General features: G+C 53.7%; 3 protein-coding genes and 2 long non-coding RNA genes across 6 annotated transcripts in view; 3 read left to right on the forward strand and 2 right to left on the reverse strand.

Annotated features, from left to right (window-relative positions):
* Positions 1-2,292: 2,292 nt before the first annotated feature.
* On the forward strand, positions 2,293-6,449 carry LOC135461006 (BOS complex subunit TMEM147-like). 2 transcript variants are annotated; one of them, XM_064737988.1, is made up of 4 exons: positions 2,293-2,375; positions 3,434-3,555; positions 5,384-5,528; positions 5,623-6,449. In XM_064737988.1, exons 1-3 carry the CDS (start codon positions 2,349-2,351, stop codon positions 5,502-5,504), a joined length of 270 nt encoding a protein of 89 aa, XP_064594058.1. In that variant the 5' UTR covers positions 2,293-2,348; the 3' UTR covers positions 5,505-5,528; positions 5,623-6,449. The 2 variants fall into 2 exon arrangements, with proteins under 2 accessions (XP_064594058.1, XP_064594057.1); XM_064737987.1 differs by having other exon boundaries at positions 5,384-6,449.
* Positions 5,513-17,866, reverse strand: LOC135461008 (uncharacterized). Its single transcript, XR_010443317.1, has 2 exons — positions 17,783-17,866; positions 5,513-5,622 (listed from the first exon to the last, which is right to left on the reverse strand). It is a non-coding gene; the product is annotated as an uncharacterized LOC135461008 (long non-coding RNA).
* On the forward strand, positions 9,346-48,785 carry ATP4A (ATPase H+/K+ transporting subunit alpha). The gene is made up of 23 exons (XM_064737989.1): positions 9,346-9,592; positions 11,012-11,098; positions 13,503-13,562; positions 16,672-16,875; positions 17,323-17,436; positions 19,178-19,312; positions 20,494-20,611; positions 22,441-22,709; positions 23,787-23,985; positions 24,940-25,049; positions 26,036-26,170; positions 28,463-28,643; positions 30,709-30,878; positions 33,029-33,165; positions 36,422-36,572; positions 38,676-38,844; positions 40,517-40,671; positions 41,579-41,702; positions 43,993-44,138; positions 46,062-46,195; positions 47,263-47,364; positions 48,522-48,613; positions 48,714-48,785. Exons 1-23 carry the CDS (start codon positions 9,581-9,583, stop codon positions 48,740-48,742), a joined length of 3,033 nt encoding a protein of 1,010 aa, XP_064594059.1. The 5' UTR covers positions 9,346-9,580; the 3' UTR covers positions 48,743-48,785.
* A 6,845-nt stretch (positions 48,786-55,630) lies between these two features.
* Positions 55,631-70,006, reverse strand: part of LOC135461003 (serine/threonine-protein phosphatase 2A 65 kDa regulatory subunit A alpha isoform-like) — a 25,043-nt gene continuing 10,667 nt past the window's right edge. The window contains exons 9-15 of the mRNA XM_064737985.1: positions 68,851-68,985; positions 67,195-67,533; positions 65,496-65,537; positions 62,849-63,043; positions 58,815-58,957; positions 57,301-57,392; positions 55,631-55,823 (exon numbers count right to left, since the gene is read on the reverse strand). Coding sequence (XP_064594055.1) covers positions 55,807-55,823; positions 57,301-57,392; positions 58,815-58,957; positions 62,849-63,043; positions 65,496-65,537; positions 67,195-67,533; positions 68,851-68,985 — 963 coding nt within the window. The 3' untranslated portion in view covers positions 55,631-55,806. The remainder of the gene's footprint in view (positions 55,824-57,300; positions 57,393-58,814; positions 58,958-62,848; positions 63,044-65,495; positions 65,538-67,194; positions 67,534-68,850; positions 68,986-70,006) is intronic.
* LOC135461009 (uncharacterized) lies at positions 59,336-59,676 on the forward strand. The gene is made up of 3 exons (XR_010443318.1): positions 59,336-59,372; positions 59,468-59,587; positions 59,626-59,676. It is a non-coding gene; the product is annotated as an uncharacterized LOC135461009 (long non-coding RNA).

Below are 70,006 nucleotides of genomic sequence, written 5' to 3' on the forward strand. Positions count from 1 at the left end.
GATTTTTTCAGGGAATGTTTTGGGAATTTTCAGGGATTTTTTGGGGTTTTTTTCTGGGAATTTTTGGGGATTTTTTTTGGAATTTATTTGGGATTTTTCTGGGATTTTTGGGGGGGTTTCGGGGCAAAAAAAATCGCAAAAAAATCGGATTTTTCTTGATTTTTTGGGGATTTTTTGAGGGAATTTTTTGGGATTTTTCAGGGATTTTTTGGGATTTTTTTCTGGGAATTTTGGGGAATTTTTTGAGAATTTTTTGGGATTTTTTTGGGGAATTATCAGGGATTTTTTTGGGAATTTTGGGGGGGTTTCGGGAAAAAAAATTGCAAAAAAATCGGATTTTTCTTGAATTTTTGGGGATTTTTTGGGGATTTTTCAGGGATTTTTTGGGATTTTTTTCTGGGAATTTTGGGGAATTTTTTGAGAATTTTTTGGGATTTTTTTTGGGAATTTTGGGGAATTTTTTGGGATTTTTTTGGGGAATAATCAGGGATTTTTCTTGAATTTTTGGGGATTTTTTCAGGGAATTTTTGGGGATTTTTCAGGGATTTTTTGGGGTTTTTTTCTGGGAATTTTAGGGAATTTTTTGGGAATTTTTTGGGGAATTTTGGGGAATTTTTTGGGATTTTTTTTGGGAGTTATCAGGGATTTTTCTTGATTTTTTGGGAATTTTTTGAGGGAATTTTTGGGGATTTTTCAGGGATTTTTTGGGATTTTTTTCTGGGAATTTTGGGGAATTTTTTGAGAATTTTTTGGGATTTTTTTTGGGAATTATCAGGGATTTTTTGGGGGTTTTGGGGCAAAAAATCGCGAAAAAATCGGATTTTTCTTGATTTTTTGGGGAATTTTTGGGGATTTTTCAGGGATTTTTTGAGATTTTTTTTCTGGGAATTTTAGGGAATTTTTTGAGAATTTTTTGGGATTTTTTTCTGGGAATAATCAGGAATTTTTTGGGGGGTTTTGGGGCAAAAAATCGCGAAAAAATCGGATTTTTCTTGAATTTTTGGGGATTTTTTGGGGATTTTTGGAGGGAATTTTTGGGGATTTTTCAGGGATTTTTTGAGGTTTTTTTCTGGGAATTTTAGGGAATTTTTTGAGAATTTTTTGGGATTTTTTTTGGGGAATTATCAGGGATTTTTTGTGGATTTTTGGGGGGTTTTTGGGGATTTTTCTTGATTTTTTGGGGATTTTTTGAGGGAATTTTTGGGGATTTTTCAGGGATTTTTTGGGATTTTTTTCTGGGAATTTTGGGGAATTTTTTGAGATTTTTTTGGGAATTATCAGGGATTTTTTGTGGATTTTTGGGGGGGTTTTGGGGCAAAAAATCGCGAAAAAATCGGATTTTTCTTGATTTTTTGGGGATTTTTTGAGGGATTTTTTGGGATTTTTTTCTGGGAATTTTTTGAGAATTTTTTGGGATTTTTTTGGGGGAATTATCAGGGATTTTTTGTGGATTTTTGGGGGTTTTTGGGGCAAAAAATCGCGAAAAAATCGGATTTTCTTGATTTTTTGGGGATTTTTTGTGGGAATTTTTGGGGATTTTTTGGGGTTTTTTTCTGGGAATTTTGGGGAAATTTTGAGAATTTTTTGGGATTTTTTTGGGGAATAATCAGGGATTTTTCTTGAATTTTTGGGGATTTTTTTCAGGGAATTTTTGGGGATTTTTCAGGATTTTTGAGATTTTTTTCTGGAATTTTTGGGAATTTTTTGAGAATTTTTTGAGGTTTTTTTCTGGGAATTTTGGGGAATTTTTTGGGATTTTTTTTGGGGAATTATCAGGGATTTTTTGTGGATTTTTGGGGGGGTTTTGGGGCAAAAAATCATTTAAAAAATCATTAAAAAATCGGATTTTTCTTGATTTTTGGGGGATTTTTTGGGATAAATTTTTGGGAATTTGGGGATAAATTGAATGTAAAATTTTGGGATTTTTTTTGGGGCAAATTTTTGAAATTTTGGGATAAATTTGGGGCGAATTTTTGGGAATTTGGGGATAAATGGAATGTAAAATTTTGGGATTTTTTTGGGGCAGATTTTTGAAATTTTGGGATAAATTTGGGGCGAATTTTTGGGAATTTGGGGATAAATTGAATGTAAAATTTTGGGATTTTTTTGGGGGCAAATTTTTGAAATTTTGGGATAAATTTGGGGCGAATTTTTGGGAATTTGGGGATAAATTGAATGTAAAATTTTGGGATTTTTTTGGGGCAGATTTTTGAAATTTTGGGATAAATTTGGGTGGAATTTTTGGGAATTTTTGGGGTAAATTTTTGGAATTTTGGGATTTCTGGCCCAGGTGTGTCCCCCTCTGGGTGGGGGCCCGGGGGGTGGAGTTTGACTGGAGGCACCTCCAGATGGGGCTGGACTCCAACATCAGCCTGGTGAGTTATACTGGTTTATACTGGTTTATACTGGGAATGGACTGGGAAGGGGTTTGGAGTTACTGGTTTATACTGGGATGGAGTTTGGGGTCACTGGTTTATACTGGGAGGGGATTTGGGGTTACTGGTTTATACTGGGAGGGACTGGGAAGGGGTTTGGAGTTACTGGTTTGTACTGGGAGGGGATTTGGGGTCACTGGTTTGTACTGGGAGGGGATTTGGAGTTACTGGTTTATACTGGGATGGAGTTTGGGGTCACTGGTTTATACTGGGAATGGACTGGGAAGGGGTTTGGGGTTACTGGTTTATACTGGGATGGAGTTTGGGGTCACTGGTTTATACTGGTTTATACTGGTTTATACTGGGAGGGACTGGGAAGGGGTTTGGGGTTACTGGTTTATACTGGGATGGAGTTTGGGGTCACTGGTTTGTACTGGGAGGGACTGGGAAGGGGTTTGGGGTTACTGGTTTATACTGGGATGGAGTTTGGGGTCACTGGTTTGTACTGGTTTGTACTGGGAGGGCGCTGCAGTTCCCAAAGCCGCCACCAGGGGGAGCTGCGAGTGCATTGAGGGGAACTGGGAATGGAACTGGGTTATACTGGTTTGTACTGGGAGGGACTGGGAAAGGGTTAAAGGGGGATTTGGGGTCACTGGTTTGTACTGGGAGGGACTGGGAATGGACTGGGAGGGGATTTGGGGTTACTGGTTTGTACTGGGATGGAGTTTGGGGTCACTGGTTTATACTGGGAGGGACTGGGATGAACTGGGAGGGCGCTGCAGTTCCCAAAGCCGCCACCAGGGGGAGCTGTGAGTGCATTGCTCTGTATTGGTTTATACTGGGTTCTATTGATTTCTATGGGTTTCTATGGGTCCATACTGGTTTATACTGGTCCATACTGGTTTATACTGGTCCATACTGGTTTATACTGGTTTATACTGGTCCATACTGGTTTATACTGGTCCATACTGGTCCATACTGGTTTATACTGGTCCATACTGGTTTATACTGGTCCATACTGGTCCATACTGGTTTATACTGGTCCATACTGGTTCCAGGTCCGCCATGTTGCCGCGGCCGCTCTCCTTTGGGCCTCGGGGCGCCACGACCTCCCCTCCCCCCTGCGGCTGCCCCTGGGGGGGCTCCTGGCGGCCGCCGCCTACGAGGGCTTCTTAATTGGGTAATTAATTAATTAGCAATTATTAGTTATTGGTTATTGGTTGTTAATTATTAATGGTTATTGGTTATTGGTTATTGGTTGTTAACTGTTAATTATTAATGGTTATTGGTTATTGGTTGTTAACTGTTAATTGTTAATGGTGGGGAAGGAGCTGTGGGAATGGGAGAAAGAATTTGGGGCTTCTTAATTGGGTAATTAATTATTAATTATTAGTTATTAGTTATTGGTTATTGGTTATTGATTGTTAACTGTTAATTATTAATGGTTATTGGTTATTGATTGTTAACTGTTAATTGTTAATGGTGGGGAAGGGGTTTGTGGGAATGGGGGAGGGAATTTGGGGCCTCTTAATTGGGAAATTAATTAGTTATTGGTTATTGATTATTGATTAATAAGTATTAATGGTGGGGAAGGGGCTGCGGGAATGGGAGAAAGAATTTGGGGCCTCTTAATTGGGAAATTAATTATTTATTGGTTATTGATTATTGATTATTAATTATTAATGGTGGGGAAGGGGCTGCGGGAATGGGGGAGGGAATTTGGGGCTTGTTAATTGGGTAATTGATTGTTAATTGTTAATTATTAATGGTGGGGAAGGGGCTGCGGGAATGGGGGAGGGAATTTGGGGCCTCTTAACTGGGAAATTAATTAATTATTGGTTATTGGTTATTGATTAATAATTATTAATGGTGGGGAAGGGGCTGCGGGAATGGGGGAGGGAATTTGGGGCTTGTTAATTGGGTAATTGATTATTAATTGTTAATTGTTAATTATTAATTGTGGGGAAGGGGTTGTGGGAATGGGAGAAAGAATTTGGGGCTTCTTAATTGGGAAATTAATTATTAATTATTAATTATTAGTTATTGGTTATTGGTTATTGGTTGTTAGCTGTTAATTATTAATGGTTATTGGTTATTGGTTATTGGTTGTTAACTGTTAATTGTTAATGGTGGGGAAGGGGCTGCGGGAATGGGGGAGGGAATTTGGGGTCTCTTAATTGGGTAATTAATTATTAATTATTGGTTATTGATTTTTGATTAATAATTATTAATGGTGGGGAAGGGGCTGCGGGAATGGGGGAGGGAATTTGGGGCTTCTTAATTGCACAATTAATTAGTTATTCGTTAATTAATTGGTTGGTTAATGGTGGGGAGGGTCTATGAGGGGTTCCTGATCAGGTAATTAACTAATTATTAATTATCTACTACTATTATTAATAATAATAATTATTACTATTACTGTTATTATTGCTATTACTATTATTTAGTTAATCAATTGGATAATTAACACTAATTACTTAACAGTTATTATTATTACTTGTTTGTTGGCACTTATAATTGCTATTACTATTATTTAGCTAATCAATTAAATAATTAACACTAATTATTTTATAGTTACTATTATTACTTGTTTATTGGCTTATATAAGTAAATTATGTATTGCTTATATAATGAATTAGTTATTTTTTAATTAATAATCGGTAATAATAATAATTTTTTATAGTTGTGGTTACTATTGTTACTTTATTTTCTATTTTAAAATTACTATTATATTTAATTAGCTAATTACCTGAGAGGGAGGGGCCTATAGGGGATTCCTGATCACATAGCTAATTAATACTTAATTAATTAATGGGAGTGGTCTATGAGGGGTTCATGAGGCAATTGGTTTTAATGGGAGGGGTCTATGAAGGTAATTGGTTAATAAGTAACTAATTAATTAATTAAGGAATGACAGGAGGGGTGTATAGCGGGTTATTAACAGGGTAATCAATAGGTTATTAATTAATTAACGATTATTAATTAATTTTTTTTTTATTTTTTTGCAGGTGGGCGGGGCAAGCGCTGGGCCTGGGGCCCTGGGGGGCTCTGGGGCTGCGGGCGCTGGGGGCGGCGGCGCTGGGGCTGGGGGCAATGAGGCTGCTGGTGCCCCTTCTGCCACCCCCGTGACACGCCTGGCACACCTGGGCACACCTGGGCACACCTGGGGGCAGAAAAACAGCGAAAATTTGGGGAAAATCGGTGAAAATTTGGCGAAAATAGGAGGAAATTTGGGGATTTTGCACACCTGGGCACACCTGGGGGCAATGAGGCTGCTGGTGCCCCTGCTGCCACCCCCCTGAGGGCACCTGGCACACCTGGGCACACCTGGGCACACCTGGGCACACCTGGGGGCAGAAAAACAGCGAAAATTTGGGGAAAATCGGTGAAAATTTGGCGAAAATCGGTGAAAATTTGAGGAAAATTGGAGGATTTGGGTGGGAAAGGGGCGTGGCCCAGGTATGCAAATGATCCCCATGTGTGCAATGGGCGTGGCCAAAATATGCAAAGGGTGTGGCCCAGGTATGTAAATGAGCCCCGGGTGTGAAATGGGCGTGGCCCAGGTATGCAAATGAGCCCCAGGCGTGCAATGGGCGTGGCCGAAATGTGAAGTGGGCGTGGCCCTGGTATGGAAATGAGCCCCGGTTATGAAGTGGGCGTGGCCCGGTGTGTGCGGTGGGCGTGGTCTGGGTATGTAAATGATCTCCAGGTGTGCGATTGGCTCCCAGGTGTGAAGTGGGCGTGGCCATGGTATGCAAATGACCCCCAGGTGTGTGAATGGGGCCCAAGTGTGAAGTGGGCGTGGCTCAGGAGTGAAGTGGGCGTGGCCTGTGTATGCAAATGGCCCCCAAGTGTGCAGTGGGCGTGACCCAGGTATGCAAATGATCCTCAGATGTGAGTGGGCGTGGCCTAGGTATGCAAATTGTTCCCCGGCATCTGATTGGCTCCCAGGTGTGAAATGGGCGTGGCCCAGGTATGCAAATGAGCCCCAGGCGGGGGAGTGGGCGTGGCCCGGGTATGCAAATGTGGCCCCTCCCACTGCCCCGCCCCCAGCAATAAACGCACCTGGACACACCCGCGCCTTCGTTTCCTGTTTTAATTAAATTTTTAATTTTAAATTCCCCAATTTTCTCCCCAAAATTTCCCCAGAATTCTCGAAAATTTCCCAACAAAATTCTCAATTTTTTCCCCCAAAATTTTCTCTCCAAAATTCCCAATTTTTCCCCCCCAAAATTCCGAATTTTTCCCCAAAAATTCCCAATTTCCCCCCAAAATTCCCAATTTTTCCCTCCAAAAATTCCCAATTTCCCGCCCCAAAATTCCCAAGTTTTCCCGCCAAAATTTCCCAAATTTTTTCCCCCAAAATTCCCAGAATTTTTCCCCAAAATTCCCAAATTTTATCTCCCAAAATTTCCAATTTTTCCCCCCATTAATCTCCCATTACTTGCTCATTAATCATTAATTAATGCTGTCATTAGTATCCCATTAGTCACTCATTAATCAGTCATTAAGGCTGTAATTAACCGCTAATTATTCCTTAATTAACACAGTTATTAATCTCCCTCTAATCGCTAATTAACAATTCAATAACGATGTCATGAACTGCTAATTAATCAGTAATTAACGCTGCCATTAACCTCTCATTAACCTCTAATGAATCGTTAATTAACGCTGTCATTAATCACTAAATAATCGTTAATTAACGCCGCCATTAATCACTAATTAATCACCAATTAAGCCACCATTAATCTCTAATTAATCACCAATTAACGCCGTCATTAACCGCTTATTAATCCTTAATTAACGCTCTATTATTCTCATAAGCGCTAATAATTGTAATAACGCTACCATTAATCATTAATTAATCACCATTTAACCCGCCTTAATCTAATAGCGCGCATTAACTTATTATCGTAATTATCGCTCTCATTAATCTCCCATTAATCGCTAATAAATCGTTAATAACGCCGTCATTAATCACTAATTAATCACCAATTAATCCCGCCATTAATCGCTAATTAACCACCAATTACCGCCGCCATTAATGGCTAATAAATCCCGCATTAACCCCGCCATTAATCGCTAATTAATCATTAATTATCGCTCCCATTAAACATTAACCAGCGGCACAAAAGGAGCGGGGGCCGCCCCTCCCCCACCCCGATAAGCCCAAACTGATAAGGGGGAGGGGGGGGAAGGGGGGGGAGGGGCGGCAGCAAGGACGGGAGGCCCCGCCCATTTCCCCCCCCCCCAGGTGTGACCCCCCAAGGTGTCCAGTCCCCCCCATCCAGGTGTCCTCCCCCTACCTGTCCCAGGTCTCCAGGTGTCCCTGCACTTCAGGTGTCCCCAAGGTGTCCCCCAGGTTTCCAGGTGTCCCCACCCCCTCCTGGTGTCCCCTCTCCCCAACCTGTCCCAGTGTCCCAAGGTGTCCCCACCCCCCTCTCAGGTGTGCCCAGGTGTCACCTCCACACTCAGGTGTCCCCCAGGTGTCGCCAACCCCCATCCAGGTGTCCCCTCACCTGTCCCAGGTGTCCCCAGGTGTTCCCAAGGTGTCCCCTCCACACTCAGGTGTCCCCTCACCTGTCCCAGGTGTGTCCCAGGTGTCCCTCAGGTGTCCCCAAACCCCATCCAGGTGTCCCCCAGGTATCTCCAGGTGTCCCCTCACCTGTCCCAGGTGTCCCCAATTGTCCGCAGGTGTTCCCAAGGTGTCCCCTCCCCCCACTCAGGTGTCCCAAAGGTGTCCCCTCACCTGTCCCAGGTGTCCCCTCCCCCCTCACCTGTCCCAGGTGTGTCCCAAGGTGTCCCAGGTACCTCCAGGTGTCCCCCAAGGTGTGTCCAGGTGTCCCCAGCCCCCGTCCAGGTGTCCCTGCACCCCTTCAGGTGTCCCCTCACCTGTCCCAGGTGCCCCTCCAGTGTCCCCCAAGTGTGTCCAGGTGTCCCCACCCCCACTCAGGTGTCCCCCAGGTGTCCCCTCCCCCCTCACCTGTCCCAGGTGTCCCCCAAGTGTCCCCTTCCCCCTCTCAGGTGTCTCCTCCCCCCAGGTGTCCCCTCACCTGTCCCAGGTGTCCCTCAGGTGTCCCCAGCCCCCGTCCAGGTGTCCTCTCCACACTCACCTGTCCCAAGTATCTCCAGGTGTCCCCAACCCCCATCCAGGTGTCCCCTCACCTGTCCCAGGTGTCCCCAAGTGTCCCCCAAGTGTGTCCAGGTGTCCCCAACCCCCATCCAGGTGTCCCCCAGGTATCTCCAGGTGTCCCCTCCACACTCAGGTGTCCCCCAGGTGTCCCCCTGCCCCCCTCAGGTGTCCCCCAGGTATCTCCAGGTGTCCCCTCACCTGTCCCAGGTGTCTCCAGGTGTCCCTTCCCCATCCAGGTGTCCCTGCACCCCCTCAGGTGTCCCCTCACCTGTCCCCCGAGTGTGTCCAGGTGTCCCCAAGCCCCTCTCAGGTGTCCCCAATTGTCCCCAGGTGTCTCCCAAGGTGTCCCCTCCACACTCAGGTGTCCCCTCACCTGTCCCAGGTGTCCCCAAGGTGTCCCCGCCCCTCCCCCTCCCCAGGTGTGCCCAGGTGGGGTCACCTTGGGGCGTTTCCCCGGAGGGTTTAAAAGGGGAGAGAAACCGGGACAGAAACCGGAACGGAACCGGGAGAGAAACCGGGAGAGAACCGGAACGGAACCGGGACAGAACCGGGACAGAACCGGGACAGAACCGGGACAGAACCGGGATAGAAACCGGGACAGAACCGGGAGAGAACCGGGACAGAACCGGGACAGAACCGGGAGAGAACCGGGACAGAAACCGGGACAGAACCGGGACAGAACCGGGAGAGAACCGGGAGAGAAACCGGGACAGAACCGGGACAGAACCGGGAGAGAACCGGGAGAGAACCGGGACAGAACCGGGACAGAACCGGGAGAGAACCGGGACAGAAACCGGGACAGAACCGGGAGAGAACCGGGAGAGGAACCGGGACAGAACCGGGACAGAACCGGGACAGAACCGGGACAGAACCGGGACAGAACCGGGAGAGAACCGGGAGAGAACCGGGACAGAAACCGGGACAGAACCGGGACAGAACCGGGAGAGAACCGGGACAGAACCGGGAGAGAAACCGGGACAGAACCGGGACAGAACCGGGACAGAACCGGGACAGAAACCGGGACAGAACCGGGACAGAACCGGGACGGAACCGGGACAGAACCGGGAGAGCCATGGGCAAGGAGGTGAGAGGGATTGGGGGAGGAAGATGAAGGAGAGATGGGGAGGAAGGAGGGAGAGAGGGAGGAAGATGAAGGGAAGAGGAGATGGAGGAAGGAATGGAGGGAGAGAGGGGAGGAGGAGGAAGATGAAGGAGAGATGGGGAGGAAGGAGAGAGGGAGGAAGATGAAGGAGAGATGGAGGAGGATGAGGATGAAGGGAGGAAGGAGGGAGGGGAGAGGGAGGAAGATGAGGGGAAGATGGGAGGATGGAAGGAGGGAGATGAAGGTGGGATGGGAGGAAGATGAAGGGAAGAGGAGAGATGGAGGAGGATGAGGATGAAGGGACGAAGGCAGGACACAGAGAGATGGGGAGGATGAGGATGAAGGGAGGAAGGAGGAGGAAGGAGAGATGGAGGAAGATGAAGGGAAGGGGAGATGGAGGAAGGAGAGAGGGACAGGAGAGAGGGAAGAATGGAGGGAGAGAGGGAGGAAGATGAAGGAGAGATGGAGGAGGATGAGGATAAAGGGATGAAGGAAGGCACAGAGAGACAGAGGAGGATGAGGATGAAGGGACGAAGATGAAGGAGAGATGGAGGAGGATGAGGATGAAGGGAGGAAGGAGGAGGAGGGAGGGATGGAGGAAGATGAGGGGAAGAGGAGATGGAGGAAGGAATGGAGGGAGAGAGGGGAGGAGGAGGAAGATGAAGGAGAGATGGGGAGGATGAGGATGAAGGGACGAAGGAAGGACACGGATGGAGGAGGATGAGGATGAAGGGAGGAAGGAGGGAGGGAGGGAGGAAGATGAAGGGAAGAGATGGAGGAAGGAGAGAGGGAGGGATGGAGGGAGAGAGGGGAGAAGGAGGAAGATGAAGGAGAGATGGGGAGGATGAGGATGAAGGGAGGAAGGCAGGACACAGAGAGATGGAGGAGGATGAAGGGCAGAGATGGGGAGGAAGATGAGGGGAGAGGGAGGAATGAAAGGAGAGAGGAAGATGAAGGGGAGAGGGAGGAAGACGAAGGGAAGAGGAGAGATGGAGGAAGATGAAGGGGAGATGGAAGGAGGGAGGAAGAAGAGGGATGGGAAGGAAGGAGGGAGAGAGGGATGGAGGAGGATGAAGGAGAGATGGAGAGAGGGAGGAAGATGAAGGGGAGATGGGATGAGGAGGAAGAGGAGAGAGGGAGGAAGAGGAGGGAGGGAGGAAGATGAAGGAGAGATGGAGGAGGAGGAGGAGGAGGAGGGATGGGAGGAAGGCGAGAGGACGAGGAGATGGCGGAGAGAGGGAGGAGGATGAAGGAGAGATGAAGGAAAGATGGCGGACGGACAGGGAGGAAGAGGAGGAGGAGGAGGACGGGGGGGGGGGGAAGATTGACGGCCCCCTCCCCCTTTCTGACCCCGCCCCCCTTTCTGACCCCGCCCCCCTTTCTGACCCCGCCCCCCCGCAGAAGTTGGAGCTCCGCCCCCCGCGTTTGGGGCGGGGCCGGCGCAAGGAGCGGGAGCGGCTGGAGGAGATGAAACGGGAGCTGGAAATGGTGCGGAACTGGGGATACTGGGATATACTGGGAGGGACTGGGAATGGACTGGGAGGGACTGGGAGGGACTGGGAGGGACTGGGAGGGGGTTTGGGGTCACTGGTTTATACTGGGAGGGACTGGGAAGGGGTTAAAGGGGGATTTGGGGGTCACTGGTTTATACTGGGAGGGACTGGGAGGGAATTTGGGGTCACTGGTTTATACTGGTTTGTACTGGGAAGGGGTTAAAGGGGGATTTGGGGGTCACTGGTTTGTACTGGTTTGTACTGGGAGGGCGCTGCAGTTCCCAAAGCCGCCACCAGGGGGAGCTGTGAGTGCATGGAGGGAACTGGGATGGAACTGGGTTATACTGGGAGGGACTGGGATGGACTGGGAGGGACTGGGAGGGACTGGGAGGGGGTTTGTGGGTCACTGGTTTATACTGGGAGGGACTGGGATATACTGGGATGGACTGGGAGGGGGTTTGGGGTCACTGGTTTATACTGGGAGGGACTGGGAGTGGATTGGAGGTTACTGGTTTATACTGGGAGGGACTGGGAGGGGATTGGAGGTTACTGGTTTATACTGGGAGGGACTGGGAAGGGGTTAAAGGGGGATTTGGGGGTCACTGGTTTATACTGGGAGGGACTGGGAGGAGGTTTGGGGTTACTGGTTTATACTGGGAGGGACTGGGATATACTGGTTTGGACTGGGATGGAGTTTGGGGTCACTGGTTTGTACTGGGAGGGCGCTGCAGTTCCCAAAGCCGCCACCAGGGGGAGCTGTGAGTGCATTGAGGGAACTGGGATGGAACTGGGTTATACTGGTTTGCACTGGGAGGGACTGGGAATGGACTGGGAGGGTCACTGGTTATACTGGGAGGGGGTTTGGGATTACTGGTTTATACTGGGAGGGACTGGGAGGGGGTTTGGGGTCACTGGTTTATACTGGGAGGGACTGGGATGGACTGGGATGGACTGGGAGGGGGATTTGGGGTCACTGGTTTGTACTGGTTTGTACTGGGAAGGGGTTAAAGGGGATTTGGGGGTCACTGGTTTGTACTGGTTTGTATTGGGAGGGCGCTGCAGTTCCCAAAGCCGCCACCAGGGGAGCTGCGAGTGCATGGAAGGAACTGGGATGGAACTGGGTTATACTGGGAGGGACTGGGAGGGGGTTTGGGGTTACTGGTTTATACTGGGAGGGACTGGGAAGGGGTTAAAGGGGGATTTGGGGTCACTGGTTTATACTGGGATGGACTGGGAGGGACTGGGATATACTGGGATATACTGGGAGGGGGTTTGGGGTCACTGGTTTATACTGGGAGGGACTGGGAAGGGGTTAAAGGGGATTTGGGTCACTGGTTTGTACTGGGAGGGCGCTGCAGTTCCCAAAGCCGCCACCAGGGGAGCTGTGAGTGCATTGAGGGAGACTGGGATGGAACTGGGTTATACTGGTTTGTATTGGGAGGGACTGGGATGGACTGGGAGGGTCACTGGTTATACTGGGAGGGGTTTGGGATTACTGGTTTATACTGGGAGGGACTGGGAGGGGGTTTGGGGTCACTGGTTTATACTGGTTTATACTGGGAAGGGGTTAAAGGGGATTTGGGGGTCACTGGTTTGTACTGGGAGGGACTGGGATATACTGGGATGGACTGGGAGGGGGTTTGGGGGTTACTGGTTTGTACTGGTTTGTACTGGGAGGGACTGGGAGGGACTGGGAGGCGGTTTGGGGTCACTGGTTTATACTGGTTTATACTGGGAAGGGGTTAAAGGGGGATTTAGGGGTCACTGGTTTGTACTGGAGGGACTGGGAAGGGATTTGGGGTCACTGGTTTATACTGGTTTATACTGGGAAGGGGTTAAAGGGGATTAGGGGGTCACTGGTTTATACTGGTTTATACTGGGAAGGGGTTAAAGGGGGATTAGGGGGTCACTGGTTTATACTGGGAGGGACTGGGAGGGACTGGGAGGGTGTTTGGGGTCACTGGTTTGGACTGGGAGGGACTGGGATGGGGTTAAAGGGGGATTTGGGGGGCACTGGTTTGTACTGGGAGGGACTGGGAGGGGGTTTGGGGTTACTGGTTTGTACTGGTTTATATTGGGAGGGCGCTGCAGTTCCCAAAGTCGCCACCAGGGGAGCTGTGAGTGCATGGAGGGAACTGGGAATGGACTGGGTTGTACTGGTTTGTACTGGGAGGGACTGGTCCATACTGGTCTGTACTGGTTTATACTGGTCCATACTGGTTTGTACTGGTTTGTACTGGTTTATACTGGTTTATACTGGTTTATACTGGTTTATACTGGTCCATACTGGTTTATACTGGTTTATACTGGTTTATACTGGTCCATACTGGTTTATACTGGTTTATACTGGTTTATACTGGTCCATACTGGTTTACACTGGTCCATACTGGTGCCCACAGGACGATCACAAACTGGACGTGAAGGAGCTCGAGCTGAAATACAACACGAGCGTCACCAAGGTGAGAGTGACCAATGAGTGACCACTGAGTGACCAATGAGTGACCACTGAGTGACCACTGAGTGACCAATGAGTGACCACTGAGTGACCAATGAGTGACCAATGAGTGACCCCTGAGTGACCAATGAGTGACCAATGAGTGACCCCTGAGTGACCACTGAGTGACCACTGAGTGACCAATGAATGATCAATGACCCCTGAGTGACCTCTGAGTGACCCCTGAGTGACCCCTGAGTGACCACTGAGTGACCCCTGACCACTGACTGACCACTGAATAACCACTGATCCAATGACCACTGCTCCACTCAGTGACACTGACTGACCAGTGAGTGACCAATACTGACCATTGACCACTGAGTGACCACTGACCAACCATTGACTGATCCCATTGCTCTCACTGACCACTGAGTGACCACGGACCACTGAGTGACCATTGAGTGACCACTACCCCAATGACCACTGAGTGACCACTGCCCACTGACTGACCACTGACCCAATGACCACTGAGTGACCATTCCCTGTCCCCTCAGGGTCTGTCCGAGGCCCCAACGCCCTCACTGACCATTGAGTGACCACTGACCAATCACTGAGTGACAATTGAGTGATCACTGACCATTGAGTGACCACTGACCAACCATTGACTGATCCCATTGCTCTCACTGACCACTGACTGACCACTGCCCACTGTCCACTGACTGACCACTGTCCATGCTGACTGACCACTGACCACTGCTCCCACTGAATAACCACTGACCCAATGACCACTGCTCCCACTCAGTGACACTGACCAGTGAGTGACCAATACCATTGACCACTGAGTGACCACTGACCAACCATTGACTGATCCCATTGCTGTCACTGACCACTGAGTGGCCATTGCCCACTGCCCAACAACTGACCACTGACTGACCACTGCCCTCACTGAATAACCACTGACCCAATGACCACTGCTCCCACTCACAGACACTGAGTGACCACTAAGTGACCACTGCTCCCACTGAATAACCACTGACCCAATGACCACTGACTGACCACTGCCCTCACTGAATAACCACTGCCCCAATGACCACTGCTCCCACTCACAGACACTGAGTGACCACTGACCAACCATTGACTGATCCCATTGCTCTCACTGACCATTGAGTGACCATTGCCCACTGAGTGACCCCTGACCACTGACTGACCCAATGACCACTGCTCCTAATGACTGACCACTGCCCCAATGACCACTGCTCCCACTCACAGACACTGAGTGACCACTGAGTGACCACTGACTGACCACTGACCACTCTCACAGGGTCTGTCCGAGGCCGTAGCGGCCGAGCGGCTGCTCCGGGACGGCCCCCACGCCCTCACTGACCATTGAGTGACCAATGCCCACTGAGTGACCACTGCCCCAATGACCACTGCTCCCACTCACAGACACTGAGTGACCACTGAGTGACCACTCCCTGTCCCCTCAGGGTCTGTCCGAGGCGGTGGCGGCCGAGCGGCTGCTCCGGGACGGCCCCAACGCCCTCACTGACCATTGAGTGACCATTGAGTGACCATTGCCCATTGAGTGACCATTGTCCCAATGACCACTGACCAACCATTGATCCCATTGCTCTCACTGACCACTGAGTGACCATTGCCCACTGCCCAACACTGACCACTGCTCCCACTGAATAACCACTGACCCAATGACCACTGAGTGACCACTGACCACTCCCGCAGGGTCTGTCCGAGGTGGTGGCGGCCGAGCGGCTGCTCCGGGACGGCCCCAACGCCCTCACTGACCATTGAGTGACCACTGACCATTGCTCCACTGAATAACCACTGACTGACCACTGACCAATCACTGAGTGACAACTGAGTGATCACTGACCACTGAGTGACCACTGACCAACCATTGACTGATCCATTGCTGTCACTGACCACTGACTGACCATTGCCCACTGAGTGACCCCTGACCACTGACTGACCCAATGACCACTGCTCCTAATGACTGACCACTGCCTCAATGACCACTGCTACCACTCACAGACGCTGAGTGACCACTAAGTGACCACTGCTCCCAATGACTGACCACTGAGTGACCATTCCATGTGTCCACAGGGTCTGTCCGAGGCGGTGGCGGCCGAGCGGCTGCTCCGGGACGGCCCCAACGCCCTCACTGACCATTGAGTGACCACTGCTCCCACTGACTGACCACTGACCCAATGACCACTGAGTGACCACTGCCCACTCCCACAGGGTCTGTCCGAGGCCGTAGCGGCCGAGCGGCTGCTCCGGGACGGCCCCAACGCCCTCACTGACCACTGAGTGACCACTGAGTGACCACTGCCCTCACTGAATAACCACTGACCCAATGACCACTGCTACCACTCACAGACACTGAGTGACCACTAAGTGACCATTCCCTGTCCCCTCAGGGTCTGTCCGAGGCCGTAGCGGCCAAGTGGCTGCTCCGGGACGGCCCCAACGCCCTCACTGACCACTGACCACTGAGTGACCACTGACTGATCACTGACCCAATGACCACTGACTGATCCCATTGCTCTCACTGACCACTGAGTGACCATTGCCCACTGAGTGACCACTGACCACTGACTGACCACTGCCCTCACTGAATAACCACTGACCCAATGACCACTGCTCCCACTCACAGACACTGAGTGACCACTGACCAACCATTGACTGATCCCATTGCTCTCACTGACCATTGACTGACCACTGCCCCAATGACCACTGAGTGACCACTGCCCACTCCCACAGGGTCTGTCCGAGGCGGCGGCGGCCGAGCGGCTGCTCCGGGACGGCCCCAACGCCCTCACTGACCACTGACCACTGACTGACCACTGACCCAATGACCACTGCCAAGTGACCAATCACTCACTGACCATTGACTGGCCACTGACCACTGATTGAGCACTACCCTCAATGACCACTGAGTGACTCCTGAGTGATGACTGACCACTGAGTGACCACTGACAAACCATTGACTGATCCCATTGCTCTCACTGACCATTGAGTGACCATTGCCCACTGAATAACCACTGACCCAATGACCACTGCTCCCACTCACAGACACTGAGTGACCACTGAGTGACCACTGCCCACTCCCACAGGGTCTGTCCGAGGCCGTAGCGGCCGAGCGGCTGCTCCGGGACGGCCCCAACGCCCTCCGGCCACCTCGGGGCACCCCGGGCTGTGTCCGGTTCGGCCGCCAGCTGGCCGGAGGGCTGCAGTGCCTCATGTGGGTGGCGGCGGCCATCTGCCTGATCGCCTACGGCGTGCAGGAGGGCCAGGGTGACCGCGGCAGCTCGGACAATGTGAGTGACCACCAGAGTGACCACGAGTGACCGCACCGGGGGGCGGGAAAATGGGGAAAAACGGCGAAAATCCGGGGAAAATCGGGTGGGAAATGGGGATTTTGGGGGGTTTGGGGTTACCTGGGCACACCTGGGCACACCTGGGCACACCTGGGCACACCTGGGGGGGAAAAGAACACACCTGGGCACACCTGGGGGCACAAAAATGGGGAAAAACGCCGAAAATTGGGTCAAAATCGGGTGGAAAATGGGGATTTTGGGGGTTTTGGGGTTACCTGGGCACACCTGGGCACACCTGGGGGCAGAAAATGGGGAAAAATGGCAAAAATTGGGTAAAAATCGCTGGAAATTCGGGGTTTTTGGGGAGAAATGGGGAATTTGGGCACAGCTGGCACACCTGGGCACGGCTGGCACCTCACCTGTGCCCACCTGTGCCCACCTGGGCAGCTGTACCTGGCCGTGGCGCTCATTGCCGTCGTGGTGGTCACCGGCTGCTTCGGTTACTACCAGGAGTTCAAGAGCACCAACATCATCGCCAGCTTCCGCAACCTGGTGCCGCAGGTGAGGGCGGCGGGCACACCTGGGCACACCTGGGCACACCTGGGGGCGGGAAAATGGGGAAAACTGGGGGAAAATCGGTGAAAATTTGAGGAAAATCGGTGGAAATTTGAGGGAAATCGGTGGAAATTGGGGGGTTTGGGCACACCTGGGCACACCTGGGCACACCTGGGCACGGCTGGGGGCACAAAAATAGGGAAAATTGGCGAAAATTGGGTGAAAATTTGAGGGAAATCGGTGAAAATTGGGGGATTTGGGCACACCTGGGGGTGGAAAAATGGCGAAAATTGGGTGAAATTTGGGTGAAAATTGGAGATTTTGGGGAGGTTTTTGGGGGGTTTGGGCACACCTGGGCACACCTGGGCACGCCTGGGGGCACAAAAATGGGGAAAAATGGCGAAAATTGGGTGAAAATCGGTGAAAATTTGAGGAAAATCGGTGAAAATTGGGCACACCTGGGAAGTCTCATTTGCACACCGGGAGGCAATAATTTGCATACCTGGGAGCCTCATTAGCATATCATTTGCATATAAATTGCAGCAAGCCACGGTGGTGTGGGCAGGGCAGGTGCTGCAGGTGAACGCGGCCGAGCTCGTGGCACACCTGGGGAGCCTCATTAGCATATCATTTGCATACTTTAAGCCTCATTTGCATACCTGAGATCCCACCTGCACACATGGGGCTTCATCCACGCACCTGGGGAGCCTCATTAGCATATCATTTGCATACTTTAAGCCTCATTTGCACAGCCGAGATGTCATTCTCTCACCCGGGGAGCCTAATTAGCATCTCATTAGCATCTCATTTGCATATAATTTTCAGCAAGCCACGGTGGTGCGGGCGGGGCAGGTGCTGCAGGTGACCATGGCCGAGCCTCATTAACATATAATTAGCATATAATTTGCATATAATTTGCAGCAAGCCACGGTGGTGCGGGCGGGGCAGGTGCTGCAGGTGAACGCGGCACAAGGCTCATTAGCATATCATTAGCATACCCGAAGCCTCATTTGCATACCTGAGATCCCACCTGCACGCCTGGGGGAACCGAATTCGCACACCTGGGGCCTCACCCATGTAACTGAGGGGCTTAATTTGCGTATCATTTGCATTCTTTACGCCTCATTTGCATATATTAGGTCCCACCTGTGCACCTGGGGAGCCTCATTCGCATAATTTGGATGTCTCATTTGCATACCTTAGCCCCCATTCTCTCACCTGGAGGGCCTCACTTCCATAATTTAAGCCTCGTTTGCATAATTTAAGCCTCATTTGCATCTCATTGCCAGCAAGCCACGGTGGTGCGGGCGGGGCAGGTGCTGCAGGTGAACGCGGCCGAGCCTCATTAACATATAATTTGCATATAATTTGCATATAAATTGCAGCAAGCCACGGTGGTGCGGGCGGGGCAGGTGCTGCAGGTGACTGTGTCCGAGCCTCATTAGCATCTAATTTGCATATAATTTGCATATAAATTGCAGCAAGCCACGGTGGTGCGGGCGGGGCAGGTGCTGCAGGTGACCATGGCCGAGCCTCATTAGCATCTAATTTGCATATAAATTGCAGCAAGCCACGGTGGTGCGGGCGGGGCAGGTGCTGCAGGTGACCATGGCCGAGCCTCATTAGCATCTCATTTGCATATAATTTGCATATAATTTTCAGCAAGCCACGGTGGTGCGGGCGGGGCAGGTGCTGCAGGTGAACGCAGCCGAGCCTCATTAGCATATAATTTGCATATGAATTGCAGCAAGCCACGGTGGTGCGGGCGGGGCAGGTGCTGCAGGTGAACGCGTCCGAGCTCGTGGTCGGGGACCTGGTGGAGATCAAGGGCGGGGACCGAGTGCCCGCCGACATCCGGGTGCTGGCGGCGCAGGGCTGCAAGGTGGGCACGCACCTGGGCACACCTGGGCACACCTGGGGGCACCTGGGCACCCCTGGGCACACCTGGGGGCAACCTGGGCACACCTGGGCACACCTGGGCACAGCTGGGCATGGCTGGGGGCGAAAAAATGGCGAAAATTGGGTGAAAATCGGTGAAAATTTGGGGATTTTGGAGGGTTTTGTGTTACCTGGGCACACCTGGGCACACCTGGGGGCACAGCTGGGCACGGCTGGGAGGGAAAAAACGGCGAAAATTGGGTGAAAATCGGTGAAAATTTGGGGATTTTGGAGGGGAAATTGGGGATTTGGGCACACCTGGGCACACCTGGGCACACCTGGGCACACCTGGGCACACCTGGGGGCACAAAAATGGCAAAAATTGGGGGAAAATCGGTGAAAATTTGGGGAAAATCGGTGGAAATTTGGGGTTTTTGGAGGGGAAATGGGGAGTTTGGGCACACCTGGGCACACCTGGGCACACCTGGGGCACCTGGAAATGGTGAAAATTGGGTGAAAATTCGGGGATTTGGGCACACCTGGCACACCTGGGTGCACCTGGGTGCACCTGGGGGCACAAAAATGGCAAAATTGGGGGAAAACGGTGAAAATTGGGTGAAAATCGATGAAAAAATGGGAATTTTAAGGGGATTTTTGAGGGGAAATTGGGGATTTGGGGCACACCTGGCACACCTGGGCACACCTGGGCACACCTGGGGCTGGAAAAATGGGAAAATTTTGGGGTGAAAACGGTGAAAATTGGGTGAAAATTGGGTGAAAATTGATGAAAAAATGGGGATTTTAAGGGGATTTTTGAGGGGAAATTGGGGATCTGGGCACACCGGGCACACCTGGGCACACCTGGGCACACCTGGGGTGGAAAAATGGCAAATTTTGGGGAAAACAGTGAAAACTGCTGAAAATTGGGTGAAAATTGATGAAAAAATGGGATTTTAAGGGATTTTTGAGGGGAAATTGGATTTGGCACACCTGGGCACACTGGCACACCTGGGCACACCTGGGCACACCTGGGGGCACCTGGGGCATAAAATGGCAAAAATTTGGGGAAAATCAGTGAAAATTTGGGGAAAATCGGTGGAAATTTGGGGTTTTTGGAGGGGAAATTGGGGATTTGGGCACACCTGGGCACACCTGGCACACCTGGGCACACCTGGGCACCCCCAGGTGGACAATTCGTCGCTGACGGGCGAGTCGGAGCCGCAGACGCGCTCACCTGAGTGCACGCACGAGTCGCACCTGGAGACGCGGAACATCGCCTTCTTCTCCACCATGTGCCTGGAGGGTGAGCGACGGGCACACCTGGCACACCTGGGCACAGCTGGGCACACCTGGGGGCACCTGGGGGGGAGAAAATTGGGGGGAAACGGCGAAAATTGGGGGAAAATCGGTGGAAATTTGGGGGTTTTGGAGGGGAAATTGGGGGTTTGGGCACAGCTGGGCACACCTGGGCACACCTGGGCACACCTGGGTCCTACTTGGGGACACCTGGAGATGCCAGGGCTCCACCTGGGCACACCTGGGCACACCTGGATCCCATCTAGACACACTTAGGTCACACCTGGGCACACCTGGGCACACCTGGGTCCCACCTGGCCCCACCTGGGACCCCCTGGTCTCACCTGGGCACACCTGGAGATGTCTGTGTTCCACTTGGACACACCTGGACACACCTGGGCACACCTGGGCACACCTGGGTCCACCGGACACACTTAGACCACACCTGGGCACACCTGGAGATGCTGGGGCTCCACCTGGGCACACCTGGGTCCCACCAGGACACACTTAGGTCACACCTGGGCACACCTGGTATCACCCGAACCCTCCCTGTCCCACCAGGACACACTCAGGTCACACCTGGGCACACCTGGGCACACCTGGGCACACCTGGGTCCCACCAGGACACACTTAGGTCACACCTGGGCACACTTAGATCACACCTGGGCACACTCAGGTCACACCTGGTCACACCTGGGCACACCTGAATCCCACAGGACACACTTAGACCACACCTGGGCACACCTGGTCCCACCCAAACCCTCCCCTGTCCCACCAGGACACACTTAGGTCACACCTGGGTACACCTGGTCCCACCTGGGCACAGCTGGGCACACTGGAGATGCTGGGCTCCATCTGGGCACACCTGGGCACACCCAAACCCTCCTTGTCCCACCAGGACACACTGAGGTCACACCTGGTCACACTCAGGTCACACCTGTCCCTCACCTGTCCCAGGTACGGCCACGGGCCTGGTGATCGGCACGGGCGAGCGCACGGTCATTGGGCACACCTGGGCACACCTGGGCACACCTGGGCACACCTGGGTCCCATCTAGATACACCTGGGTCACACCTGGCCCACCCAGTCTCACCAGGACACCACTAGGTCACACCTGGGCACACCTGAGTCACACCTGGGCACACCCGAACCCTCCCCTGTCCCACCAGGACACACTCAGGTCACACTCAGGTCACACCTGTCCCTCACCTGTCTCACCTGTGCCCAGGTACGGCCACTGGCCTGGTCATCGGCACAGGTGAGCGCACGGTCATTGGGCACACCTGGGTCACACCTGGGTCCCACCAGGACACACTGAGGTCACACCTGGACACACCTGGGCACACCTGGAGATGTCTGGGCTCCACTTGGACACACCTGGGCACACCTGGGTCCCACCAGGACACACCTGGTCACACCTGGGCACACCTGGGCACACCTGGCCCCACCCGAACCCTTTCCATGTCCCACCAGGACACACTGAGGTTACACCTGGTCACACTCAGGTCACACCTGGGTCTCACCTGTCCCCACCTGTCCCCACCTGTCCCCAGGTACGGCCACCGGCCTGGTGATCGGCACAGGTGAGCGCACGGTCATTGGGCACACCTGGGCACACCTGGGTCCCACCAGGACACACTTAGATCACACCTGGGCACACCTGGGCACACCCAAACCCTCCCTGTCCCACCAGGACACACTGAGGTCACACCTGGGCACACCTAGATCACATCTAGGCACACCTGGGCACACCTGGGTCCCATCTAGACACACCTAGGTCACACGTGGTCACACCAGGACACACTCAGGTCACACCTGTCCCTCACCTGTCCCCAGGTACGGCCACCGGCCTGGTGATCGGCACAGGTGAGCGCACGGTCATCGGCCGCATCGCCAGCCTGGCGTCGGGCGTGGAGAACGAGAAGACGCCGATCGCGGTGGAGATCGAGCACTTCGTGGACATCATCGCCGGCCTGGCCGTGCTCTTCGGCGGCACCTTCTTCGTGGTGGCCATGCTGATCGGGTACCCCTTCCTGCGCGCCCTCGTCTTCTTCATGGCCATCGTGGTGGCCTACGTGCCCGAGGGGCTGCTGGCCACCGTCACGGTACGGCCGGGGGGCACCTGGGGGGCTTGGGGTGGGTGAGGAACAGGAGGAACCTGGAGGTTCTTATGGGTTCTACCAAAAATTCTGGAGGTTTTTATGGGTTCTATCAAAGGTTTTGAGGTTTTTATGGGTTCTACCAAAGGTTCTTGTGGGTTCTAGCAAGGGTTCTTGAGGTTCTTATGGGTCCCACCACAGTGTGAAAGGTCTGGAGGACAAGTGGAGACAGGTAGACACACCTGGGGGGGTTGGGGTGGGTGAGGAACGGGAGGAACCTGGAGGTTCTTATGGGTTCTACCAAAAATTCTGGAGGTTGTTATGGGTTCTATCAAGGGTTTTGAGGTTTTTATGGGTTCTACCAAAAATTCTTGAGGTTCTTATGGGTTCTACCAAAGGTTTTGAGGTTTTTATGGGTTCTATCAAAGGTTCTTATGGGTTCTATCAAAGGTTTTGAGGTTTTTATGGGATCTACCAAAGGTTCTAGAAGTTCTTGTGGGTTCTATCAAAGGTTTTTGAGGTTTTTATGGGTTCTACCAAAGGTTCTTATGGGTTCTACCAAAGGTTCTTGAGGTTCTTATGGGTTCTATCAAAGGTTCTGGAGGTTCTTATGGGTTCTACCAAAGGTTCTTGAGGTTTTTATGGGTTCTACCAAAGGTTCTTGAGGTTCTTATGGGTTCTACCAAAGGTTCTTATGGGTTCTACCAAAGGTTTTGAGGTTCTTATGGGTTCTACCAAGGGTTCTTATGGGTTCTAGCAAAGGTTTTGAGGTTTTTATGGGTTCTACCAAAGGTTCTTATGGGTTCTACCAAAGGTTCTAGAAGATTTTATGGGTGCTACAAAGGGATTTGAGGTTCTTATGGGTTCTACCAAAGGTTTTGAGGTTTTTATGGGTTCTACCAAAAATTCTAGAAGTTTTTATGGGTTCTACCAAGGGTTTTGAGGTTCTTATGGGTTCCACCAAAGGTTCTGAGGCCCTTACGGGTCCCACCACCCTCCAGAAGCTCAGGTTAGCACAGAACCCAACCCCTGCCCGTCCCAGGTGTCCCCTCACCTGTCCCCCACCCCACCGCACCTGCCCAGGTGTGCCTGTCGCTGACGGCCAAGCGCCTGGCGCGCAGGAACTGCGTGGTGAAGAACCTGGAGGCCGTGGAGACCTTGGGCTCCACCTCGGTCATCTGCTCCGACAAGACGGGGACGCTGACCCAGAACCGCATGGCCGTGGCCCACCTGTGGTTCGACGGGCAGGTGCACGCGGCCGACACCACCGAGGACCTCTCAGGTGAGGCCTGGGGACACCTGGAGGGCTTGGAGGTGGTGGTGGGCCTGAGGAACATCTGAGGTTCTTATGGGTTCTACCAAAGGTTTTGAGGTTCTTATGGGTTCTACCAAAGGTTCTGAGGTTCTTATGGGTTCTACCAAGGGTTCTTATGGGTTCTACCAAAGGTTTTGAGGTTCTTATGGGTTCTACCAAAGGTTCTTATGGGTTCTACCAAAGGTTCTGGAGGTCCTTATGGGTTCTACCAAAGGTTTTGGAGGTTTTTATGGGTTCCACCAAAGGTTCTGAAGGTCCTTATGGGTTCTACCAAAGGTTTTTATGGGTTCTACCAAAGGTTCTGGAGGTCCTTATGGGTTCTACCAAAAGTTCTGGAGGTTCTACCAAAGGTTCTGGAGGTTTTTATGGGTTCCACCAAAGGTTCTGAGGTTTTTATGGGTTCTACCAAGGGTTCTTATGGGTTCTACCAAAGGTTTTGAGGTTCTTATGGGTTCTACCAAGGGTTCTTATGGGTTCTACCAAGGGTTCTGAGGTTCTTATGGGTTCTACCAAAGGTTCTTATGGGTTCTACCAAAGGTTCTGAGGTCCTTATGGGTTCTACCAAAAGTTTTGAGGTTTTTATGGGTTCTACCAAGGGTTCTTATGGGTTCTACCAAGGGTTCTGAGGTTTTTATGGGTTCTACCAAAGGTTCTGAACGTCCTTATGGGTTCTACCAAAAGTTCTGGAGGTTCTACCAAAGGTTCTGGAGGTTCTTATGGGTTCTACCAAAGGTTCTGGAGGTTTTTATGGGTTCTACCAAAGGTTCTGGAGGTCTTTATGGGTTCTACCAAGGGTTCTGAGGTTCTTCTGGGTCCCACCAAAGGTTCTTGAGGTCCTTCTGGGTCCCACCACCCTGTGGGAGCTCCAGGACCCCCCCTGGCCCCCCTGCCCGTGTCCCACCTGTCCCCCCCCCCGCCCAGGTGAGGCCTTTGACCAGAGCTCCCCGTCCTGGTCCCTGCTCAGCCGCGTCATCGCCCTCTGCAACCGCGCCCAGTTCAAACCCGGCCAGGACGACGTCCCCGTGGCCCAGGTGGGACTGGGAGGGACTGGGATATACTGGGATATACTGGGTTATACTGGGTTATATTGGTTTATACTGGTTTATATTGGTTATACTGGTTTGGACTGGTTTGGACTGGTTTGGACTGGTTTGGAGTGGTTTATACTGGGTTATACTGGTTTATACTGGTTTATACTGGTTTGGACTGGTTATACTGGGAGGGAGTGGTTTATACTGGGAGGGAGTGGTTTATACTGCGATGTACTGGGATATACTGGGTTATACTGGGTTATACTGGTTTGGACTGGGAGGGACTGGTTTATACTGGGAGGGAGTGGGTTATACTGGGATATACTGGTTTATATTGGTTTATATTGGTTTATACTGGTTTATACTGGTTTATACTGGTTTATACTGGTTTATATTGGTTTATATTGGTTATACTGGTTTGGACTGGTTTGGACTGGTTTGGAGTGGTTTATACTGGGAGGGAGTGGTTTATACTGGGATATACTGGTTTATACTGGTTTATACTGGTTTATATTGGTTATACTGGTTTATACTGGTTTATACTGGTTTATACTGGGTTATACTGGTTTATACTGGGTTATACTGGTTTGGACTGGGTTATACTGGTTCATAGTGGGATATACTGGTTTATACTGGTTTGGGGTGGATTATACTGGTATGTATTGTGATATACTGGGTTATACTGGTTTATACTGGTTTACATTGGTTTATATTGGTTGGACTGGTTTGGACTGGTTTGGACTGGGAGGGACTGGTTTATACTGGGTTATACTGGTTTATACTGGTTTATACTGGTTTATACTGGTTTACATTGGTTTATATTGGTTATACTGGTTTGGACTGGTTTATACTGGGAGGGATTGGCTTATATTGGTTTATACTGGTCCATACTGGTTTATACTGGTCCATACTGGTCCGTACTGCTCCACACCGGTTTGCACTGGGACCCAAGGTGGGCGTGTCCTCACCTCTGGCCCCGCCCCCAGCGTGACGTCATCGGCGACGCGTCGGAGTCGGCGCTGCTGAAATTCGCGGAGGCGACGTCGGGGCCGGTGGCGGCCGAGAGGGGGCGGTTCCCGAAGGTGGCGGAGCTGCCCTTCAACTCCACCAACAAATTCCAGGTGAGAAACACAGGTGAGACACACCTGGGCAGGTGAGACAGACAGGTGAGGAGCTGCCCTTCAACTCCACCAACAAGTTCCAGGTGAGAATGGACACACCTGGACAGGTGAGGAGCTGCCCTTCAACTCCACCAACAAATTCCAGGTATGGACAGGTGAGAGAACTGAGACATGGACAGGTGAGATGGGACAGGTGAGACAGGTGAGACACACCTGGACAGGTGAGGAGCTGCCCTTCAACTCCACCAACAAATTCCAGGTACGGACACACCTGGACAGGTGAGACACACCTGGATAGGTGAGAGAACTGAGATAGGGACAGGTGAGGAGCTGCCCTTCAACTCCACCAACAAATTCCAGGTATGGACACACCTGGACAGGTGAGACAGGGACAGGTGAGATAGGTGAGATACACCTGGACAGGTGAGGAGCTGCCCTTCAACTCCACCAACAAATTCCAGGTGAGACAGGGACAGGTGAGACATGGACAGGTGAGACAGGGACAGGTGAGACAGGGACAGGTGAGGAGCTGCCCTTCAACTCCACCAACAAATTCCAGGTGAGATGGGACAGGTGAGACACACCTGGATAGGTGAGATAGGGACAGGTGAGGAGCTGCCCTTCAACTCCACCAACAAATTCCAGGTGAGAAACACACCTGGGCAGGTGAGACACACCTGGATAGGTGAGAGAACTGAGATAGGGACAGGTGAGATAGGGACAGGTGAGACAGGTGAGGAGCTGCCCTTCAACTCCACCAACAAGTTCCAGGTAAGAGAGGACACACCTGGACAGGTGAGAGAACTGAGATAGGGACAGGTCAGATATGGACAGGTGAGACACACACAGGTGGGACAGGTGAGATATGGACAGGTGAGACAGGGACAGGTGAGGAGCTGCCCTTCAACTCCACCAACAAATTCCAGGTGAGGATGGACACACCTGGGCAGGTGAGACATGGACAGGTGAGATGGGACAGGTGAGAGCCCACAGGTGAGACAGATAAGGGACAAACAGGTGAGACAGGTGAGAGAGGTGTGCTCAAAGTGCATCCCAGGTGTATCCCAGGTGTATCCCAGGTGTATCCCAGGTGTATTTTACCTGTCCCACAGGTGTCCGTGCACGATGCCGGTTCTCAGCAGCTGCTGGTGCTCAAGGGCGCCCCCGAGCGGGTCCCAGGTGTATTTAACCATACTCAGGTGTATCCCAGGTGTATGTAACCTGTCCCAGGTGTATCCCAGGTGTATCCCAGGTGTATCTAACCTGTCCCAGGTGTATTTAACCATACTCAGGAGTATCTCAGTGTAACCCAGGTGTATCCCAGGTGTATGTAACCATACTCAGGTGTATCCCAGGTGTATGTAACCCAGGTGTATCCCAGGTGTATCCCAGGTGTATCCCAGGTGTATCTCTCTCACCTGTACAGGTGTCTGTGCACGATGCCGGCTCCCAGCAGCTGCTGGTGCTCAAGGGCGCCCCCGAGCGGGTCCCAGGTGTATTTAACCATACTCAGGTGTATCTCAGTGTACCCCAGGTGTATCCCAGGTGTATCTAACCATACCCAGGTGTATCTCTCTCACCTGTACAGGTGTCCGTGCACGATGCCGGCTCCCAGCAGCTGCTGGTGCTCAAGGGCGCCCCCGAGCGGGTCCCAGGTGTATCCCAGGTGTATCCCAGGTGTATCTAACCATACCCAGGTGTATGTTACCTGTCCCAGGTGTATCCCAGGTGTATCCCAGGTGTATCTAACCATACCCAGGTGTATCCCAGGTGTATCTAACCATACCCAGGTGTATCCCAGGTGTATTTAACCATACCCAGGTGTATCTAACCTGTCCCAGGTGTATCCCAGGTGTATCTCAGGTGTATTTTACCTGTCCCTTACCTGTCCCACAGGTGTCTGTCCACGATGCAGGTTCTCAGCAGCTGCTGGTGCTCAAGGGCGCCCCCGAGCGGGTCCCAGGTGTATTTAACCATACCCAGGTGTATCCCAGGTGTATCTCAGTGTAACCCAGGTGTATCCCAGGTGTATCCCAGGTGTATCTAACCTGTCCCTCACCTGTACAGGTGTCTGTGCACGATGCCGGTTCCCAGCAGCTGCTGGTGCTCAAGGGCGCCCCCGAGCGGGTCCCAGGTGTATTTAACCATACTCAGGTGTAACCCAGGTGTATCTCAGTGTAACCCAGGTGTATCCCAGGTGTATTTAACCTGTCCCAGGTGTATCTCAGGTGTATCTAACCATACCCAGGAGTATCCCAGGTGTATCCCAGGTGTGTTTTACCTGTCCCCCAGGTGTCCGTGCACGATGCCGGTTCCCAGCAGCTGCTGGTGCTCAAGGGCGCCCCCGAGCGGGTCCTCGAGCGCTGCTCGGGGGCGCTGCAGGGGGGGGAGGAGCGGCCGCTGGACGCCGAGTGGAGGCGGAGCCTGGAGGGGGCGTGTCTGGACCTGGGGGGGCGGGGCGAGAGGGTGCTCGGTGAGTGGGGGGCGGGGCTAAAGGGGGGGAGGGGCTGGGAGGGGTGGGGGCGGGGCTAGAAAGGATGGAGGGGCAGAAATGGGGGAGGGGCTTGGGATGGTGGGGGCGGGGCTAAGGGTGGGAGGGGCAGAAATGTGGGAGGGGCTTGGGATGGTGGGGGAGGGGAAATGGCGCCCGACCCCTCCCCCCCACCCCGTCCCTTCCGTGTTGTCCTCTGTCCCCAAAATGGCCCAAAAATGGCCTAAAATGGCCCCAAAATGGTTCCAAGTGGCCCCAAAATGGTCAAAAATGGCCCAAAAATGGCCCCAAAATGGCCCCAAATGTCCCCAATGTCATTTTTTCTCCATTTTCCCACCATTTTTCGCCCAATTTTTTCCCGTTTTTTTCCCCATTTTTCACCCAGTTTTTTTCCCTGTTTTTTTTCCATTTTTCGCCCAATTTTTTTCCCTGTTTTTTTTCCATTTTTCACCCATTTTTTCCCCCGTTTTTTCCCCAAATTTTTTCCCATTTTTTCTCAGATTTTCACCCATTTTTTCCCAATGTCCCCAATGTCCCCAGTCCCATTTTACCCCTTTTTCCCCATTTTTCCCAATGTCCCCAATGTCATTTTTTCTCCATTTTTCACCCAATTTTTCCCTGTTTTTTCTCCATTTTTTGCCTCATTTTCGCCCAATTTTTTCCCCGTTTTTTCCCCATTTTTCGCCCAATTTTCCCCCGTTTTTTCCCCATTTTCCCACCATTTTTCACCCATTTTTCCCCCGTTTTTTCTCCATTTTTCGCCCAATTTTCACCCAATTTTTTTCCTGTTTTTTCCCCCTTTTTTCTCCCATTTTTTCCCATAATCCCCAATGTCATTTTTTCTCCATTTTCCCACCATATTTTCCCCAATTTTCGCTCAATTTTTTCCCCAAATTTTCTCCCATTTTTTCCCAATGTCCCCAATGGTGTCCCCAATGTCATTTTTTCTCCATTTTCCCACCATTTTTCGCCCAATTTTTTCCTGTTTTTTTCTCCGTTTTTCACCCAATTTTTCCCCAATTTTTCCCGTTTTTTCTCCATTTTTCACCCAAATTTTCCCCCTTTTTTTTCCATTTTTCACCAATTTTTTCCCCGTTTTTTCTCCATTTTTCGCCTCATTTTTCGCCCAATTTTTTCCCCGTTTTTTCTCCATTTTTCGCCCAATTTTCGCCCAATTTTTTCCCTGTTTTTTTTCCATTTTTCGCCCAATTTTTCCCCCGTTTTTTCTCCATTTTTCGCCCAATTTTTTCCCCGTTTTTTCCCCAATGTCCCCAATGACCCCAATGACATTTTTTCCCAATGTCCCCAGTGTCATTTTTTCTCCATTTTCCCACCATTTTTTCGCCCAATTTTTCTACTGTTTTTTCTCCATTTTTCACCCAATTTTCGCCCAATTTTTTCCCCGTTTTTTCTCCATTTTTTGCCTCATTTTCGCCCAATTTTTCCCCCTTTTTTTTCCATTTTTCACCCAATTTTTTCCCCGTTTTTTCCCCAATTTTCACCCAATTTTTTCCCTGTTTTTTTTTCCCTTTTCCGCCCAATTTTCGCCCAATTTCCCCCCGTTTTTTCTCCATTTTTCACCCAATTTTCCCCCGTTTTTTCCCCAATTTTCACCCAATTTTTTCCCCATTTTTTCCCCATTTTTCACCCAATTTTCCCCCATTTTTTCCCCAATTTTCACCCAATTTTTCCCCATTTTTTCCCCATTTTTCACCCAATTTTTTCCCTGTTTTTTTTCCATTTTTCACCCAATTTTTCCCCATTTTTTCCCCATTTTTCACCCAATTTTTTCCCTGTTTTTTCTCCATTTTCCGCCCAATTTTCGCCCTTTTTTTTCCCCGTTTTTTCCCCATTTTTCACCCAATTTTCACCCAATTTTTCCCCCGTTTTTTCTCAATTTTTCATGCAATTTTCGCCCAGTTTTTTCTCCATTTTTCCACCATTTTTCGCCCAATTTCCCCCCGTTTTTTCTCCATTTTTCGCCCAATTTTCGCCCAATTTTCGCCCAATTTTTTTCCCGTTTTTCCCCCAAATTTTTCCCCCGCAGGTTTCTGTGCCCGCTGGCTGCCGGCCGGCACGGTGCCCGCGGGCACGCCCCCCGAGCACCTGGCACAGGTGGCATCGGGGCTCTGCTTCGCCGGCCTCGTGTCCCTCATCGACCCCCCCCGCGCCACCGTGCCCCAGGCCGTGCGCAAGTGCCGGACGGCCGGCATCCGGGTGAGGGGACACCGGGGACATTGGGGACATTTGGGGTGTTGGGGACATTGGGGACGTTGGGGGGATTTGGGGGGATTGGGAGGATTTGGGGGATTTGGGACATTTGGGGTGTTGGGGACATTGGGACATTGGGACAGTGGGGACATTTGGGGGATTTGGGGACATTTGGGGTGTTGGGGACATTGGGGGGATTGGGGGGATTGGGGACATTGGGGGGATTTGGGGGGATTGGGGGGATTGGGGGATATTTGGGGTGTTGGGGACATTGGGGGGTTTGGGGACATTTGGGGGTTTGGGGACATTGGGGGGATTTGGGGGGATTTGGGGACATTGGGGGGATTGGGGGGTTTGGGGACATTGGGGACATTGAGGGTGATTGGGAGGATTTGGGGACATTGGGGACAATGGGGACATTGGGGACATTGGGACATTGGGGGGGTTTGGGGGGTTTGGGGACATTGGGGACATTGGGGGATTGGGGACATTTGGGGGTTGAGACATTTGGGACATTGGGGACATTTGGGACACTGGGGGATTTGGGACATTTGGGGACATTGGGGGGATTTGAGGACATTTGGGGACATTGGGGACATTGGGGGACATTTGGGGTGTTGGGGACATTGGGGGGATTTGGGGGATTTGGGGACATTGGGGACATTTGGGGGATTTGGGGACATTGGGGACATTGGGGACATTGGGGGGGTTTGGGGTGTTGGGGACATTGGGGGGATTTGGGGGGATTGGGGACATTGGGGACATTGGGGATATTGGGGACATTTGGGGGATTTGGGGACATTGGGGGATTTGGGGGATTGGGGGGATTTGGGGGTTTGGGGACATTTGGGGGGATTTGGGGGATTGGGGACATTTGGGACATTTGGGGACATTTGGGACATTGGGGGGTTTGGGGACATCAGGGGGTTTGGGGGACATTGAGCAAAAATGGGGAATAATGGGAAAAAATAAGGGGAAAATTGCGAAAAATGGGATTGGGGACATTTGGGACATTGGGGGATTTGGGGACATTGGGATATTTGGGGACATTTGGGGGATTTGGGACAGTGGGGACAATGGGGACATTGAGCAAAAATGGGGAATAACAGGAAAAAATAGGGGGAAAATTGGGAAAAATGGGATTGGGGACATTTGGGGACAATGGAAGTTTGGGGACATTTGGGGACAACGAGAAATTGGGGACAATTTGGGGGAAATTTTGGGACAATTTGGGGGAATTTGGGGGGAATTTTGGGGACAATTTGGGGACAATTTGGGGGAAATTTTGGACAATTTGGGGACAGTTTGGGGACAATTTGGGGACAATTTGGGGGGAATTTGGGGACAATTGGGGAGGATTTGGGAACCTTGGGGACGTTGAGAATTTGGGGTCATTTGGGGACAACTTGGAGGATTTCTGGACAAGGAGAACTTGGGGACAATTCCGGGGGTTCCAGGTGTGTCCCCCCAGGTGTGTCCCCCCCCCCCAGGTGACCCCCAGGTGACCCCAGGTGACCCCCAGGTGTGCCCCCCCCCAGGTGACCCCCAGGTGTGTCCCCCCCCAGGTGACCCCCAGGTGTGTGTCCTTGCCCAGGTGATCATGGTGACCCCCAGGTGTCCCCCAGGTGACCCCCAGGTGCCCCCAGGTGACCCCTCAGGTGACCCCCAGGTGACCCCCAGGTGTGTCCCCCCAGGTGTGTCCCCCCCCAGGTGACCCCCAGGTGACCCCCAGGTGACCCCAGGTGACCCCCAGGTGACCCCTGGTGACCCCCAGGTGTGTGTCATGCTCAGGTGATCATGGTGACCCCCAGGTGTGTCCTTGCCCAGGTGACCCCCAGGTGACCCCCAGGTGACCCCAGGTGTGTCCCCTTGCCCAGGTGATCATGGTGACCGGTGACCACCCGGTGACCCCCAGGTGACCCCCAGGTGACCCCAGGTGTGTGTCCATGCCCAGGTGATCATGGTGACCCCCAGGTGTCCCCCAGGTGTGTCCCCCCCAGGTGTGTCCCCCCCAGGTGACCCCCAGGTGACCCCAGGTGACCCCCAGGTGTGTGTCCTTGCCCAGGTGATCATGGTGACCCCCAGGTGACCCCAGGTGTGTCATGCCCAGGTGATCATGGTGACCCCTCAGGTGACCCCAGGTGTCCCCCCCCCAGGTGATCATGGTGACCGGTGACCACCCGGTGACGGCCAAGGCCATCGCGGCGCAGGTCGGGATCATCTCCGAGGGCAGCGAGACCCCCGAGGACGTGGCGGCGCGGCTGCACCTGCCCCTGGAGAGGGTACAGGCCAGGTGAGACAGGGGGGACAGGTAATGGTGGGACAGGTGAGTGCAGGTGGGACAGGTGAGGCTGCACCTGCCCCTGGAGAGGGTACAGGCCAGGTGAGACAGGGGAGACAGGTGGGCACAGGTAACGGCCAGGTGAGCTCCTTACCTGCCCCTGGAGCGGGTACAGGCCAGGTGAGTGACCAGGTGGGACAGGTGGCACAGGTGAGTGACCAGGTGAGACCCTCACCTGCCCAGGTGAGGCTGCACCTGCCCCTGGAGCGGGTACAGGCCAGGTGAGACAGGGGGGACAGGTAATGGTGGGACAGGTGAGCTCCTCACCTGCTCCTGGAGCGGGTGCAGGCCTGGTGAGTGACCAGGTGGGACAGGTGAGCCTGCAGGTAATGCACAGGTGAGGCTGCAGCTGCCCCTGGAGAGGGTGACGGCCAGGTGAGACAGGGGGAACAGGGGGGACAGGTGGGCACAGGTGAGCTCCTCATCTGCCCCTGGAGCAGGTACAGGCCAGGTGAGTGCAGGTGGGACAGGTAATGGTGGGACAGGTAATGGTGGGACAGGGGGACAGGTGGGACAGGTGAGTGACCAGGTGGGACAGGGGGGACAGGCGAGCTCCTCACCTGCCCCTGGAGCAGGTAACGCCCAGGTGAGACAGGGGGGACAGGTGGGCACAGGTAACAGCCAGGTGGGATCCTCACCTGCCCCTGGAGCAGGTACAGGCCAGGTGAGACAGGGGCACAGGTGAGTGACCAGGTGAGACCTTCACCTGCCCCTGGAGCGGGTAACGACCAGGTGAGTGCAGGTGAGACAGGTGGGACAGGTAATGACCAGGTGAGTGACCAGGTGGGCACAGGTGAGGCTGCGGCTGCCCCTGGAGAGGGTAACGGCCAGGTGAGTGCAGGTGGGACAGGTAACGGCCAGGTGAGCTCCTCACCTGCCCCTGGAGTGGGTACAGGCCAGGTGAGACAGGGGGGACAGGTGGGACCCTCACCTGCCCCTGGAGCGGGTACAGGCCAGGTGAGTGCAGGTGGGACAGGTAATGGTGGGACGGGTAATGGTGGGACAGGTGATGGTGGGACAGGTAATGGTGGGACGGGTGAGCTCCTCACCTGCCCCTGGAGCGGGTACAGGCCAGGTGAGTGACCAGGTGGGACAGGTGGGACCCTCACCTGCCCCTGGAGCGGGTGCAGGCCAGGTGAGTGACCAGGTGAGCTCCTCACCTGCCCCTGGAGCAGGTACAGGCCAGGTGAGACAGGGGGGACAGGTGGGCACAGGTGGGACAGGTAATGCACAGGTGAGGCTGCGGCTGCCCCTGGAGCAGGTGACCCCCAGGTGAGTGACCAGGTGGGACAGGGGGGACAGGTAATGGTGGGACAGGTAATGCACAGGTGAGCTCCTCACCTGCCCCTGGAGCAGGTAATGGCCAGGTGAGTGCAGGTGGGCACAGGTGGGACAGGTAATGGTGGGACAGGTAGGACAGGTGGGACAGGTGAGCCTGCAGCTACCCCTGGAGCAGGTGGCACCCAGGTGGGAGAGGTGGGCACCTGGTGGGACAAATGAGTGACCAGGTGGGACAGGTAATGCCCAGGTGAGTGACCAGGTGAGACAGGTGAGCCTGCAGGTAATGGCCAGGTGAGCACCTGCACCTGCTCAAGTGTGGGACAGGTGGGACAGATGTATCCCAGGTAACTCAGGTGTAACTCAGGTGTATCTCAGGTGTATCCCAGGTAACTCAGGTGTGTCCCAGGTAACTCAGGTCTATCCCAGGTGTATCCCAGGTAACTCAGGTGTAACTCAGGTGTATCTCAGGTGTATCACAGATAATTCAGGTGTATCCCAGGTAACTCAGGTGTGTCCCAGGTGTAACTCAGGTGTATCCCAGGTAACTCAGGTGTATCCCAGGTGTATCCCAGGTTACTCAGGTGTGTCTCAGGTAACTCAGATGTAACTCAGGTGTAACTCAGGTGTATCCCAGGTAACTCAGGTGTGTCCCAGGTAACTCAGGTGTAACTCAGGTGTGTCCCAGGTGTATCCCAGGTCACTCAGGTGTGACTCAGGTAACTCAGATGTAACTCAGGTAACTCAGATGTAACTCAGTGTATTCCAGGTGTATCCCAGGTCACTCAGGTGTGACTCAGGTAACTCAGATGTAACTCAGGTGTAACTCAGGTGTATCACAGATAACTCAGGTGTGTCCCAGGTAACTCAGGTGTATCTCAGGTGTATCCCAGGTAACTCAGGTGTATCTCAGGTGTGTCCCAGGTAACTCAGGTGTATCCCAGGTGTATCCCAGGTAACTCAGGTGTAACCCAGGTGTGCTTCACCCGCAGCCAGGCGTGCCCGGTGTGACGGCTCCGAGCTGGCCTCGCTGCCCCGGTGCCCTCGAGGACTGCTGGGTGTGTCCCAGTGTGTCCCAGGTGTGTCCCAGGTGTATCACAGATAACTCAGGTGTATCCCAGGTGTATCCCAGGTGTATTACCTGGCCATAAAGGTAACTCAGGTGTGTCACAGGTAACTCAGGTGTTAATTCAGGTGTATCTCAGGTGTATCACAGATAATTCAGGCATGTCCCAGATAACTCAGGTGTGTCCTAGGTGTATCCCAGTAACCCAGGTGTAACTCAGGTGTGTCCAGGTAACCCAGTGTAACTCAGGTGTGTCCCAGGTAACTCAGGTCTATTCCAGGTGTGTCCCAGTAACTCAGGTGTGTCCCAGTGTAACTCAGGTAACTCAGGTGTGTCCCAGGTAACTCAGTCTATCCTAGGTGTATCACAGATAACTCAGTGTATCCCAGGTGTATCCCAGGTAACCCAGGTGTGCTTTGCCCACAGCCAGGCGTGTGCCCGGGTGGTGACGGGCTCCGAGCTGGCCTCGCTGGCCCCCGGTGCCCTCGAGGAGCTGCTGGGTGTGTCACAGGTGTGTCACAGGTGTGTCACAGGTGTGTCCCAGGTAACTCATAACTCAGGTGTGTCCCAGGTAACTCAGGTGTGTCCCAGGTGTATCCCAGGTTACTCAGGTGTACCCAGGTGTATCTCAGGTAACCCAGGTGTAACCCAGGTGTATCCCAGGTAACTCAGGTGTAACTCAGGTGTGTCCCAGGTAACTCAGGTCTATCCCAGGTGTATCCCAGGTAACTCAGGTGTGTCCCAGGTGTATCACAGATAACTCAGGTGTGTCCCAGGTAACTCAGGTGTATCCCAGGTGTATCACAGATAACTCAGGTGTATCCCAGGTGTATCCCAGGTAACCCAGGTGTGCTTCACCCGCAGCCAGGCGCGTGCCCGGGTGGTGACGGGCTCCGAGCTGGCCGCGCTGGCCCCCGGTGCCCTCGAGGAGCTGCTCCGCGCCCACCCCGAGATGGTTTTCGCCCGGACCTCGCCCCAGCAGAAGTTGGTCATCGTGGAGAGCTGCCAGCGCCTGGTGGGCACACCTGGGCACACCTGGGCACACCTGGGCGTGCCCACAATGTCCCCCGTGTCCCTAAATCCCCATTTTCCCCGGTTTTTCCCTTTTTTTTCCCATTTTTCCCCAATTTTTCCCATTTTTTCCCATTTTTTCCCCAATTTTTCCCATTTTTTCCCCAATTTTTCCCATTTTTTCCCCATTTTTCCCATTTTTCCCCATTTTTTCCCCCATTTTTTCCCTGATTTTTCCCCAATTTTTCCCATTTTTCCCTTTTTCCCCCAATTTTCCCCATTTTTTCCCCAATTTTTCCTTTTTTTCCCCCAATTTTTCCCAATTTTTCCCATTTTTTTCCAAATTTTTTCCCATTTTTTTCCCCAATTTTTACCCATTTTTCCCCCAATTTTTTCCCATTTTTCCCCAATTTTTCCCTTTTTTTCCCCAATTTTTCCCAATTTTTCCCCAATTTTTCCCATTTTTCCCCCATTTTTTCCCCAATTTTTCCCATTTTTTCCCCATTTTTTTCCCCAATTTTTCCCATTTTTTTCCCCAATTTTTCCCCTTTTTCCCCATTTTTTTCTCCATTCTTCCCCCAATTTTTCTCCCAATTTTTTTTCCATTTCTCGGCCGTTTTTCACCCGATTTTCACCCAATTTTTTTTTTTGTTTTTACCATTTTTTAAATAATTTTCCCCCAAAATCCCCATTTTTTCCTCAATGTCCCCAGTGCCCCCAACATCCCAAATTCCCCCCATTCTTCCCCCAATTTTCCCCCCATTTTTTCCCCATTTCTCGGCCATTTTTCACCCATTTTTTTTTGTTTTTACCATTTTAACCATTTTTTTACCACTTTCTCCCCTTTTTTCCCCAAAATCCCCATTTTTTCCTCAATATCCCCAGTGCCCCCAACATCCCAAATTTCCCCCATTCTTCCCCCAATTTTTCCCCCATTTTTCCCCCATTTCTGGGCCATTTTTTCCCAATTTTTTTTCCATTTTTCGCCTGATTTTCACCCAATTTTTTTTTGTTTTTACCATTTTTTAAAATAATTTTTCCCATTTTTCCTCCATGTCCCCAGTGCCCCCAACATCCCAAATTTCCCCAATTTTCCTCCTCATTTTCCCCCCATTTTTTCCCCATTTCTCGGCCATTTTTTTCCCAATTTTTTTTCCATTTTTCGCCTGATTTTCACCCAATTTTTTTTTTGTTTTTTACCATTTTTTAAAATAATTTTCCCCATTTTTCCTCGATGTCCCCAGTGCCCCCAACATCCCAATTTCCCCCATTCTTCCCCCAATTTTTCCCCCTTTTTTCCCCATTTCTCGGCCATTTTTTTCCCAATTTTTTTTCCATTTTTCGCCCGATTTTCACCCAATTTTTTTTTTGTTTTTACCATTTTTTAAAATAATTTTCCCCATTTTTTCCTCAATGTCCCCAGTGCCCCCAACATCCCAAATTCCCCCCATTCTTCCCCCAATTTTTCCCCCATTTCTTGGCCATTTTTTCTCCCAATTTTTTTTTCCATTTCTCGGCCATTTTTCACCCGATTTTCACCCTTTTTTTTTTGTTGTTTTTACCATTTTTTAAATAATTTTCCCCCAATTTTTTCCACAAAATCCCCATTTTTTCCTCAATGTCCCCAGTGTCCCCAAACCCCCAATTCCCCCTGTTTTTCCCCCATTTTTCCCCATTTCTCGGCCATTTTTATCCCAATTTTTTTCCATTTCTCGGCCATTTTTCACACCCGATTTTCACCCAATTTTTTTTGGTTTTTACCATTTTTTACAATAATTTTCCCCCAAAATCCCCATTTTTCCTCAATGTCCCCAGTGCCCCCAACATCCCAAATTCCCCCCATTCTTCCCCCAATTTTTTCCCATTTTTTCCCCATTTCTCGGCCATTTTTCACCCGATTTTTTTTTTGTTTTTACCATTTTTAAAATAATTTTCCCCCAAATTCCCCATTTTTTCCTCAATGTCCCCAAACCCCCAATTCCCCCCATTCTTCCCCCAATTTTTCCCCCATTTTTCCCCATTTCTCGGCCATTTCTCGCCCGATTTTCACCCCGTTTTTTCTGTTTTTCCCCGTTTTTTCCCAAATTTCCCGTTTCTGGCCCCAAAGGGCGCCATCGTGGCGGTGACGGGCGACGGCGTGAACGACTCGCCGGCGCTGAAGAAGGCCGACATCGGCGTGGCCATGGGCATCGCCGGCTCCGACGCCGCCAAGAACGCGGCCGACATGATCCTGCTCGATGACAACTTCGCATCCATCGTGACAGGGGTGGAGCAAGGTGAGGAACACACCTGAGATACACCTGGGCACACCTGGGCACACCTGAGATACACCTGAGATACAGCTGGACAGGTGTGGGACACACCTGGGCACACCTGGGCACACCTGGGATACACCTGAGATACACCTGGGCACACCTGGGACAGGTGATCCTGCTGGACGACAACTTCGCGTCCATTGTCACGGGGGTGGAGCAAGGTGAGGAACACACCTGGGACAGGTGAGAAACACACCTGGACAGGTGAGGAACACACCTGAGATACACCTGGGTACACTTGAGATACACCTGGATAGGTGAGAGACACACCTGGGCACACCTGGGCACACCTGGATAGGTATGGGACAGGTATGGGACAGGTGATCCTGCTCGATGACAACTTCGCTTCCATCGTGACAGGGGTGGAGCAAGGTGAGGAACACACCTGGGCAGGTGAGACACACACCTGGGCACACCTGGACAGGTATGGGACACACCTGGGCACACCTGGGCACACCTGAGATACACCTGGGCACACCTGGACAGGTATGGGACACACCTGGGCACACCTGGGCACACCTGGGCACACCTGGGTACACCTGGGGCACACCTGGGCACACCTGGGTACACCTGGGGCACACCTGGGTAGGTATGGGACACACCTGAGACACACCTGGGCACACCTGGGGCACACCTGGGCAGGTGAGAAACACACCTGGGCACACCTGGGACACACCTGGGCACACCTGAGACACACCTGGTACAGGTGAGAAACACACCTGGGCACACCTGGGACAGGTGAGAAACATACCTGAGATACACCTGAGACAGGTATGGGACACCTGGGCACACCTGGGCACACCTGGATAGGTATGGGACACACCTGGGCACACCTGGGTACACCTGAGACAGGTGAGACACACACCTGGGCACACCTGAGACAGGTATGGGACAGGTGAGACACACCTGAGATACACCTGGGACAGGTATAGGAACAGGTATGGGACAGGTGAGACACACCTGGGACAGGTGACCCTGCTGGATGACACCTTCACACACCTGTCCTTCCACACCTGGGCTGTCCCTGCTCACCTGGGGAGGATCTCACACCTGGCCCTGCACACCTGGAGGGGTCACACCTGTACCTGTCCCATACACCTGGGCACACACCTGTCCATATCTCACCTGTCCCTCACTTGTCCATATCTCACCTGTCCATATCTCACCTGTGTCTCACCTGTCCATGTCTCACCTGTCCATGTCTCACCTGTCCCATCTCACCTGTCCATGTCTCACCTGTCCCTCACCTGTCCATCTCTCACCCGTCCATATCTCACCTGTCCCACACCTGTCCCTCACCTGTTGCCCTCACCTGTCCCATCTTACCTGTCCATGTCTCACCTGTCCCTCACCTGTCCATGCTCACCTGTCCATGCTCACCTGTATCTCAACTGTCCCATCTCACCTGTCCATTCTCACCTGTCCATATCTCACCTGTCCCATCTCACCTGTCCATATCTCACCTGTCCATGCTCACCTGTATCTCACCTGTCCATATCTCACCTGTCCCATCTCACCTGTCCCATCTCACCTGTCCCATCTCACCTGTCCATATCTCACCTGTATCTCACCTGTCCCATCTCACCTGTCCATATCTCACCTGTCCCTCACCTGTCCCACCTCACCTGTCCAGGCCGGCTGATCTTTGACAACCTCAAGAAGTCGATCGCGTACACGCTGACCAAGAACATTCCGGAACTGACCCCGTACCTGATCTACATCACGGCCAGCGTGCCCCTCCCGCTGGGCTGCATCACCATCCTCTTCATCGAGCTCTGCACCGACATCGTGAGCAACACACCTGGGCACACCTGGGCACACACCTGGGCACACCTGGGCACTCACCTGGGCACACCTGGGGGGGAGAAAATGGGGAAAAACGGCGAAAATTGGGGGAAAATCGGTGGAAATTTGGGGAAAATCGGTGGAAATTTGGGGGTTTTGGAGGGGAAATTGGGGGTCTGGGCACACCTGGGCACACCTGGGCACACCTGGGCACACCTGGGGGGGAGAAAATGGCGAAAATTGGGGGAAAATCGGTGGAAATTTGGGGTTTTTGGAGGAGGAATTGGGAATTTGGGCACACCTGAGAGGGGTAGGAACACACCTGGGCACACCTGGGGGCACCTGGCACACTGGGCACACCTGGACACACCTGGGGGGGAAAATTGGGGAAAATGGGGGAAAATCGGTGGAAATTTGGGGTTTTTGGAGGGGAAATTGGGGATTTGGGCACACCTGGGCACACCTGGGCACACCTGGGCACACCTGGGGGCACAAAAATGGGGGAAAACCGTTGAAAATTTGGGGAAAAAATGGTGAAAAGTGGGTAATGTGGGCACACCTGTGCCCACCTGTGCCCACCTGTGCACACCTGTGCCCACCTGGTGATACATGGGGGTATCTGTGGCACAACTGGGCATAGAGAAATGGGGAAAAATGGCCAAAAATGGGTGAAATTTTGGTTAAAAAAATGGGGATTTTTTGGGGTTTTGGGTTACCTGTGCCCACCTGTGCCCACCTGTGCCCACCTGGTGATACATGGGGGTATCTGGGGGTATCTGTGGCACACCTGGGTGTAGAGAAATGGGGAAAAATGGCCAAAAATGGGTGAAATTTTGGTAAAAAAACGGGGATTTTTTGGGGTTTTGGGTTACCTGTGCCCACCTGTGCCCACCTGTGCCCACCTGGGCAGTTCCCCTCGGTGTCCCTGGCCTACGAGCGCGCCGAGAGCGACATCATGCACCTGCGGCCCCGCAACCCCCGGCGCGACCGCCTGGTCAACGAGCCCCTGGCGGCCTACTCGTACTTCCAGATAGGTGAGGGGCACACCTGGGCACACCTGGGCACACCTGGGCACACCTGGGGGAGCCTGGGGGAGCCTGGGAGGGGGTGCGGGGAAAAAACGGGGTGAAAATCGGGTGGGAAATGGGGATTTTGGGGGGTTTGGGGATACCTGGGCACACCTGGGCACACCTGGGCACACCTGGATTTGGGGGTACGTGGATGATGGAACACCTGAGGTGTCACCTGTCCATGTTCCACCTGTCCAGGTGTATCTCAGGGGGGTTGGTGTCCATATCTCACCTGTATCTCACCTGTCCATATCTCACCTGTCCATGATGTCTCACCTGTCCCATCTCACCTGTCCCAGGTGTATCTCAGGGGTGTTCATGACCATGTCTCACCTGTCTCACCTGTCCATGTCCCACCTGTACAGGTCTATCTTAAGAGGCTTGGTGTCCATGTTCCACCTGTCCATATCTCACCTGTCCCATCTCACCTGTCCATGATATCTCACCTGTATCTCACCTGTCCCACCTGCCCAGGTGTATCTCAGGGAGGTTGGTGTCCATATCTCACCTGTCCAGGTGTATCTCACCTGTCTCACCTGCCCAGGTGTATCTCACCTGTCCCATCTCACCTGTCCATGTCTCACTTGTCCATGTCTCACCTGTCCCCATGCCCAGGTGTATCTCAGAGGGGTTGGTGTCCATATCTCACCTGTCCATGATGTCTCACCTGTCCCATCTCACCTGTCCATGTCTCACCTGTCCATATCTCACCTGTATCTCACCTGTCCATATCTCACCTGTATCTCACCTGTCCATATCTCACCTGTCCATGTCCCACCTGTATCTCACCTGCTCAGGTGTATCTCAGGGGGGTTGGTGACCATATCTCACCTGTGTCTCACCCGTCCATATCTCACCTGTCCATGATGTCTCACCTGTATCTCACCTGTCCAGGTGTATCTCACCTGTCCCACCTGTCCCATCTCACCTGTGTCCCACCTGTCCATGTCCCACCTGTCCATGTCTCACCTGTCCCTCACCTGTCCATATCTCACCTGCCCAGGTGTATCTCAGGGGGGTTGGTGACCACGTCTCACCTGTCCCACCTGTCCGTGTCCCCCCTGCCCAGGTGCCATCCAGTCCTTCGCGGGTTTCACCGATTACTTCGTGGCCATGGCCCAGGAGGGCTGGTGTCCATATCTCACCTGTCCATGTCCCACCTGTATCTCACCTGTCCCACCTGCCCAGGTGTATCTCAGGGGGATTGGTGTCCATGTCTCACGTGTCCCATATCTCACCTGTCCTTATCTCACCTGTCTCATCTCACCTGTCCATTCTGTCCAGTCTCACCTGTCCCCGTGCTCAGGTGTATCTCAGAGGGGTTGGTGACCATGTCTCACCTGTCCATGATGTCTCACCTGTCCCACCTGTCCATGTCTCACCTGTCCCATCTCACCTGTATCTCACCTGTCCCATATCTCACCTGTCCATGTCCCATATCTCACCTGTGTCTCACTGTGTCTCACCTGTCCATGATGTCTCACCTGTCATGTCCACCTGTCCTTATCTCACCTGTCCCACCTGCCCAGGTGTATCTCATGGGGTTTGGTGTCCATATCTCACCTGTCCGTATCTCACCTGTCCATATCTCACCTGTCCATATCTCACCTGTCCATATCTCACCTGTCCCATCTCACCTGTCCCCTGTGCCCAGGTGTATCTCAAGAGAGTTGGTGACCATATCTCACCTGTCCATGATGTCTCACCTGTGTCTCACCTGTCCCACCTGTATCTCACCTGCCCAGGTGTATCTCACCTGTCCCATCTCACCTGTTCCATCTCACCTGTCCATGTCTCACCTGTCTCACTGTATCTCACCTGTCCGTGCCCAGGTGTATCTCAGGGGGGTTGGTGTCCATATCTCACCTGTGTCTCACCTCTCCATGTCTCACCTGTCCATGTCCCATATCTCACCTGCCCCATATTTCACCTGTCCATCTCACCCGTTCATGTCTCACCTGTCCCACCTGCCCAGGTCTATCTCAGGGGGTTGGACACATATCTCACCTGTCCATGATGTCTCACCTCTATCTCACCTGTCCAAATCTCACCTGTCCTACCTGTCCAGGTGTATCTCAAGGGGGTTGGTGTCCATATCTCACCTGTCCATGATGTCTCACCTGTCCCATCTCACCTGTCCGACCTGCCCAGGTGTATCTCAAGAGGGTTGGTGACCATATCTCACCTGTCCCATCTCACCTGTGTCTCACCTGCCCAGGTTTTCTCACCTGTCCCACCTGTCCCACCTGTCCAGGTGCCATCCAGTCCTTCGCGGGTTTCACCGATTACTTCGTGGCCATGGCCCAGGAGGGCTGGTGGCCGTACCTGGTGCTGGGGCTCCGCCCCCGCTGGGAGGACGCGCACGAGCAGGAGCTGCAGGACAGCTACGGGCAGCAGTGGGTGGGTGTGGCACACCTGGCACACCTGGGCACACCTGGGCACACCTGGGGGCGCAAAAACGGCGAAAATTTGGGGAAAATCGGTGAAAATTTGGGGAAAATCGGTGAAAATTTGGGGTTTTTGGAGGGGAAAATGGGAGTTTGGGCACACCTGGGCACACCTGGGCACACCTGGGCACTCACCTGGGGGCGCAAAAACGGCGAAAATTGGGGGAAAATCGGTGAAAGTTTGGGGAAAATCGGTGGAAATTTGGGGAGAATCGGTGGAAATTTGAGGGTTTTGGAGGGAAAATGGGGATTTGGGCACACCTGGGCACACCTGGCACACCTGGGCACACCTGGGCACTCACCTGGGGGCAGAAAAACAGCGAAAATTTGGGGAAAATCGGTGAAAATTTGGGGAAAATCGGTGGAAATTTGGGGAAAATCGGTGGAAATTTGAGGGTTTTGGAGGGAAAATGGGGATTTGGGCACACCTGGGCACACCTGGGCACACCTGGGGGCACCTGGGGGCACAAAAATGGCAAAAATTGGGGGAAAATCGGTGAAAATTTGGGGAAAATCGGTGGAAATTTGGGGTTTTTGGAGGGAAAATGGGAGTTTGGGCACACCTGGGCACACCTGGCACACCTGGGGGCACCTGGGCACACCTGGGGGCAGTAAAACAGCGAAAATTTGGGGAAAATCGGTGAAAATTTGGGGTTTTTGGAGGGAAAATGGGGATTTGGGCACACCTGGGCACACCTGGGCACACCTGGGCACACCTGGGCACACCTGGGCACACCTGGGGGCACAAAAATGGCAAAAATTTGGGAGAAATTCAGTGAAAATTTGGGGAGAAATCGGTGAAAATTTGGGGTTTTGGGAGGGAAAATGGGAGTTTGGGCACAGCTGGGGGAGAGGAAATGTGGAAAAACACATTAAAAAATCATGGGAAAATCGGGGAAAAATGGGAAAAATTGTGGAAAAAATGGGGAAAAATTGTGGAAAAAATGGGAAAAAATTTCTGGGAAAATTTCTGGGAAAATTTTTGGGAAAATTTTTGGGAAAATTTCTGGGAAAACGGGTAAATTGGTCTCACCTGTGCCTACCTGGGGGAGAGGAAATGTGGAAAAACACATTAAAAAATCGTGGAAAAATCAGGGAAAAAATTGAAAAAATCGTGGAAAAACGGGAAAAATTGCGGGAAAATTGTGGGAATTTTTGGGAAAACGGGCAAATTGGTCTCACCTGTGCCTACCTGGGGGAGAGGAAATGGGGGAAAATTTGGGGGGAAATTGGGCACACCTGGGGGTGGGAAAAAACACAAAAAATTCATGGAAAAATCGGGTAAAAAATGGGAAAATTTATGGGAAAATTGTGCAAAAAATATAAAAATTTTTGGAATAAAAAAAAGGGAAAAATTGGGAAATTTGGGCTCATCTGGGGGAGAAAAAATGTGGAAAAACATAAAAAAATCATGAGAAAATTGGGGAAAAATGCAAAAAAATCAGGGAAAAAAAGGGGGAAAAAATGGAAAAAAATTTTGGGAAAAATTTTTGGGAAAATTTCTGGGAAAATGGGTAAATTGGTCTCACCTGTGCCTACCTGGGGGAGAGGAAATGTGGAAAAACACATTAAAAAATCGTGGAAAAATCGGGGAAAAATGCGAAAAAATTGGGGAAAAATTGTGGAAAAAATGGAAAAAAATTTTGGGAAAAATTTTTGGGAAATTTTTTGGGAAAACGGGTAAATTGGTCCCACCTGTGCCTACCTGGGGGAGAGAAAATGTGGAAAAACACATTAAAAAATCGTGGAAAAATCGGGGAAAAATGGGAAAAAATCGGGGAAAAATGGGAAAAATTGCGGGAAAAATGGGGGAATTTTTGGGCAAACGGGCAAATTGGTCTCACCTGTGCCCACCTGTGCCCACCTGTGCCCGCAGACGTTCGAGCAGCGGCGCTACCAGCAGTACACCTGCTACACCGTCTTCTTCATCAGCATCGAGATGTGCCAGATCGCCGACGTGCTGATCCGCAAGACGCGGCGCCTGTCGCTGTTCCAGCAGGGGCTCTTCAGGTGGGCACACCTGGGCACACACCTGGGCACACCTGGGGGCACACCTGGGGGCGGGGAAATGGGGAAAAACGGCGAAAATTGGGTGAAAATCGGGTGAAAAATGGGGTTTTTAGGGGGAAATTTCAATTTTTGGGCACACCTGGGCACACCTGGGGGTACCTGGGCACACCTGGGCACACCTGGGCACACCTGGGGGTGGGGAAATGGGGAAAAACGGTGGAAACTGGGTGAAAATCGGGCGAAAAAACGGTGAAAAAATGGGGTTTTTAGGGGGAAATTTCAATTTTTGGGCACACCTGGGGGTACCTGGGCACACCTGGGGGTACCTGGGCACACCTGGGCACACCTGGGGGTGGGGAAATGGGGAAAAACGGCGAAAATTGGGTGAAAATTGGGTGAAAAATGGGGAAAAAATGGGGTTTTTAGGGGGAAATTTCAATTTTTGGGCACACCTGGGCACACCTGGGCACACCTGGGCACACCTGGGGGCACACCTGGGGGCGGGGAAATGGGGAAAAATGGTGAAAATTGGGTGAAAATCGGGTGAAAAATGGGGTAAAAATGGGGTTTTTAGGGGGAAATTTCAATTTTTGGGTGCACCTGGTGAAAGCAGGGAAATGGGGAAAAATGGCAAAAATTTGGAGAAAATCGGTGAAAATTTCGAGAATTTGGAGACACCTGGGCACACCTGGGGGTGGGGAAATGAGGGAAAAATGGGGAAAATTTGGGGAAAAAATTTGGTGAGAATGGAATGGAAATTGAGTGAAAATTGGGGGATTTTGGGAAACCTGGGGACGCTAAACCAGGAGGAAAATGGGATAAAAATGGGGAAAAATGGGATAAAAATGGGTTTTTTTTGAGGGGAAATTGGGAATTTGGGCACACCTGGGCACCCCTGGGGGTGGGAAAATGGGGAAAAATGGGGAAAATTTGGGAAAAATCGGGGAAAATTTGGGAAAAATCGGGGAAAATTTGGGAAAAATCGGGGAAAATTTGGGAAAAATCGGGGAAAATTGGGGAATTTGGGCACACCTGGGCACACCTGGGCACACCTGGGCCCTTTGCAGGAACCGGACCCTGCTGGTGGCCATCGTGTTCCAGGTGTGCATCGGCTGCTTCCTCTGCTACTGCCCCGGCATGCCCAACGTGTTCAACTTCATGCCCATCAGGTGGGCACACACCTGGGCACACCTGGGCGCACCTGGGAGGGAGAAAATGGCAAAAACTGGGGGAAAATCGGTGAAAATTTGGAGAAAATCGGTGAAAATTGGGGTGAAATAGGGGAAAATTGGGGGGTTTGGGCACACCTGGGCACACCTGGGCACACCTGGGCACACCTGGGCAGTGCCCAGACACACCTGGGCACACCTGGGCACACCTGGGCACACCTGGGAGGGGATCAATGGAAAAAACTGGGTGAAAATTGGGGGGAAAATGGGGATTTCAGGGGGTTTGGGCACACCTGGGCACTGCTCTAAATACACCTGGGCACACCTGGGTACACCTGGGCACTGCTCTAAATACACCTGGGCACACCTGGGCACCACCCTGACACACCTGGGCACACCTGGGGGCACCTGGGCACTGCTCTAAATACACCTGGGCACACCTGGGCACACCTGGGCACACCTGGGCACCCCAAAAGACATGTGGGCATTGCCCTAAATACACCTGGGTACACCTGGGTGCCACCCTGACACACCTGGGCACACCTGGGCACCCCAAAAAACCACCGGGACACTGCCCTAAATACACCTGGGCACACCTGGGTACCACCCTGACACACCTGGGCACACCTGGGCACCCCAAAAGACACCTGGGCACCTCCCCCAATACACCTGGGCACACCTGGGCACCACCCAAAGCGACCTGGGAACACCCAAAAACACCTGGGCACACCTGGGGAACACCTGGGCACATCTGGGCACTGCCCCAAACACACCTGGGCACCCCCTAAATACAGCTGGGCACCCCTAAAAACACCTGAGGCACACCTGGGCATTGCCCAGACACACCTGGGGAACACCTGGGCACACCTGGGGAACACCTGGGCACACCTGGGCACTGCCCCAAACACACCTGGGCACCCCCTAAATACAGCTGGGCACCCCTAAAAACACCTGGGCACACCTGGGCACACCTGGGGAACACCTGGGCACACTTGGGCACACCTGGGCACTGCCACGAACACACCTGGGCACCCACTAAATAATGATGGGCACCCCTAAACACACCTGAGGCACACCTGGGCACACCTGGGCAGTGCCCAGACACACCTGGGCACACCTGGGCACAGCTGGCTCTCACCTGGCTCTCACCTGGGCAGGTTCCAGTGGTGGTTGGTGCCGATGCCCTTCGGGCTCCTCATCCTCGTCTACGACGAAATCCGGAAACTCGGAGTGCGGAGACACCCGGGCAGTGAGTGGCACACCTGGGCACACCTGGGGGCACCTGGGGGCACCTGGGGGCACCTGGGCACTGCCACACCCTCACCTGTCCGGGTTCTCTCCACCTCCAGGTTGGTGGGATCGAGAACTTTACTACTGAGAACACCTGGGCACACCTGGGCACACCTGGGCACACCTGGGACCCTCCTTGGACATGTGAAACCAACCTGGGGCCCACCTGGGCACACCTGGAACCCACCTGGGCACACCTGGAACCCACCTGGGCACACCTGGATCTCACCTTAAACCCACCTGGGCACACCTGGGACCCTTCCTGAACACCTGGAACCCACCTGGGCACACCTGGAACCCACCTGGATATACCTGGGCACACCTGGGACCCTCCTTGAATCCCTGAAACCAACCTGGAACCCACCTGGGCACACCTGGGACCCTCCCTGGACACCTGGAACCCACCTGGGCACACCTGGAACTCACCTGGATCTCACCTTAAACCCACCTGGGCACACCTGGGACCCTCCTTGGACACCTGAAACCAACCTGGAACCCACCTGGGCACACCTGGAACCCACCTGGATCTCACCTTAAACCCACCTGGGACCCTTCCTGAACACCTGGAACCCATCTGGGCACACCTGGATATACCTGGGCACACCTGGGACCCTCCCTTGGACACCTGAAACCAACCTGGGCACACTTGGGCACACCTGGATCTCACCTTAAACCCACCTGGGCACACCTGGTCTCACCTGGGACCCCCCTTGGACACCTGAAACCAACCTGGAACCCACCTGGGCACACCTGAGTCTCACCTGGGACCCCACCTGGGCACACCTGGATCTCACCTGGGCACACCTGGGACCCTCCATAGACACCTGGAACCCATCTGGGCACACCTGGATCTCACCTTAAACCCACCTGGACCCACCTTGGGCACCCCTTGGACACCTGCCCCCCCCCCCCAATAAAGGCACAGGTGACTCAGCCAGGTGTGTCCACATGTGTTTATTGTTTGGGGAAAAAATACCAAAAAAATTCTCAAAAAAAATTAAAAAAACACCTAAAATTTCAAATTAATTCACAAAAATCGCACAAGTAAAAATCCCGCCAAAATACAAAAAAATTTAAAAAAAAAATTGCAGGAAAAATCCACTAAATCCATTACAAAAATAAAAATCCCCCGCCACACAAAAAAAAAGTCAAAAATGTCACCAAAAAAAGCGCGACTGCCGTAAAGGGCAGTGCCATCCTCCCACGTTTCCCTGAGACTTTAGAGCACAAAGGGATTCAATCTCTTTATGGTCTCTCCCGCCGCACCGGTGCTGTCCCGGTACCGGAGCTCTTTGCTCATTCCCGGTCCCGCCGCCATGTTGGCTCCCTCACGCCGCCCTGGTGAGGGAGCCCGCGCATGCGCACTTGCTACAACCCCCCCTTCTCTCCCGCACCGCCGCCCGTGGCCGCTTTCCCCTTTCCGCCGCCGCTCGGCACCGCAGCCCTCCCGCTTCAGAGCCGCTTGACGGCGCGGCTCCCGTTCCTTCGTTCCCCTTCACAGCCGCAGCTGCGGCCCCGTTCCCGTAGCTCCACCGCCTCCCGGCACCGCCTGCCGCCATCTTGGCTCCCTCACGCCGCCCTAGTTGGCAACCGCGCATGCGCACTTGCTACAACCCCCCCCCTTCTCTCCCGCGCCGCCGCCCGTGGCCGCTTTCCCGTTTCCGCCGCCGCTCGGCACCGCAGCCCTCCCGCTTTAGAGCCGCTGGACGGCGCGGCTCCCGTTCCTTCGTTCTCCTCCACAGCCGAAGCCGCGGCCCCGTTCCCGTAGCTCCGCCGCCTCCCGGCACCGCCTGCCGCCATCTTGGCTCCCTCACGCCGACCGAGTGGGGCAACCGCGCATGCGCAGTGCCTACAACCCGCCCCGCCACCGCTTTCCCGCTCCTGCCGCCGTCGCCGCCGCAAAGCGGCCGAGCGGCGCCTTCCCCAGCGCAGCCCCCCCGCTTTAGAGCTGCTGGACGGCGCGGCTCCGGTCCGGTCCTTGCCCCGCTCCCGTTCGCGCAGCTCCGCCGCCGCCTCCCCGCCCGCCGCCATTTTGGCTCCCGCACGCCGCCCTAGTGATGCGCATGCGCAGTGCCTACAAGCTCCCCTCAGCAGCCTCCCGCCGCCTCCTCCCCGCTCCTCCCGCCACCCCGGTTCATCTTCCGCTGACGAGGCCGCTCCGTGGTCGCTGTCCCGCTCCTGCCGCCGCTGCTCCGTGGCCGCCCCGTGCCCCCTTCCCGCAGCTCCGTCCCCTCCCGCACCTCCCGGTCCGGCCCGCGCGCCGCCATTTTGGCTCCCCCACCCCGCCCTAGTGAGGCAGACAACGCATGCGCAGCACTGCAAACCCGTCCCAGTGAGATCACTCCGCGCCGCTGCTTCCGGGTTTAGCAGCACGCATGCGCAGTTGGTACAACGGCCCCCAGCAGTATCCCTCCGCGCCGACTTTTAAAATTAAACCACAAAAATTGCACAAGAGAAATCCCACCAAAATACAAAACAAAAAAAAAAAAAAAAATTGAAAAATAATTCCAGGAAAATTACCCCAAATACACTAAAAAAAAAAATTCCCCCCAAAAAAGTCAAAAATGTCACCAAAAAAAGCGCGACTGTCGTAAAAGCCGCCGTAAAGCGCGACTGTCGCAAAAGGTGCCGTAAAGCGCGACTGTCGTAAAATCGGCCGTAAAGCGCGACTGTCGTAAAAGGTGCCGTAAAGCGCGACTGTCGTAAAAGCGGCCGTAAAGCGCGACTGTCGTAAAATCGGCCGTAAAGCGCGACTGTCGTAAAATCGGCCGTAAAGCGCGACTGTCGTAAAAGGGGCCGTAAAGCGCGACTGTCGTAAAAGGTGCCGTAAAGCGCGACTGTCGTAAAATCGGCCGTAAAGCGCGACTGTCGTAAAACTGCCGTAAAGCGCGACTGTCGTAAAATCGGCCGTAAAGCGCGACTGTCGTAAAAGCCGCCGTAAAGCGCGACTGTCGTAAAAGGCGCCGTAAAGCGCGACTGTCGTAAAAGCGGCCGTAAAGCGCGACTGTCGTAAAACGGCCGTAAAGCGCGACTGTCGTAAAACTGCCGTAAAGCGCGACTGTCGTAAAATCGGCCGTAAAGCGCGACTGTCGTAAAAGCGGCCGTAAAGCGCGACTGTCGTAAAAGCGGCCGTAAAGCGCGACTGTCGTAAAACTGCCGTAAAGCGCGACTGTCGTAAAAGCGGCCGTAAAGCGCCACTGTCGTAAAAGGTGCCGTAAAGCGCGACTGTCGTAAAAGGTGCCGTAAAGCGCGACTGTCGTAAAACTGCCGTAAAGCGCGACTGTCGTAAAAGGCGCCGTAAAGCAGCACTGTCGTAAAATCGGCCGTAAAGCGCGACTGTCGTAAAAGGTGCCGTAAAGCGCGACTGTCGTAAAAGCCGCCGTAAAGCGCGACTGTCGTAAAATCGGCCGTAAAGCGCGACTGTCGCAAAAGGGGCCGTAAAGCGCGACTGTCGTAAAAGCCGCCGTAAAGCGCCACTGTCGTAAAATCGGCCGTAAAGCGCGACTGTCGTAAAATCGGCCGTAAAGCGCGACTGTCGTAAAAGCGGCCGTAAAGCGCGACTGTCGTAAAACTGCCGTAAAACGCGACTGTCGTAAAAGGTGCCGTAAAGCGCGACTGTCGTAAAAGGTGCCGTAAAGCGCGACTGTCGTAAAATCGGCCGTAAAACGCGACTGTCGTAAAAGGTGCCGTAAAGCGCGACTGTCGTAAAAGGTGCCGTAAAGCGCGACTGTCGTAAAACTGCCGTAAAGCGCGACTGTCGTAAAATCGGCCGTAAAGCGCGACTGTCGTAAAAGCGGCCGTAAAGCGCGACTGTCGTAAAATCGGCCGTAAAGCGCGACTGTCGTAAAAGCCGCCGTAAAGCGCGACTGTCGTAAAAGGTGCCGTAAAGCGCGACTGCCGTAAAGCGCGACTGTCGTAAAAGCGGCCGTAAAGCGCGACTGCCGTAAAAGGTGCCGTAAAGCGCGACTGTCGTAAAAGGTGCCGTAAAGCGCGACTGTCGTAAAAGGTGCCGTAAAGCGCGACTGTCGTAAAACTGTCGTAAAGCGCGACTGTCGTAAAATCGGCCGTAAAGCGCGACTGTCGCAAAAGGTGCCGTAAAGCGCGACTGTCGTAAAAGGTCCCGTAAAGCGCGACTGTCGTAAAAGGTGCCGTAAAGCGCGACTGTCGTAAAACTGCCGTAAAGCGCGACTGTCGTAAAAGGTGCCGTAAAGCGCGACTGTCGAAAAAAGTGCCGTAAAGCGCGACTGTCGTAAAATCGGCCGTAAAGCGCGACTGTCGTAAAACAGCCGTAAAGCGCGACTGTCGCAAAAGGTGCCGTAAAGCGCGACTGTCGTAAGAGGTGCCGTAAAGCGCGACTGTCGTAAAATCGGCCGTAAAGCGCGACTGTCGTAAAAGGTGCCGTAAAGCGCGACTGTCGTAAAATCGGCCGTAAAGCGCGACTGTCGTAAAAGGTGCCGTAAAGCGCGACTGTCGTAAAAGGGGCCGTAAAGCGCGACTGTCGTAAAACTGCCGTAAAGCGCGACTGTCGTAAAAGCCGCCGTAAAGCGCGACTGTCGTAAAATCGGCCGTAAAGCGCGACTGTCGTAAAAGGTGCCGTAAAGCGCGACTGTCGTAAAAGGCGCCGTAAAGCGCGACTGTCGTAAAGACGGCTGTAAAGCGCCAGTGTCGTAAAAGGCGCCGTAAAGCGTGACTGCCGTGAAACTGCCGTTAATACCGACTGTCTTTGCAGAGGTCGTAAAGCGCGACTGCCGTAAAGGGCAGTGCCATCCCCCCACGTTTCCCTGAGACTTTAGGACACAAAGGGATTCAATCTCTTTATTGTCTCTCCCGCCGCACCGGTGCTGCCTCGGAACCGGTCCCGGCTCTCGGAGCTCTTTGCTCGTTCCCGGTCCCGCCGCCATCTTGGCTCCCTCACGCCGCCCTAGTGGGGCAACCGCGCATGCGCAGTGCCTACAACCCGCCCTGCCACCGCTTTCCCGCTCCTGCCGCCGTCGCCGCCGCATGGCGGCCAAGCCGGGCCTTCCCCAGCGCAGCCCCCCCGCTGCAGAGCTGCTGGACGGCGTGGCTCCGGTCTGGTCCTTGCCCCGCTCCCGTTCGCGCAGCTCCGCCGCCGCCTCCCCGCCCGCCGCCATTTTGGCTGCCGCACTACTGATGCGCATGCGCAGTGCCTACAAGCCCCCCTCAGCCTCCCGCCGCCTGCTCCCCGCCACCCCGGTTCATCTTCCGCTGACGAGGCCGCTCCGTGGTCGCTGTCCCGCTTCTGCCGCCGCTGCTCCGTGGCCACCCCGCGTCCCGTTCCCCCAGCTCCGTCCCCTCCCGCACCGCCCGGTCCGGCCCGCGCGCCGCCATTTTGGCTCTCGCACACCGCCCTAGTGATGCGCATGCGCAGTGCCTACAAAGCCCCCTTCAGCCTCCTCCCGCGTCCTCCCGCCACCCCGGTTCATCTTCCACTGACGAGGCCGCTGTCCGCTCTGCCGCGTGCTCCGGCACCGTCCGTTGCCCCCAGCTCGTCCTCCCGCACGCCCGTCGGCCCGCGCCCGCCATTTGCTCCGCACCGCTAGGCCGCTGCGCATCCTACACCCGCACCCTCGCCGCTCCTCCGCCGTACCGGATCTCTCCGCCTGTCGCTCCGCTCTGCGCGCTGCTCGTGCCCGTCCTCGGCTCCTCCTCCGACCCCGCCGCATTGGCTCCTTACCGCCCTAGTGAGGCAACCCGCGCATGCGCAGTGCCTACAAAGCCCCGTCAACAGCCTCCCGCCGCCTTCTCTCCGCTCCTCCCGCCACCCCGGGGATCATCTCCCGCTCCGTGGTCGCTGCCCCGCTCCTGCCGCCGCTGCTCCGTGGCCGCCCCGTGCCCCGTTGCCGCAGCTCCGTCCCCTCCCGCACCGCCCGGTCCGGCCCGCGCGCCGCCATTTTGGCTCCTTCACCCCGCCCTAGTGAGGCAGACAACGCATGCGCAGCGCTGCAAACCCGTCCCAGTGAGATCACTCCGCGCCCCTGCTTCCGGGTTTAGCAGCACGCATGCGCAGTTGCTACCTTGGCTGCACCAGTAGTATCCCTCCGCGCCGACTTTGGGGAATTTTTTTGAGGGAATTTTTGGGGGAATTTATGAAGAAATTTGGGACTTTTGGGGATTTTTTTTAAGGGGGGTTTTGAGAGGACCCACCCCAAGCCTGGGGGAAAGGGGAAAAATCGCCGAGAAATTGTTTGGGGATTTTTCAGGTTTTTTTAAATGGGAATTTCAGGACTTTAACTTAGAGTTTTAATAAGTTTTGGGGGGGGGGGTTATGGTTCTGAATTTCAAATTTTTCCCCTCTCCAAAAAAACCGCAAAAAATCCCACCAAAAACCCCAAAATTTCCCCAAAAAAATTCCCCAAATTAAAAAAAAAAAATCAAAAAACTCCCAAAAAATCCCCTTTAAAAATCCCAAAATTTCCATTAAAAATTTCCATTAAAAATTCCCTAAAAATCCCCTCAAAACCCCCAAAATTATCTGTAAAAAATTTCCCCAAATTTCCAAAAAAAATTCCCAAAAAAATCCCCCCAAAAAACCCCATAAAATAAAAAAAGACCCCAAAAATTCCCCAAAAATCCCAACATTTCCCTTAAAAAATTCCCCCAAAATCCCGGAAAAAAAATCCCAAAATTTCCCTTTAAAATTTTCCCAAAATTAACAAAATATATCCCAAAAAATTCCCCCCCTGCAAAAAAACATTTAAAATCTCCCAAAGGGGCGTGGCCTCTACTTAAAGGGGCGTGGTCTCTACTTAAAGGGGCGTGGCTTCTATTTAAAGGACCAGCGCGCTTTAAAATTAAAAATTGAATTTTTTAAAGGAATTCAATTTAATTAAAATTTAATTAATGCCTTGCACCACGTGAGCTGCGCTGGCCCCTCCCCCACCCCATGGCCCCTCCCCCCACCCCCAAATCACCCCCCCCCCCCAATTAATTAATAAACAAACGACACCGGAGCCTCCTCGTTGTTGTGGTTTTTATTAACGGCGAAATCATCGTCAATTAATTAATTAAGGAGTTAATGAACCAACAGCGGGGTGGGGGAGGGGCGCGGGGGGGGGTGGGGGAGGGGCGGTCGCAGCTCCGGTTCATGCGGGGGGGAGGGGCCTGGTGAGGGGGGAGGGGCGGGGGGCGGGGTCAGGCCAGCGCCAGCACTGTGGGGGAGGGGAGAGAGAGAGAAACGGGGGTTACCTGGGGGCACACCCAAAATACACCTGGGCACACCCAAAATACACCTGGGCACACCTGGGATACACCCGAGAAAACACCTGGGCACACCTGGCACACTATCATGGGCACCTGGGCGCACCTGGGCACACCCAAAATACACCTGGGCACAACCTGGGGCACACTTCAGGGCAGCACTGGGCACACCTGGGCACACCTGGATGCCCCACCCAAGTCCCTCAGTGTCCCCTCTTTGTCCCCACAGGTGTGCCCAGGTGTCTCCCCAAGTATCTCAGGTGTGTCCCAGGTGTGCCCCAAGCCCTCCCAGGTGTGCCCAGTGGTGTCCCCAGGTGTCCCCTCACCTGTCCCAGGTGTCCCCCCAGGTGTGCCCAGGTGTGTCCAGAGTCCTCCCAGGTGTGCCCAGGTATCCCAGGTGTCCCCCCAGGTGTCCCCAGAGAGTCCCAAATCCCCCCAGGTGTGCCCAGGTGTGCCCAGGTGTGCCCTCACCTGTCCCAGGTGTCCCCAGGTGTCCCCAGGTGTGGCCTTCACCCCCCCCAGGTGTCCCCAGGTGTTCCCAGGTGTGCCCAGTGTCCCAGGTGTCCCCAGGTGTGTCCCAGGTGTCCCCAGGTGTCCCCAGGTGTGCCCAGGTGTCCCCAGGTGTATCCCAGGTGTCCCAGGTGTTTCCCAGGTGTGTCCTCAGCTGTCCCCAGGTGTGTCCCAGGTGTATCCCAGGTGTCCCCAGGTGTCCCCAGGTGTCCCCAGGTGTGTCCCAGGTGTGTCCCCAGGTGGTGTCACCTGTCCCAGGTGTCCCCAGGTGTCCCCAGGTGTGTCCCTCACCTGTCCCAGGTGTCCCCAGGTGTCCCCAGGTGTATCCCAGGTGTGTCCCAGGTGTCCCCAGGTGTCCCCAGGTGTATCCCAGGTGTGTCCCAGGTGTGCCCTCACCTGTCCCAGGTGTCCCCAGGTGTCCCCAGGTGTCCCCAGGTGTCCCCAGGTGTACCCCAGGTGTGTCCCAGGTGTCCCCAGGTGTGCCCAGGTGTGCCCCTCACCTGTCCCAGGTGTGTCCCCAGGTGTCCCCAGGTGTATCCCAGGTGTGTCCCCCATCCCCAGGTGTGTCCCCACCTGTCCCAGGTGTATCCCAGGTGTCCCCAGGTGTGTCCCCCAGGTGTGTCCCCACCTGTCCCAGGTGTGCCCTCACCTGTCCCCAGGTGTGCCCTCACCTGTCCCAGGTGTATCCCAGGTGTGTCCCAGGTGTGCCCTCACCTGTCCCAGGTGTGCCCTCACCTGTCCCCAGGTGTGTACCCCAGGTGTGTCCCCAGGTGTGCCCTCACCTGTCCCAGGTGTCCCCTCACCTGTCCCAGGTGTCCCCAGGTGTCCCCAGGTGTCCCCAGGTGTGCCCTCACCTGTCCCAGGTGTATCCCAGGTGTCCCCAGGTGTATCCCAGGTGTACCCCAGGTGTGCCCTCACCTGTCAGCGCCTCCTGAGCGAAATATTTGACGTCGACGTCCTGGTCCTGCGTCAGCTTCTCCAGCACCGGCTTCACCTCCGTCTGCAGCGTCCTGGCCAGGTGAGATATGGACAGGTGAGACACAGGTGAGATGGGACAGGTGAGATACAGGTGAGATATGGACAGGTGAGATGGGACAGGTGAGATGGGACAGGTGAGATGGGACAGGTGAGATATGGACAGGTGAGATATGGACAGGTGAGATGGGACAGGTGAGATATGGACAGGTGAGATATGGACAGGTGAGATGGGACAGGTGAGATATGGACAGGTGTGGGACCTAAACCAGTATAACCAATATAACCCAGTATTCCCAGTATAAATCAGTTTTCCCAATATAAACCAGTATAAACCATTATAACCCATTAAAACCCAATTAAACCAGTGTAAATCCCCATTCCCAATATAAACCAGTATAGACCAGCATAAACCAGTATAGACCAGCATAAACCAGTATAAACCAGTATAACCCATTATAACCCACTGTAAGCACTCCAAACCAGTACAAACCAGTATAAATCCCCATTCCCAATATAAACCAGTATAAACCAGTACAAACCATTATAACCCATTAAAACCCAATTAAACTAGTGTAAATCCCCATTCCCAGTATAAACCAGTACAAACCAGTACAAACCATTATAACCCATTAAAACCCAATAAAACCAGTATAACCCAGTGCTCCCAGTATAAACCACTACAAACCAGTATAAACCAGTATAAACCAGTATAAACCAATATAACCCAGTGCTCCCAGTATAAACCAGTATAAACCAGTATAAACCAGTACCCGCTGTCGAGGATGGGCCCGATGCGCTGCAGCGACACCAGTACAACCAATACAAACCAGTATAAACCATTATAACCCATTATAACCCACTGTAACCACTCCAAACCAGTATAAACCAGTATAAACCAGTATAACCCAGTGCTCCCAGTATAAACCAGTATAGACCAGTATAAACCAGTACCCGCTGTCCAGGATGGGCCCGATGTGCTGCAGGGACACCAGTACAAACCAGTATAAACCAGTACAAACCATTATAACCCATTAAAACCCAATAAAACCACTATAACCCAGTGCTCCCAGTATAAACCAGTATAGACCAGTATAAACCAGTACCCGCTGTCCAGGATGGGCCCGATGCGCTGCAGCCACACCAGTACAACCAATACAAACCAGTATAAACCATTATAACCCATTATAACCCACTATAACCACTCCAAACCAGTATAAACCAGTATAACCCAGTGCTCCCAGTATAACCCAGTGCTCCCAGTATAAACCAGTATAGACCAGTATAAACCAGTACCCGCTGTCGAGGATGGGCCCGATGCGCTGCAGGGACACCAGTACAACCAATACAAACCAGTACAAACCATTATAACCCATTAAAACCCAATAAAACCAGTACAAATCCCCACTCCCAGTATAAACCAGTATAGACCAGTGTAAACCAGTATAAACCAGTACCCGCTGTCGAGGATGGGCCCGATGCGCTGCAGGGATTTGGCCACGTTGAAGCGCACGTTGGCCACGGCGTCGGCGGCCATGCGGAGCACGGTGGGCAGCATCTGCGTGGTGGTCACCTCCTGGCCACACACCTCGGACAGCACCTGGACAGGTGAGACACAGGTGAGATGGGACATGGACAGGTGAGATGGGATCTACACCATGGGCAGCATCTGCGTGGTGGTCACCTCCTGGCCACACACCTCGGACAGCACCTGGGCAGGTGAGACATGGACAGGTGAGACACAGGTGAGATGGGACATGGACAGGTGTGATGGGACAGGTGTGATGGGACAGGTGTGGTATGTGAGATATGGACAGGTGAGATGGGATCTACACCATGGGCAGCATCTGCGTGGTGGTCACCTCCTGGCCACACACCTCGGACAGCACCTGGGGACAGGTGAGACACAGGTGAGATGGGACAGGTGAGATATGGGACAGGTGAGATATGGACAGGTGAGATATGGACAGGTGTGATGGGACAGGTGAGATATGGGACAGGTGAGATATGGACAGGTGAGATATGGACAGGTGTGATGGGATCTACACCATGGGCAGCATCTGCGTGGTGGTCACCTCCTGGCCACACACCTCGGACAGCACCTGGACAGGTGAGATATGGACAGGTGAGATATGGACAGGTGAGATATGGACAGGTGAGATATGGACAGGTGAGATATGGACAGGTGAGATATGGACAGGTGAGATATGGACAGGTGAGATATGGACAGGTGAGATAAAGACAGGTGAGATATGGGACATGGGACAGGTGAGATGGGACAGGTGAGATATGGACAGGTGAGATACAGGTGAGACATGGGACAGGTAACACGTACAGGTGAGATATGGACAGGTGAGATATGGACGGGTGAGATATGGACAGGTGAGATATGGACAGGTGAGAATGGACAAGGATTGACGACCACCATTGCTCATGGCCAGGTGTGTTCCTGTCCCTCTCAGGTGTGCCCAGGTGTGCCATGGTTATACCCAGGTGTGCCCAGGTGTGTTCCTGTCCCTCTCAGGTGTATCCCAGCTGTACCCAGGTGTGCCCAGGTTATACCCAAGTGTACCCAGGTGTACCCAGGTGTGCCATGGCTATACCCAGGTGTGCCATGGTTATACCCAGGTTATACCCAAGTGTACCCAGGTGTACCCAGGTGTGCCCAGGTGTGCCCAGGTGTGTTCCTGTTCCTCTCAGGTGTACCCAGGTGTATCCCAGCTGTACCCAGGTGTACTGTGGGTGCCCCCAGGTGTACCCAGGAGTACTCAGGTGTGCCATGGTTATACCCAAGTGTACCCGCGTGTACCCAGGTGTGCCCAGGTGTGCCATGGTTATACCCAGGTGTATCCCACATGTACCCAGGTGTACCATGGTTATATGCAGGTGTATCCCACGTGTGCCCAGGTGTGTTCCTGTCCCTCTCAGGTGTATCCCAGGTGTGCCCAGGTGCCCCCAGGTGTGCCCAGGTGTACCATGGTTATACCCAGGTGTGCCATAGCTATACCCAGGTGTATCCCATGTGTACCCAGGTGTACCCAGGTGCCCCCAGGTGCCCCCAGGTGTACCCAGGTGTACTGTGGGTGCCCGCAGGTGTGCCCAGGTGTATCCCACGTGTACCCAGGTGCCCCCAGGTGTGCCCAGGTGTGTTGTGGATGTACCCAGGTGTATCCCACGTGTACCCAGGTGTGCCCAGGTGTGCCCAGGTGTGGTTTTATCCCTCTCAGGTGTACCCACGTGTACCCAGCTGTACCCAGGTGTGCCCAGGTGTGCCCAGGTGTGCCCCCCGGTACCCACGTTGATGCAGAAGAGCGTGGTCATGCGGTGCAGGTAGTTGGGGTCGGCAGCCATGGCCAGCACCTTGGGCACGATGGTGCCCTGTGCCCAGGTGTGCCCAGGTGTGTTCCTGTCCCTCTCAGGTGTATCCCAGCTGTACCCAGGTGTGCCCAGGTGTGCCATGGTTATACCCAGGTGTATCCCACGTGTACCCAGGTGTGCCCAGGTGTGTTCCTGTCCCTCTCAGGTGTATCCCAGGTGCCCCCAGGTGCCCCCAGGTGAGCCCAGCTGTACCCAGGTGTACCAGGGATGTACCCAGGTGTGCCCAGGTGTGTTCCTGTCCCTCTCAGGTGTATCCCAGCTGTACCCAGGTGTGCCCAGGTGTGGTTTTATCCCTCTCAGGTGTACCCAGGTGTATCCCAGCTGTACCCAGGTGTACTGTGGGTGCCCGCAGGTGTGCCCAGGTGTGTTCCTGTTCCTCTCAGGTGTATCCCAGGTGTGCCCAGGTGTACCATGGTTATACCCAGGTGTACCATGGTTATACCCAGGTGCCCCCAGGTGTGCCCAGGTGTGTTGTGGATGTACCCAGGTGCCCCCAGGTGTGCCCCCAGGTGTGCCCAGGTGTGCCCCCGGTACCCACGTTGATGCAGAAGAGCGTGGTCATGCGGTGCAGGTAGTTGGGGTCGGCGGCCATGGCCAGCACCTTGGGCACGATGGTGCCCTGGGCCCAGGTGTGTTCCTGTCCCTCTCAGGTGTATCCCAGCTGTACCCAGGTGTGCCCAGGTGTGCCATGGTTATACCCAAGTGTACCCAAGTGTACCCAGGTGTGCCCAGGTGTGTTCCTGTCCCTCTCAGGTGTACCCCAGGTGCCCCCAGGCATGCCCAGGTGTACCCAGGTGTACCCAGGTGTACCACGGTTATACCCAGGTGTGCCCAGGTGTGTTCCTGTCCCTCTCAGGTGTGCCCAGCTGTACCCAGGTGTGCCCAGGTGTGGTTCTATCCCTCTCAGGTATACCCAGGTGTACCCAGCTGTACCCAGGTGTACTGTGGGTGCCCCCAGGTGTGCCCAGGTGTGTTCCTGTTCCTCTCAGGTGTATCCCAGGTGTGCCCAGGTGTACCACGGTTATACCCAGGTGTACCATGATTATACCCAGGTGTACCCAGGTGTGCCCAGGTGTGTTGTGGATGTACCCAGGTGCCCCCAGGTGTGCCCCCAGGTGTGCCCAGGTGCCCCCCGGTACCCACGTTGATGCAGAAGAGCGTGGTCATGCGGTGCAGGTAGTTGGGGTCGGCAGCCATGGCCAGCACCTTGGGCACGATGGTGCCCTGGCCCAGGTGTACCCAGGTGTGTTGTCCCCAGGTGTGCCCTGTACCCTTCCAGGTTATCCCAGGTCCGTGTACCCAGTGTGCACCAGGTGTGTTTCCTCTCAGGTGTAATACCCAGCTGTACCCAGGTGTGTACCCATGGTTATACCCAGGTGTACCCAGTGTCCCAGCTGTTACCCAGGTGTATCCCAGGTTGCCCAGGTGTGTGTCTTATACCTCAGGTGTTACACCAGGTGTGAATACCATGGTTATACCCAGGTGTGCCCAGCTGTCCCCCAGGTGTGCCATGGTTTATACCCAGTGTACCCAGGTGTAGCCCAGGTGCCCCCAGGTGTGCCCAGGTGTGACCCGTGTTACCCACGTTGACCCAGAGAGTGCGTGTGCCATGGTGTGGTTATTTGAGGTGTCCCAGGCTATGCCAGCACTCAGGGTACCTGTGGTGCCCAGTGTGCCCAGTGTGTCCCAGGTGTCCCAGTGTCCCAGGTGCTAGTGTGTTTATGTCCCCCAGGTTCCCACGTGTACCCAGGTGTATACCAGGTTATGTGGCTGACCCCTACCAGGTGTGCCATGGTTATACCAGTGTATGCCACGTGTACCCAGGTGAGTGCCCCCGGTGTGCCAGTTGGCTATCCCACTCAGGTAACCCAGGTGACCCTGCCAGGTGTACTGTGGGTGCCCCCAGGTGTGCCCAGGTGTGCCCCCGGTACCCACGTTGATGCAGAAGAGCGTGGTCATGCGGTGCAGGTAGTTGGGGTCGGCGGCCATGGCCAGCACCTTGGGCACGATGGTTGGAGTGCCCTGTGCCCACCCGTGTCCACAGGTGCCCTCCCAGTGTCAGTGCCCCACCAGGTAGGGAATGACGGGCCCAGAGTGTGCCCCCGGTACCCACGTTGATGCAGAAGAGCGTGGTCATGCGGTGCAGGTAGTTGGGGTCGGCGGCCATGGCCAGCACCTTGGGCACGATGGTGCCCTGGGCCCAGGTGTGCCCAAAGCGCTCCACCAGCTTGCGCAGGTTACTGGTGGCGGCCTCGCGGATGGCGTACACTGCCGGGAAACCAGTACAGACCAGTATAAACCAGTTAGAACCAGTACAAACCAGTAAAACCAGATAAACCAGTTAAGACCAGTAAAACCACTTGAAATTAAACCCAGCATATAAGCCACTATGGACCAGTAAAACCACAGTAAAACCAGTATAAACCAGTAAGGACCAGTTTGGACCAGTATAAACCATTTGGAACCAGTATAAACCAGTCAGACCAGTTTGAGACCAGTATGGACACTAGTATAAACCACATTGGAACCAGTATAAACCAGTACAGACCAGTTAGGACCAGTAAAACCAGTATATACCAGTAGAAACAGTAGGACCAGTATAAACCAGTATAAACTAGCATAAACCAGTTAGGACCAGTACGGACCAGTATAAACACTTTGAACCAGTATAAACCATTAAACCAGTATGGAACCAGATAGGACCAGTATAAACCATTTGAACCAGTATAAACCAGTATAGGACCAGTATGGACCAATATAACCAGTATAAACCAGTTAGGACCAGTATAAACCAGTATAAACTAGTACAAACCAGTATAAACCAGTTAGAACCAGTATAAACCAGTTAGGACCAGTATAAACCACTTTGAACCAGTATAAACCAATTAGAACCAGTATACACCAGTATATACCAGTATATACCAGTATAAACCAGTACTGACCAGTATATATATCGTATAACCAGTTTGGACAGTTTGGACCAGTTAAACCAGTATAAACCATACCAGTATAAACCAGTTGGAACCAATATGGACCAGTATAAATCATATAAACCAGTACAAACCAGTTTGAAACCAGTTTCCAATCCCTAACCAGTTTGTACCAGTTTTAAACCTAGTTTGGTCCACAATGACCAGTATACCCATTTGACCAGTCCCTACCATTTAGGTCCCAGTTTTCCCAGTCTCCAGTTTGTCCAGTTTCCAGTTGTACCAATATAACCCAGTTTGGACCCAGTTATAACCAGTTTGGCTCCAGACCGTATAAACCCGGATACAAATCAGTATAAAACCCAGTTTGATAAACAAGTACAGACCAGTATAAACCAGTAGGGACCAATAAAACCAATAATAGACCAGTATGAACCAGTAAGGACCAATATAAACCAGTATAAACCCAATATACACCAAAATAGAACCAGATGCTACATTTGCTACGGACCAGTTAAACCATATTAAACCAGTACAACCAGTTAAAATCCAGTAGAAACCATACACACCATATAAACCAGTTGATCACTAGCCCCCCAAATCCTCCCAGTCCATCCCAGTATCCCAGTTTCTCCCAGTTTCCCAGTCCCCTCCAGTCATTCCCAGTCTGTCCCAGTCGTCCCAGTACCTCCCATTGCATCCCATCCCTCCAGTGCCCCCAAGTACTCCTCCCAGTTTTCCCAGTTATCCCAGTTCCTCCCAGTCCCTCCCAGTTTGTCCCAGTCCCCTCCCAGTTTTCCCAGTTTGTCCCATCCCATCCATCCCTCCCAGTTTGTCCCAGTCCATCCCAGTTTGTACAAGCCCTCCATTGTCCCAGCACCGCTACCAGTTTTGTCCCAGTCCAGTCCCAGTTCCCATCCCAGTACACGTCCCAGCTTTGTCCCAGTCCACTCCCAGTTTGTCCCAGTTCTCCCAGTCCCAGCCCAGTATTGTGGCCACGGCCCCAGCCCCCTCCCAGTTATATCCCAGTTTCGTCCCCAGTACAGTGAATCCCACCAGCCCAGGCCATCCAGATCCAGTATTCAGTTCTCTCAAGACTCCACCACTGGCGGAGAGCAGGACCGATGAAGGACCAGGACACACAGCCCCCAGTATATCCAGTTAATCCAGTATAACTCCAGTATAACCAGTACAAACCAGTATAAACTAACTTACATTACTACAAACCACTTTAAACCAATGGAAACCAATACAAACCAGTATAAACCAGTATACACCAACCTACGTCACTACAGACTAACGTAATCCAATGTAAACCAGTATAAACCAGTATGGACCAGTATAAACCAGTATAAACCAGTATAAGCCAGTATAACCCAGTATAAACCAAGCTATATTGCTACAAACCAATTTAAACCAATGTAAACCAGTACACACCAGTATAAACCAGTACACAGCAGTATAAACCAGTATGGATCAGTAGGAACAAAACCCCCCCAGTTCCTCCCAGTCTATCCCAGTCTATCCCAGTCCATCCCAGTCCATCCAGTCTGTTCCAGTTTATCCCAGTCTGTCCCAGTCCCCTCCCAGTCTATCCCAGTCCCTCCCAGTCCATCCCAGTCTATCCCAGTCCATCCCAGTGCCCCCATATGAGCCCATAACTCCATTCCAGCACCACATACAAGTCTCTAACTCCCTCCCAGTATATCCCAGTATATCCCAGTATATCCCAGTGCCCCATACAGGGCTGGAACTCCCTCCCAGTCCCTCCCAGTTTATCCCAGTCCATCCCAGTCCCCCCCAGTATATCCCAGTCCCTCCCAGTCTCACCAGCTGGCCGGCCAGCAGCGGCATGTACTCGATGATGGCCAGCTGGACACACCAGAGCCCCCTCCCAGTATATCCCAGTACATCCCAGTGCCCCATACAGGGCTGGAACTCCCTCCCAGTCCCTCCCAGTCCATCCCAGTCCCTCCCAGTCCATCCCAGTCTGTCCCAGTCCATCCCAGTCCCCTCCCAGTCCATCCCAGTGCCCCCATACGAGCCCATAACTCCATTCCAGTGCCCCATACGAATCTGCAACTCCTCCCAGTCCATCCCAGTTTGTTCCCAGTCCATCCCAGTCCCCTCCCAGTCCATCCCAGTCCATCCCAGTCCATCCCAGTCTCACCAGCTGGCCGGCCAGCAGCGGCATTACTCGATGATGGCCAGCCAGACACACCAGAGCCCCCTCCCAGTATATCCCAGTATATCCCAGTCCCTCCCAGTCCATCCCAGTCTGTCCCAGTCCATCCCAGTCTGTCCCAGTCCATCCCAGTGCCCCCATACAAGCCCATAACTCCATTCCAGTGCCCCCATACAAATCTGTAACTCCCTCCCAGTCCATCCCAGTATATCCCAGTTTGTTCCCAGTCCCCTCCCAGTCCATCCCAGTCCATCCCAGTCCCCTCCCAGTCCATCCCAGTCCCTCCCAGTCCATCCCAGTCCATCCCAGTCCATCCCAGTGCCCCCATACCAGCCCATAACTCCATTCCAGTGCCCCCATACCAATCTGTAACTCCCTCCCAGTATATCCCAGTATATCCCAGTGCCCCATACACGGCTCCAGCCCTCTCCCAGTCCATCCCAGTCCCTCCCAGTCCCTCCCAGTCTCACCAGCTGGCCGGCCAGCAGCGGCATGTACTCGATGATGGCCAGCCGGACACACCAGAGCCCCCTCCCAGTATATCCCAGTATATCCCAGTATATCCCAGTGCCCCATACACGGCTCCAGCCCTCTCCCAGTCCCTCCCAGTCCATCCCAGTCCCTCCCAGTCCATCCCAGTTTATCCCAGTCTGTCCAGTCATCCCAGTCATCCCAGTCTGTCCCAGTCCATCCCAGTGCCCCCATACGAGCCCAGAGCTCCCATTCCAGCACCGCATACAAATCTCTAACTCCTCCCCAGTCCATCCCAGTACATCCCAGTCCATCCCAGTTTATGCCAGTCCCCTCACAACCCTCCCCAGTATATCCCAGTATACCCCAGTGCCCTCCCAGTCCATCCCAGTGCCCCCATACAAGCCCATAACTCCATTCCAGTGCCCCCATACCAATCTGTAACTCCCTCCCAGTCTATCCCAGTCCATCCCAGTCCATCCCAGTCTGTCCCAGTCCCCTCCCAGTATATCCCAGTCCCTCCTAGTGCCCTCCCAGTCCATCCCAGTCTGTCCCAGTATATCCCAGTCCATCCCAGTGCCCCCATACAAGCCCATAACTCCATTCCAGTGCCCCCATACCAATCTGTAACTCCCTCCCAGTCCATCCCAGTATATCCCAGTTTGTTCCCAGTGCCCTCCCAGTCCATCCCAGTCCATCCCAGTCCATCCCAGTGCCCCCATACAAGCCCAGAACTCCATTCCGGTGCCCCATACATGGCTCCAGTTCCATCCCAGTGCCTCCCAGTATATCCCAGTGCCCCATACATGGCTGGAACTACCTCCCAGTATATCCCAGTCCATCCCAGTATATCCCAGTCCATCCCAGTCTCACCAGCTGGCCGGCCAGCAGCGGCATGTACTCGATGATGGCCAGCCGCACACACCAGAGCCCCCTCCCAGTATATCCCAGTATATCCCAGTGCCCCATACACGGCTCCAGCCCTCTCCCAGTCCATCCCAGTATATCCCAGTCCATCCCAGTCCCTCCCAGTCTCACCAGCTGGCCGGCCAGCAGCGGCATGTACTCGATGATGGCCAGCCGCACCCTCCACTTGGCGTCCTCGGCCAGCTCGACGATGGCCGGCAGCAGCGACTGCGACAGCTGCCGGATGCCGATCACCTCGTTCACGCAGTCCAGGTTGGAGATGATGTTCAGCCGCACCTCGGGGCACTGGGACACACTGGGAGTTACTGGGAGGGACTGGGAGGGACTGGGACACGCTGGGAGTTACTGGGAGGGACTGGGAGCAACTGGGAGGAAGCTGCAGTTCACAAAGTCGCCACCAGGGGGAGCTGCGAAAACACTGGAAGTGCATTGGGAGAACAAGGAGGAGACTGGGGGGAACTGGGAGGGACTGGGATGTACTGGGAGGGCACTGGGATGAACTGGGAGGGGATTGGGAGGGCACTGGGATGGACTGGGAGGGACTGGGAGTTACTGGGAGGAAGCTGCAGTTCACAAAGTCGCCACCAGAGGGAGCTGCGAAAACACTGGGAGTGCATTGGGGGGGATTGGGATGAACTGGGAGGGACTGGGATGTACTGGGAGTGGACTGGGAGGGAACTGGGAGGGACTGGGATGGACTGGGAGGGCACTGGGAGGGACTGGGAGGGACTGGGAGGGACTGGGAGGAAGCTGCAGTTCACAAAGTCGCCACCAGGGGGAGCTGCGAAAACACTGGGAGTGCATTGGGGAGGATTGGGATGAACTGGGAGGGCACTGGGAGGGGACTGGGATGGACTGGGAGGGACTGGGATGGAACTGGGATGGACTGGGAGGGGACTGGGATATACTGGAGGGATGGAGATGGGAGGGGACTGGGAGAGGGAGGGATTACTGGAAGGGACTGGGAGGGACTGGGAGGGACTGGGACGGACTGGGAGGAAGCTGCAGTTCACAAAGTCGCCACCAGGGGGAGCTGCGAAAACGCTGAAAGTGCATTGTGTGCCCAGGTGTGTGCCCAGGTGTGTGCCCAGGTAACTCCATTCATTTCTATGTGTTTCTATGGGTACCCAGGTGTGCCCAGGTGTGCCCAGGTGCCTCACCTCGTCCTTGAGCTGTGCCAGGAACAGGGGCAGCAGGTGTGTGCCCATGTAACCCCATTTGTTCCCATGTGTTTCCATGTGTTTGTATCTGTGCCCAGGTGTGCCCAGGTGTGCCCAGGTGTGTGCCCAGGTGTGTTCCATCTCACCTCGTCCTTGAGCTGTGCCAGGAACAGGGGCAGCAGGTGTGTGCCCATGTAACCCCATTTGTTCCCATTCATTTCTATGTGTTTCTATGGGTACCCAGGTGTGCCCAGGTGTGCCCAGGTGTGCCCAGGTGTGCCCAGGTGTGCCCAGGTGCCTCACCTCGTCCTTGAGCTGTGCCAGGAACAGGGGCAGCAGGTGTGTGCCCATGTAACTCCATTCATTTCTATGTGTTTCTATGTGTTTCTATGGGTGCCCAGGTGTGCCCAGGTGTGCCCAGGTGTGTGCCCAGGTGCCTCACCTCGTCCTTGAGCTGTGCCAGGAACAGGGGCAGCAGGTGTTCCACCGTGTTGTCCTTGCCCAGGATGGGCGACAGCCCCATGATCACCGAGGCCAGCGCCGACTTCACGTGCTGGTTGGCATCCGACACCAGCTCCTGCACAGGTGGGCACAGGTGGGCACAGGTGAGCTCACCTGGCCTCAGGGGAGAGGCTGAAAGTGGCTCAAAGGCCACCTGTGCCCATAAGGCGTGCCCACAAGGTGTGCCCAGGTGCACTGTGGGTGTGCCCAGGTGCATTGTGGGTGCCCCCAGGTGTGCCCAGGTGCATTGTGGGTGGCCCAGTGTGCCCAGGTGCATTGCGGGTGTGCCCAGGTGCACTTGTGGTGTGCCCCAGGTGCCCAGGTGGTCCCCAGGTATATCCCAGATGCCCCCAGGTGTGCCCAGGTGTTTGGCGCCCCCAGGTGTACCCAGGTGTTGTTATCAATTGTGCCCAGGTGTATTTTGGGTGTCCCAGGTGTGCCCAGGTGCCCAAGTGGTGTGCCCAGGTGTGTTATAATTGTGGTCCCCAGGTGTATTTTGGGTGTCCCAGGTTGTGCAGGTGCCCCCAAGTGTGCCCAGGTGTGCTATATTGTGCCCAGTGTACTTTGGGTGCCCCCAGGTGTGCCCAGGTATATCCCAGGTGTGCCCAGGTGCACTGTGGGTGTGCCCAGGTGTATTTTGGGTGCCCCCAGGTGTGCCTAGGTGTTGTAAATTGTGCCCAGGTGCATTGTGGGTGCCCCCAGGTGTGCCCAGGTGCACTGTGGGTGTGCCCAGGTGCATTGTGGGTGCCCCCAGGTGTGCCCAGGTGCATTGCGGGTGTGCCCAGGTGCAGCCGGGTGCCCCCAGGTGTGCCCAGTGGTGCCCCCAGGTGTACCCAGGTGTGTTATAATTGTGCCCAGGTGTATTTTGGGTGTCCCCAGGTGCACCCAGGTATATCCAGGTGTGGCCAGGTGCAGTGGGTGTGCCCAGGTGTGCCCAGGTGCATTGTGGGGTGCCCCAGGCACTGTGTGCCCAGGTGCCCCCCAGGTGTGTTATATCGTCCCAGTGCTTTGTGGTGTGCCAAGGTGTGCCCAGGTGCACTTTTGGGGCCCCCAGGTGCCCCCAGGTGTGCCCAGGTGCATTGTGGGTGTGCCCAGGT

Source organism: Zonotrichia leucophrys, unplaced genomic scaffold (genome assembly GCF_028769735.1).
Source record: "Zonotrichia leucophrys gambelii isolate GWCS_2022_RI unplaced genomic scaffold, RI_Zleu_2.0 Scaffold_149_112214, whole genome shotgun sequence".
Taxonomy (NCBI): domain Eukaryota; kingdom Metazoa; phylum Chordata; class Aves; order Passeriformes; family Passerellidae; genus Zonotrichia; species Zonotrichia leucophrys.

Coding starts and splice junctions, on each gene's coding strand:
- ATP4A (XM_064737989.1), top strand. Junction 22,710..23,786: donor GGCTGCTGGCCACCGTCACG/GTACGGCCGGGG, acceptor GCACCTGCCCAG/GTGTGCCTGTCGCTGACGGC. Junction 30,879..33,028: donor GCCGGACGGCCGGCATCCGG/GTGAGGGGACAC, acceptor TCCCCCCCCCAG/GTGATCATGGTGACCGGTGA.
- LOC135461006 (XM_064737987.1), top strand. CDS start 2,349: ATGGGGCTGGACTCCAACATCAGCCTG. Junction 2,376..3,433: donor TGGACTCCAACATCAGCCTG/GTGAGTTATACT, acceptor TACTGGTTCCAG/GTCCGCCATGTTGCCGCGGC. Junction 3,556..5,383: donor TACGAGGGCTTCTTAATTGG/GTAATTAATTAA, acceptor ATTTTTTTGCAG/GTGGGCGGGGCAAGCGCTGG.